Genomic DNA, 62810 nt, shown 5'->3' on the forward strand with positions numbered 1-62810 from the left:
TGTGAGAATTTTCCAGCTCTCTGTACACTTAGATGCTCATTTGGTAGCTAATTATAGAACATTTTTATTACTGTTTAACTGTTCTATAATATATAATTAACATTTTCTTATTACTAGTCTCAGCTCCTAGTCTTAGACGCCCTATAAGGCACAGACATAGATGTAGGAAATGGGCTTTCATATTCTCCCAGTCCCCAAAACTGCACAAGTTGGGACTGGGGGATCCCATTAACTGCTGCCTGATCTCTGATTGTAATAATGGACTGCATACAAACCGCTATGTGATGCATTCTCTTGTCACCACACAAGGGGGCCCAGGGGGTAACAGTGTGAAATATGTTGGCACTGATTCTTATAAGTAGGGAGCAATATGGGGTGGGGGCAACTTTGCACCTGATTAAACATGTTGCACTGAAGGTGGAGGCAGATATATCTTAATATTTTCCATGCACTATTGTCTGTAAGATACAATACCTCTGCTGCCACCACTGCAACCCCTGCAGTGCAGATTGGGTCTCCCTATGGGTAAAGTAACTTGTTCTACGTGCTTTTCCTCCCCACTCAGAATCAGCCCTGTGCTCCTCTACCTGTCCTAGGCAGTGCTAAGACTTCTCTACCTGTCCTAGGCAGTGCTAAGACTTCTCTACCTGCCCTAGGCAGTGCTGAGACTTCTCTACCAGCCCAATGCAGTGCTAAAACATTTCTACCCACCCTGGCAGTGCTAAGACTTCTCTACCCGCCCTGGGTAGTGCTAAGACTTCTCTACCCGCCCTGGGCAGTGCTAAGACTTCTCTACCTGCCCTAGGCAGTGCTAAGACTTCTCTACCAGCCCAATGCAGTGCTAAAACATTTCTACCCACCCTGGGCAGTTCTAAGACTTCTCTACCCGCCCTGGGCAGTGCTAAGACTTCTCTACCCGCCCTGGGCAGTGCTAAGACTTCACTACCCGCTCTGGGCAGTGCTAAGACTTCTCTACCAGCCGGGGGCAGTGCTAAGACTTCTCTACCAGCCCGAGGCAGTGCTAAGACTTCTCTACCAGACCGGGGCAGTGCTAAGACTTCTCTACCAGCCCGGGGCAGTGCTAAGACTTCTCTACCAGCCCGGAGCAGTGCTAAGACATCTCTACCAGCCCGGGGCAGTGCTAAGACTTCTCTACCAGCCCTGGGCAGTGCTAAGACTTCTCTACCAGCCGGGGGCAGTGCTAAGACTTCTCTACCCGCCCGGGGCAGTGCTAAGACTTCTCTACCAGCCCAGGGCAGTGCTAAGACTTCTCTACCCGCCCGGGGCAGTGCTAAGACTTCTCTACCCGCCCGGGGCAGTGCTAAGACTTCTCTACCTGCCCGGGGCAGTGCTAAGACTTCTCTACCTGCCCGGGGCAGTGCTAAGACTTCTCTACCAGCCCGGGGCAGTGCTAAGACTTCTCTACCCGCCCGGGGCAGTGCTAAGACTTCTCTACCCGCCCGGGGCAGTGCTAAGACTTCTCTACCTGCCCGGGGCAGTGCTAAGACTTCTCTACCTGCCCGGGGCAGTGCTAAGACTTCTCATCCCGCCCGGGGCAGTGCAAAGACTTCTCTACCCGCTCGGGGCAGTGCTAAGACTTCTCTACCCGCTCGGGGCAGTGCTAAGACTTCTCTACCTGCCCGGGGCAGTGCTAAGACTTCTCTACCTGCCCGGGGCAGTGCTAAGACTTCTCATCCCGCCCGGGGCAGTGCAAAGACTTCTCTACCCGCTCGGGGCAGTGCTAAGACTTCTCTACCCGCTCGGGGCAGTGCTAAGACTTCTCTACCAGCCGGGGGCAGTGCTAAGACATCTCTACCAGCCGGGGGCAGTGCTAAGACTTCTCTTGTCACCATTGCAGTGGAGATAGAGGGGAAGAATCTGCAGACATCCCTTCCTTCCCGGGTGGTCCCTGCGCTCTCCTTTTACCTTAATTAATATTAATTCCATATGCCGAAGTGTATTAACATCTCCCATGTCCATGCCTTCAGGTATAAAATTCTGATTTATCTGCATGCCGTTAGGACTGCCAGCGTTTAATTGCATGTAGGTTAATTGCTGGCATTCCTGGCTTTATGAAGGTATCCATCCCTTTCATTGCTCCAGTAATGAGATTCTAATGGTCCGCTGGCTAAACCTCCCTGTCCTCTGCGCAATGGTCTGCGCCCCCCAATGGTGCTAAATCACTTGTCACTGCGCAGCGCTGGGCTGAGGGCGGGTGGGGGCTGGGAGATGTACTAAGCCGCAGAGAGAGAAATAACGTGGACAGATATACCAGCCAATCAGCTCCTAACTCGCATGTTACAGGCTATGTTTGAAAAATGACAGGAGCTGATTGGTTGGTACTTTATCTCTCTCCAGGGATTAGTACATCTGGTACTTGTATACTATCACGGCTCCCACGATGGGCATCGTACAGGGAAAAATTGCATGCGATCTGATGCGATGCCATTTTTCACAAAAATCATGGACGTGTTCAAATCATGTAAACTGCACCCCAAATGTCATTTTTCAAACTGTATCACCCCCACTATCAACGCCAACCCGAAGCGTGGTGAGCGCAGTGAGCCCGCGAGGGGCGGCGGTACGCGTCCTATGACCTTTTCATACCCCCACTATCCACGTCGGTGTGGAGTTGAGAATAGAAAGTGTGGCGAGCGCAGCGAGCCACCGAGCCTGAAGCCCGCAAAGGGGACACGGATACCTGTGAAGGTATCCGCGTCCCCTCGCAGGGCTCGCTGCGCTCGCCACACTTTCTATTCTCGACGTGGATAGTGGGGGTATGAAAAGGTCGTAGGACGCGTACCGCCGCCCCTCGCGGGCTCACTGCGCTCACCACGCTTCGGGTTGGTGTTGATAGTGGGGGTGATACAGTGTGAAAAATGACATTTGGGGTGCATTTTACATGATTTGAACACATGTCCATGATTTTTGTGAAAAATGGCATCGCATGCAATTTTTTTCAGAAATGCATTAAAACCCGGTAAAACCGCATCGCATGCCATCGCATGCCATTACATATAACATGCGATGGGAGCCGTGATAGTATACAAGTACCGTACATCTTCCCTATAGTCTGATACACAGCACTTTCCCTTCCCCCAGGATCTCCAGTAACAGCCATCAGCTGCATTGGACATTGCTGGGTATTGAGAAGAGGTATTGATCACCCATCACATCCCGCACGTGCTGACACTCATCATCTCTCCTCTCGTCTTACTGAGAACATTGCTACTAAGTGCAGCATTGCTATTAATTTCCCAGCGATTGTTTGATCTCTGCTGGCGTCTAATCTTCTATGATTGTCTTGTCAAGTGTGTCCTTTATACTCACAAATATGCAAAAGCCACAGTCACTGTATCATCAATATATAACACTGTTCCTCAAGACCACAATGAGCCAATCAGAAACTACTTTTTATATGTTTAGCACCTTCTAGAAGATAATAGATTGAAATTGATTGATTGCTCCTAGCAACATCCCGGGGGGGATGTAATAGGATGAGAGAATCAGAAAGTGAGAGGTTTGGTAAGAAATCTCCAGGTTTTTTTTAATTCGGCAATCATTTACACTGCAAAATCAAACTGGTTTTGCCGTGTAAAAGATTGCTGCTTTAAAAAAAAATAACTGGAAATTTAGTACCAAATCTCTCACTTTCTGTTTCTCTTATCCTATTACATTTCACCCCCCATCTGCACTAGAACTCCCATATTTACAGCGTCCCTGCCAGTTGACCTGTCTGGGGTCCTGAAGATTGAGTTTGATAACTTCAACTGTTTGCCCCTCGCTGAAGCCCCGTGGGCCTAATTCATAGTTATTTTGACTAAGCGGCTGCTGCGTCTTTATGCCAATGCTGCAGCTAACGGTCATCCTACTGAGGCGCCCAACGGTTGCAAGCTGCCGCTGTGTGAACAAAGATACAGAAGGAAACGCACCATCGGAGATGTAGGCGCAGAATATCCACCTGGCCAGCATTGTCAACGCATTGTGATCTTCAGTGAATTTGATGAATGACTGTCTAAGGTGAAGAAGCAGACATCGTAGATGATGGTGCATAATTGGCGAATACAACAGCGAGGTAGAAAAAAGTATTAAGTAATAATTTTTTTTTACCATTGTTACCGAGAGCTGCATGTAGACCTTACAATCCCCCTGTCGGGCCTCATTCTCTTGGTCCGATGTCCGATACTGAAGAGAGATGTTTTTCTAGTGCGCTGCACATGTGTGCCGCAGTAATGATTCAGATGCACACACTTAGTAGTAAGTGTATTAGATATGTATGAAGTGTACACCAGGGAAGCACTTTTTAGACATTTTTAGAAATTTGGAGATGCGACTGCAACAAATACATACGGCCGCTGCTATGAATCAGCCCCATTATGTAAATATTTTATTCAAAAATAATAAAGATCCCAGTATAGATGTATCTAGGAGGTGAGTGCATGTAACTGAATCCATGGGTTACAAATGATTACTCTTTGATTTTGCCCAAATGATAATTTTTTTATAAAAAAAAATTTTTTTTTCATGTAATCCGGATAACATTAGTGTTAATGATCAGCATATATAGTGCACACATATATTATATATATATATATATATATATATACACATACATACATACATACATACATACATACATACATACACTGGCTCTCCCAGAACCTGTGATACTTGGCGTTTCCCACTTTGAGTCAATATGTGGCATAATAAGCATTAAATCCATCTCTCTCTCTCTCTCTCTCTCTCTCTCTCTCTCTCTCTCTCTCTCTCTCTCTCTCTCTCTCTCTCTCTCTCTCTCTCTCTCTCTCTCTCTCTCTATCTATCTATATATATATATATATATATATATATATATATATATATAAATAATCCTCACCTCTATGAGGTGAAGTACCGCCACTGATCACTAGAGGCCACTCAATGGACCAAATTACTCCTTTGTGTGGTAAAAAAATTGATCTGAAACTTGCTGGACATGGAGAGAGGGAGATGTGGAGACAGAGATTGGAGGTAGGAGCAGATAGGGACTGGGGGCGGGGTGGAGAGTTTGTGGGCTAAAAACTGTCACAGCTCAAAGTGAAAGTAAAAACGGTCGCAGCTCAAAGTGAAAGTACATTGCAGAAGCCGTCATTTTGATGGGCTTTTAACTAGTTGTACATAATCCCTCTAATCTCCATGAGTACAGATAGAATTAGGTGGGTTGTAATCTGAGAATATACCCTGCGATCTATTTATCTATCATTGTATCTCCTATATATATATTATACCTACCAGTGGCGGATCCAGAGGAAGGGCTGCAGTACAGTCCAAAAGTCAAATAGGGGAGGAGTCACCACCTGCCGTTGAGTCCCGGCTGCCAAACGGCGATGTTTGGCTGCTGTTGGGGTGGCATCTGGTGCAGCTTCACTATCTATATTGTGCGGCAGCCCCACTTTTGGAGCCACCAATGTAGCTATCTATAGCTATAATTGCAGCTTCTTATGGTGGGCTCTGTTCTGTTCTGCAGCCCCACTTCTGGAGCCACCAATGTATCTATCTATAGCTATAACTGCGGCTCCCTCTGGTGGGCTCTGTTCTGTGCTGCAGCCCCACTTCTGGAGCCACCAATGTATCTATCTATAGCTATAACTGCGGCTCCCTCTGGTGGGCTCTGTTCTGTGCTGCAGCCCCACTTCTGGAGCCACCAATGTATCTATCTATAGCTATAATTGCAGCTTATTATGGTGGTCTCTATTTTGTGCTGCAGCCCCACTTCTGGAGCCACCAATGTATCTATCTATAGCTATAACTGCGGCACCCTCTGGTGGGCTCTGTTCTGTGCTGCAGCCCCACTTCTGGAGCCACCAATGTATCTATCTATAGCTATAATTGCAGCTTCTTATGGTGGGCTCTGTTCTGTGCTGCAGCCCCACTTCTGGAGCCACCAATGTATCTATCAATAGCGATAATTGTGGCTTCCTCTAGTGGTCTCTGTTCTGTGCTGCAGCCCCACTTCTGGAGCCACCAATGTATCTATCTATAGCTATAATTGTGGCTTCCTCTGGTGGTCTCTGTTTTGTGCTGCAGCCCCACTTCTGGAGCCACCAATGTATTTACCTATAGTTATAACTGTGGCTCCCTCTGATGGTCTCTGTGCTGCGGTGAGTCCGGCCACATGGTGTTGTGTGAATTACCCCCATAGCAGCAGAATAACCTCCTGGTGGCGAATCACCCCGCCCCCTTACTGATCAGATAGCCATGCTTCCTATCCCCCTGTATCTGCCTTGACTCTCAGACCAGCCCTGGTAACAGCAGCAGGAAGCTGTTAGAAAGTGATGAGATTTCCTTTTATCTGAATAAAATGTGAAGCGCTGTAATCTCCTGACCGGCAATGTGCGATGACTGGAGCCTGGCGTGTGTGAGCTGGGTGGTGTCGCAAATGGTTAGGATCGATGGCAGCCTGGCTACGAGGACTCGGCCGGCGCGGGAATAGTGGATGAGATGGGGATCTACAGCATTTATCTCTCTCCTCTCATTCTGTTATTGCCGGTGACTGGGCTTCTTGTAACTATTTCATGTAGAAACGGCTTCATCTAATCTAATGTGCCAGTCTGAATGAATTATTCCCTGTAATACACAGCTCGTCTTCTGCTGGCTTTTACCCTCTGTATTACAGCAGTATTGTAGACAGGACATCTCATTGGACATTCTGACTTTTCTCCATACAATCCTATTTGGAAGCTGACGAAACGCGTCAGTGGAGCCATAACCCCCCACCTTTATGGCACTGTGCAGATAGGGCCACAATGACATATTCATTATACAAAAACTTATCTGGACCCAGTAATCTATATGTGCACACAAATTTTAAGGACTGGTAATCCAGAATCTGGGTCCCTGGCAGTGTGTGGAAGGGTTCTCCGAAATTGGTCCTTTTTTACTTTCACTTTGAGCTGTGACAGTTTTTAGCCCATAAACTTTACACCCCTCCCCCAGTCCCTATCTGATCCTACCTCCAACCTTTCTGTTAGGAAATCTTTTAGCAAACAAAGGAGAACTTTTGTTCATTGAGTAGACACTAGAGGTCACTGTTGGTACTTCACCTCATAGAGGTGAGGAGTAGTTAGCCTTTTAGATAGATAGATAGATAGATAGATAGATAGATAGATAGATAGATAGATAGATTAACTGGCCTGTCAATCACTTTGCAAACGGCCAATGATAAAAAAAGTGGCAGGATTTTATCACAGAATGGCCTCGCACATGCGATCTTGGTCAATATTGTTTGATTTTCCTTTAAAATAGATTTCAGAGAGATGAAAATTGATGTTGGGCTTCCAGGGCTAGAACACACATTAACTGAATGAATATAAAAAATCATCTGCTAGTGAATGTATGTTTTAACCCCAGAAACCAACATCGATTAAGATCGATCTGAAATTGATTAAAATCTAACAAAATCGACCGTAAGTAAATATACCCCTGTGACTCCAGATGATTGGTATCAAACAGACACCTATGTATGAATATATATATATTTACAAACAATATCTGCAGCCCCGCTGTTCGCAAAACGTGAATGATACCGCGCGGTGCACTGCTGAGAAATGTCTCCAGTCCGTGGCTGAACTAATGGCCACTTACCCAATATGTACAGCGATTGCAGATAGACTAATGTAAACAATCTGCTTGTCCTTACAGGCGATGTCGGCTTGCCGGCTCATTGGAGAGAGCTGGAAGCTGCAGATTGATCTGTCACCTAGGACGCAGCCGGCCGGTCACCTTGTGGCTGCAATATCAGCAAAAGGAAATGCATGTTGCCTTCTGAGTACAGCTGTCTTGCAGCATGCTTCCATATTGACTCCTGTGTTTGGTACGCCTCTTTTTAATTGGTCAATTAAAAAAAATATATTAATAGCCTAGAACAGTGGTTCCAAACCCTGGTCCTCCAGTACCCCCAAAAGTGCACGTTTTCCAGGTCACCCAGCAGGTGCACTCATTATTCAGGCACATTTTAAAAGATCCACAGGTGGAGCTAATTATGTCACCTGTTATTCTGTGTGGAGACCTGGAAAACGTGCACTGTTGGGGGTACTTGAGGACCGAGGTTGGGAACCACTGACCTAGAACTCCTGCTAACAAAATTGATGATATATCCTGCTAGTACAGTACACAGCCTGGCAGCCATTGATGATGATTACCATGTATGGCAGCTTGTGGTACATGGTACATCATCATCATCAATGATATAGTGACAGTCTGTGGAAATGTTTTCCCCTAGACTAGAGATGGGTATACTTTGACAGGAGCCTATAACCAGGCTAAGAAACCCGGTGCTGCAGCGGCAGTACAGACTGCACGCTGCTGAGATGGCGCAGCAACTAGTCGATTCTACTGAAGAAGCGGGCGGACTTGGAGGCGGGGCCCAGGCCATCACCAGGGAAGCTTGTTATACACAAGGACCTGACGCACTGCGTCAGGTCCTTGTACACTACAGTACTGTAACACAAACAGCCGGGCAGGCATATAGATTCATATCCATTACCCCCAGGAATTTCATTTTTACCCCATTTGTGGTAATTTACCCCTGTTCCCGGCCACTGTATTAGGCAGAGTGATACTGCAATGTGAATAGTCACCACCCAGGAACACCCATTAGGTTTCCCACACATGAGTGTCAGCCGCCTCTCTGTACGCACACACGGTGGGACACTTGTGCAACTTTCTAGCGCAGTAGAAAAACAGCAGCCATTGGAATTGTGTGCGACTGGGAATCAGGCCCATAACAGTGACAGTTTCAGCAAAGGATTCTGCAACAATGAAACAACCCAGAGTCTTCATAAGAGAGGATGTCACTTACCGGAGCAAGACAACAGAGACGCGCTGGGAGTCTTGTTATACATTTCTTCCTACATAGGATTAAAATCTGTCTGTCAGCTGATGCTGTGAATCAAACGGTACAAGTGCACTAATTAATTAGAGTCATTGCAGGGGCTCCGTCTGCCTGGCAAGATCCGCGGCACGCTACACGTCAGTCTGATGAGAAGGTGACAGATGCTGAGTGATTTACACAGCCCCGAGCCAGCAAACACAAAAGAGCATCCAGTACCAAGTATCAATCTCTGCCAACCTCCAGCACATCCAATCAGCAAGCTGGTGATCACATCTACATTCCAACGTGCCCTCCAATCAGCAAGCTGGTGATCACATCTACTGTACATTCCAGGGTGCCATCCAATCAGCAAGCTGGTGACCACATCTATATTCCAGGGTGCCATCCAATCAGCAAGCTGGTGATCACATCTGCATTCCAGGGTGCCATCCACTCAGCAAACTGGTGATCACTTCTACATTCCAGGGAGTCATCCAACCAGGAAGCTGCTGATCCAGTGTGAAAAATGACATTTGGGGTGCAGTTTACATGATTTGAACACATGTCCATGATTTCTGTGAAAAATTACATCGCATGCGATGCGATTTTTCCCTGTGCGATGCCCATCGTGGGAGCCGTGATAGTATACAAGCACCAAATGAAGCAGCCAGTATTTACCCTGCACAGAAACAAAATAACTCACCCAAATCTAAATCTCTCTGCACATGTTACATCTGCCCCCCTGCAGTGCACATGGCTTTGTCCATTTCAGAAGGTGCCTTTGCGAGTAAGCCAGAATAAGGGCCAAAATTCACAATATGCTCCATAAACAGGGATATTGCATGGCGAAGGCGCGACAAAAATATACACCGTAATGCTCATTACATGCTGAGCCACACACCATAATGTCCATTAGGTATTATGCCAGGCAATCTAGTGGCGACTAACCAGTTACGGTGGCTCCATCGTTATCTTCCATGACTGCCTGTGGATCCTTTATGGTATATAAATAAGCCCCATATACATGGCGAGAGATAATGAGCTATATCCTCCGTTGATGACCCCCTTCATCGTCTGTGCATGTACAGAGGAAGGAGTGGATCGGTACCGAGGGTCATGCTGCCCCTGCTCCTCCCACCGTTGCTCGCCCCGTCCCTGTGGCAAGTGTGTATTCACTTGCAGATGCCGACACCCCTATGGGGATCGCACAGTGTGTATGCACCTTAAGTATGACTAATCCTAACTGATAACCCTCCCTATAGTGCATAACCCTTACCCAGCCTAACCCTAACCTCTGCCAACCCTCCCCATAGTGACTAATCCTAATACCCACCCCTGTAGCCTTACCCTCCCCCTAGTGCATGACTGTAACCCTCCCCTTGTGCATGGTTGTAACCCTCCCCCTGGTGCATGGCTGTAACCCTCCCCCTAGTGCATGGCTGTAACCCTCCCCCTAGTGCATGGCTGTAACCCTCCCCCTGGTGCATGGCTGTAACCCTCCCCCTAGTGCATGACCGTAACCCTCCCCCTAGTGCATGGCCGTAACCCTCCCCCTAGTGCATGGCTGTAACCCTCCCCCTGGTGCATGGCTGTAACCCTCCCCCTGGTGCATGGCTGTAACCCTCCCCCTAGTGCATGGCTGTAACCCTCCCCCTAGTGCATGGCTGTAACCCTCCCCCTGGTGCATGGCTGTAACCCTCCCCCTAGTGCATGACCGTAACCCTCCCCCTAGTGCATGGCCATAACCCTCCCCCTAGTGCATGGCTGTAACCCTCCCCCTAGTGCATGGCTGTAACCCTCCCCCAGTGCATGGCTGTAACGCTCCCCCTAGTGCATGGCTGTAACGCTCCCCCTAGTGCATCACCGTAACCCTCCCCCTAGTGCATGACCGTAACCCTCCCTCTAGTGCATGGCCGTAACCCTCCCTCTAGTGCATGGCCGTAAACCTCCCCCTAGTGCATGGCCGTAACCCTCCCCCTAGTGCATGGCCGTAACCCTCCCCTTAGTGCATGACTGTGCATGAACCTCCCCTCCCACAGCCTAACCCTCCCCTTGTGCAAACACTAACCTTCCCTCAGCCGAACCGTAACTCTCCCCTCTCATAGTTTTTACCTTAATCCTCAACATAATGCGTTACTATAACCTTAACCCTAGTCCGACTCCTAACCCCCTCCTCCCCTGCCATAGCCTACTCCAAACCAACTTCCCTCCCCCTCCAAGCCTAGGCTTATCCCTCACATGTCAACATATAAACATTCTTGATATGTCAATCTGTTCAGTGTTGAAATTTCAACAATATCACCACTGTCAACATTACGAATGTGGAAATCTTGACAAAATCCTGGGCTACACATTATGTGAAAACTGGGTATACCAGGATCTGAACCTCAATTTGTGTGAGGGGTTGATGTATAATATAAAATGATGAGAGAGATGAAACCTGCCCCCTGTAATTATTGAGGGTAAATTCTGGATTAGACACTAATACTAGGGGCCAGTATATAAATGGTGAACACTGCTCCTGATTGGTCAGGGGGATCCAATCAGGATCCACGTTTCCTGTACAGCCCTTGAACAAGTATGGTCATCTGGCCGTGTCATTGTCCCCTGGCTAGCCACTGTACCTGCAGAACCTCTTCTGTAGCAACGAGGAGAGGCCCACCGCAGACATAAGAGTCGGCCTGCCCTATGACAACCATTTATATGGTAAATGTGTTTATGCCATCTCCATATGAATAGATAAGGACTGACAGCAGATCTTTTACTCACAGATTTTTGTGTTTGTGACACGGACGCCTCTGGCTCCTGAGAGGACATCGCTGCCTCTGAAGAACAAAGACGAGCATTACATTACTATCATTCAATTACCAGAGGGTGAATTTTCCAGGGATGCCTTTGAAACGTTATTGCAGAGGCCTGGGAGATTAAAGGAGACATATAACGTTGTTGTGGTGGAGTGCTGGGCCGTCTGCTATGATGACAAGAAGCTTAGTGCTGTCAGCTGAGGGAGGAGAGGCTGCTTACATGCAGAATTACATTGCAGCTTGGGCAAACGGACGTCACTGGCTGCAAGGAGATGGCCAGGAACACAGGGAGTCCTCATTCAGAAATCTCCAATGGACAAGGGCTGACACTTTCTATTGTACTAGTTAAAAGCCTGTCAAAATGATGGCTTCCTCAATGTATTTTTCCTTTGAGCTGTGACAGTTTTTACTTACACTTTGAGCTGTGACAGTTTTAACTTTACTTTGAGCTGTGACAATTCTAGCCCACAAACTCTCCACCACACTCCCAGTCTCAATCTGCTCCTACTTCAAATCTCTGTCTTCACAGCTGCCGCTCTCCATATCCAGAATGTTTAAAATAGATCAGTGTCCCTGTACAAATTTCTTTCACTTTCTGTTATGACATCTTTTTAACACACAAAGAATAAAGAATATCTACCCATGTGTATCAGTGCCCATTTCCCTATAGATTGTAAGCTTACAAGCAGGGCCCTCATTGCTTTGACTGTCTGTAAATCTGTAAGTTTGTAGTATCACAGTCTCCTATTGTAAGAAACAGTTACTTCATAAATAAATTATTTGGTCTATCGAGTGGCCTCTAGTGGTCAGTGTCAGTATTTAACCATAGATACTGTAGATCAGGGGTGGGGAACCTTTTTTGTGCCAAGGGCCGTTTGTATGGGGAAAAAATCCTTCGGGGGCCATATGTAAAAATTTCTCGTACAAATTGTCCTGCTGCAGCCGTCCCACACTCCGGAGGCTGCCGCTGAGTAGGACTGACAGTCTCCGGCTGCTGTTTAGTAAGAGGAATCTTGCATGAACTACCGACTTCTCACGAGAATTTCCCTGTTCTTGACTCCCAGCAAAGCAAAGCTGCCAGGTGGGTGGGTGGGCCACTCAGACCGGCTATGGGGGCCGCATAAGGCCCCCGGGCCTGAGGTTCCCCACCCCTGCTGTGTAGATAGATAGCTGGCTGGTACTTTATCACTCTCCATTTTTCCACTTTTTGAAGCCTGGTGCATCTGGCCCAATGTATTTTATACTCTGACAAAAAACTATTTGCATGTATCAGCTTTGTTTCATGTAGAACAGTATTTAACTTCAAAGTCCTGTGGTGAAGTTACTGCATTAACTACAGATGTATGAAACTCCTGCAGTTCGTGACTTCAGACCAGCAGTTCATGACATCAGACGGGATGCAGTCAAAATACCGATGGTCAAAATCCCGACAGGGTCAAAATCTCGAATGGATCAAAATACAGACAAGGACAAAATCCCGACAAGGTCAAAATCCCGACATTTAGTATCCCGACAAGGACAAAATCCCGACATTTAAAATCCCGTCAAGGTCAAAATACCGACATATAGAATGTACAGGTGAAACAGTCAACATGACTTTCTGTCGACAGGTCGCGAGGTCGACTGTTTTCACTGTTTGTTGACACGAATGTTGACATGGACACAGTTGGAAGTGAACCGCAGCCCCTCGCTTCGCTCGCGATGCTTCGGGCACGGTGCCTCGCTGCGCTCAGCACACTTTTATTCTCCCACCACGCCCTAGTGGATGGTAGGGCATGAAATACCGCCTGTCGGCACATGTAGGGTCAAAAAACAATGAAAATACCCATGTTGACCTTGCGACCTGTCCACAGAAAGTCATGTTGACTGTTTCACCTGTACATTCTATATGTCGGTATTTTGACCTTGTCGGGATTTTGTCCTTGTCGGGATTTTAAATGTCGGGATTTTGAACTTGTCGGGATGTTGTCCTTGTCGGTATTTTGACCCATTCGGTATTTTGACCGTCGGGATTTCATACCGAATCCCATAAGACCAGCAGTTCATGACTCCAGACCAGCAGTTCATGACTCCAGACCAGCAGTTCATGACTCCAGACCAGCAGTTCATGACTCCAGACCAGCAGTTCATGACTTCAGACCAGCAGTTTATGACTCCAGACCAGCAGTTCATGACTTCAGACCAGCAGTTCATGACTTCAGACCAGCAGTTCATGACTTCAGACCAGCAGTTCATGACTTCAGACCAGCAGTTCATGACTTCAGACCAGCAGTTCATGACTTCAGACCAGCAGTTTATGACTTCAGACCAGCAGTTCAAGTTCAAACAAGGTTCAATTTCATACTTGCCTTAAAAATAAAAAAATGCTTGAAAATTAGCGGGTGATTCAGTAAGGCTCGCTAAGCAGCGGTTCATCCCTGCTTAGTGAGGTTCATCCCTGCTTAGTGAGCCCATAGGCACCGCCCAGCCAAACATCCACCGTCCACCATCGAATCTCCTCTGTACCATCTGAGGGGATGTACCCGAACACATCCCGCCGCATGCGGCTGTAGGGGAGAGAAATCATTCGATGGTTGCCGACCATTGAATGATTTCTTTCCCCTTTGGAAATAAAAATCAGTCTGAACTGACTTTTATTTCCTTCAGTGTCTGCCGAAGAGGGGACGGGCGCTTACATCCTTTGACATCAGCCGACCGCCCTTGGCAGTTTTTTCATGAGCATTCCCCTGATGCCACCCCCTGCACGTCGCCCTCCCATACAAATGCCTCAGCCACTGTGATAGTCACCAAAGGGGTTCATACAGCACCCAGAGTAAATATGCGCAAAGCTACACAATCGGTGCCCATACTTGTCGACCTTTTGGCTGCCCCACATACGGCCGACCTGTTTGGGGCTTGGCTAGAATTATCACGTCATTTTAGCCACGCCCCCCACCATGCAGTGCCGGTATTTCAGGAATTGCACTGTGGGGGGGCTAAAATGACACATTTGCAATTGCGTCATTTAACCCACAGACCCCTTCCCACTGAGGGGCGGTTTGCGGGAGACGGAGGGCTATGCGGAAGGGTTGCCCCCCTTTCCGGGGACCCGGGAGGGGGACCCAATTTCTGGGACCCTCCCAGCCATTCCGAAAGGGTAGGCAACTGTGTCGGTGCCGGACGATTACGTGTCTACAGAATTTGTGTATGACATCACCAAAGTTTATAACCCAGACCTGTCAATGACTGTCAGTGACAATACGGACAATGCCCTGTATTTCCCACTCCACATGACACTGAATTACAATTCACATTATCCACATCACAGAGTTTTGTGCTTACGGATGATGGGAGCCGTAGTCCATAAGCAGGACAACACAGGAACTCATCCTCCCCAGTGTTACCCTTCACCAGCACACAGCCCCTGGCACCAGGATAAGAGAATTAAGCTATCATATCTGAGCCCAGGCCCCCTTCATTTAGCACCTTGGACAGTGACAGCTGTGTCCTGATGGTTATTATGTTCTAAACTGGCTCTTTCCAATTCAATCCCAGGCATTGCTGTTCCTACAGGTGTCTCCTGTTCTCATCGGCATCTCAGCTCATCACAGGCTGTCAGAGCAAATCAGGCTGTCTGTGCAACAAACACAAAGCAGGGATGATTGAAGTTTATCGACCGACAGAGAATATGGAGCTGCGGTGCCCCCTACTGCTACCGTAACATTACTACAATGTACTTTACACCAAGAGCAAACATTTAACCCCTTGTGTTCCTCTGCCTTATATCCTCGGCTGTTATATTTTCTGTGGGGAAAAAAACCTGTTTAGTAACATATTTGGGAACAGGGTTACGTATGTTAAAGTGAATGTTGCCAGTCTTGTCTCCTCTGCTAAGCTACAATGAACAACTCTAGTAATACGAATGGCGTCCTACAGAAATACGCAGAGGGCAGCCCTTACTGAATGCTGACCCCCCATCACCGCCACAATTGCAGCTGACGTGTACTGTAATTGCTTTCTGGCCCAGCTGGTATTGGCCTTGAACTGATTGCTGAGAAGCTGTCACATGGGCTCAAGGCCAGGTAATGAATAGCACAATAGCAACAGGATATTGTACATTGGCCTCCACAGTAATATGTATACTTCATACTGAACACTAAGGAGTTAGCATTGTATTGTACACAACTGTCCCAGTCACCGTGGGAATGGGGGGACAGTTCGGAGACACCCCCCCCCCGTCACCCGATGAATAAACGCATGCGCACAGTGTCTATTCCCGCAAGCAGAGAGGGGCTGCTGGCCATGCCCCCACAGTGGCAAAAAATGGGGTCGTGGCCTCACGGTATGACGAGATTTGTAGGTCATGGCCCTTGCGGCCAGGCCACGCCCCCTAATTTCAGGTGCGGCCCAACTTGAGTGGACTGTAAGTTGGGAGGTTTGCACTAGCCACCAGAGAATGGCTACTGTCTTGTACAGTAGCCAACAGAGAGAAGGCTCTGTATTGTATGCTGGCCACCAGAGACTTGGCATTGTTCTGTACTGTGGCCAGGGCCGCCGAGAGGGGGGGGGTGTGTACTAATTACCCAGGCTTGCTGGAGGGGCCCGTGGGGGCCCTGGTCCGACACCCCCCTCCCCCCATACCTTCCCCTCGTCCATCCTGGCAGCAGCAGCAGCACACACCTACAGCATGTGCTGTGCTGACAGCAGGTTCAGCATGAGCATCTCACTGACAGTGACAGTACTTGTGTATTATCACGGCGCCCACGATGTTCATCTTAGTACATCGCATCACATCACATCGCGCGTGATATAACCGCATGCGATGCGATCCGATTTTTTATTGTACAAGCACCCTAATGGGTGCTTTCAATGTTAAATGCACCCCCATTGTCAACGCCACCCCCACTATCAATGCCAACCCGAAGCATGGCGAGCGTAGCGAGCCCGCGAGGGGCGGCGGTACGCGTCCGCCGACCTTTTCATACCCCCACTATCCACGTCGGTGTGGAGTTGATTTTAGATAGTGCGGCGAGTGCAGCGAGCCTCTGAGCCGGATGACTTCACATGTATTCCGCTTCCCCGCGCGGAGCTTGCTGCACTCGCCACGCTTCGGCCTCTTATTCCTTGTCCCCGCGCGGGGCTCGCTGCGCTCGCTGCAGTTCGGGCTCGGTGGCTCTCTGCGCTCGCCACACTATCTACAATCAACTCCACGCCAACGTGGATAGTGGTGGTATGAAAAGGTCGGAGGACGCGTACCGCCGCCCCTCACGAGCTCGCTGCACTCGCCACGCTTCGGGTTGGCGTTCATAGTGGGGGTCGCGTTGACAATGGGGGGGCATTTAACATTCTGGGGGCATTTAACATTGTATGCACCCATCAGGGTGCTTGTACAATTAAAAATCGCATGCGATCGCATCGCATGGCATTTGCTGGCATGCAATGCGATATTTAATTGTACATTTTTCCGTTATGACGGGAAAATCGCATGCCATCGCATACCTTATTTAGTGGTTTTAAAACCTTTGAAAAAGCTGTCAGTTGGACGGCGAAACATGTCAGGGAGCACCTGCTGATTTTACTGGGCATTTTTGGTTTGATTTCAACCCCTATTCCTACCCAAATTTGGAGACAATTCCACCTTTGCACCACTTGGGCTAACAGCTGCAATATCAATTCGGGATACCACCACCTGCATACTGAGGATTACAATTCCACATCATCGTTGAGGATTCCCCATATTCCAACAGGGGCTCACTTCCATCCTCCAGCGTGAAAATAATCCGGCAAGGTTTATGGACCCACAGAACAAAAAAAGTTTAAAGGTGCCCATACACGTTACAATTATTGTATACAATATTGTATACAATATCGCATCTCATAGCATATCGGTTTTGCGATGATATCAGATGACATGAGATCTAGTACAAAAAGTATGTGCTGCACATACTTTTTGTACTAGATCTCATCTCATCTGATCTCATCGCAAAACCGATATGCTATGAGATGCGATATTGTATACAATATTGTATACAATAATTGTAACGTGTATGGGCACCTTTACAATAGACTAGCGCTGTGATAGACAACAACTGAAGGTTATCTTTAATGTAGGATCTTTAATCCCTGCAAAAGAAATCTTCCTGATGCCGTATAGAGTTGAACTTACAATTAAATTCAATCAGGTGTGCTCGTAATGTTTTCTTTATATCGACTTCAGATAGCAGGGAATACCGACATGAAATGGACTTACATGAAATTTCTGTCTCGCGTACACATCAAAGGTTTCTTTGCCAATAGATGACCATGGACGTCAGGAGGCAGGTAAGAAGAAATAAGATGTCACATTTTGAAAAAGGATATATTTAAATATCCAAAACGCGTTGATCAGGCCGCATCCAGCAGCACCAGTGGGACGGATCACAGCGGCGCTACACGGATCTCCTCTCCCGGCGTTATCTGCAGCACGCTGAATATTAAGGGGAAAGCCGCCGGACGTCTGCCCACTTGTTTCTGCTTCACTTTGGACACTTTTAAACTTTTTCATCGTTTGGATCCTTGGATCATTGTTAATAAATTTCTTCTTACCTGCCTCCTGACGTCCATGGTCATCTATTGGCAAAGAAACCTTTGATGTGTACGCGAGACAGAAATTTCATGTACGTCCATTTCATGTCGGTATTCCCTGCTATCTGAAGTCAATATAAAGAAAACATTACGGGCACACCTGATTGAATTTAATTGTAAGTTCAATTCTATTCTTGAAAAAGACGCCTGGAGCGTCGAAACATGTTGGAGGAGTGTTTTTAGAAGGCCACCCACGTTACAGAGGACCAGGTCGAGACTACAGCAGGAGCTACCCGGGTTTCCATTCATTTCCTTGCTGTTATATCCCTGACCTACGGTACGAGGCTTATCATATCTGCACCATGAGGAGATGTTTTCTTTATTGCATATGACATCTCACCTGCCCTGAGCAAAGATAAAGAGAAAGATACCTTTGTATGATTGTCTCTGCTTTCCATCACGTAAGACAGTGTGAGCATTGTTGTTTGGGAGGCAGCAAAGATACCTTTTTGTGTGTACCCTAAGCATTTTGCATGTAAGCACATGTAAGCTAACATCGATCTGAGCACTAACTGGTGGTCCCATAAAAAGATACCCAGATAGGATTGTCACACACGCTATTCTTGTAAGCACGTGTAAGCCATCCACATTGGGATTTTTGGGATCCCCCCTCTGGAATATTTATTCCTTTTACTGCTTGCATGAAGGATTGTGTCTGACAGTTTGTTTTTGCTGTTTCTCTTTTCTGTCCCATATGTGGAGATTCAGTTTGATACCCAAGAAGTAACATCTTTGGTGAACACACCAAATGCACTTGAGCCTATGCAGCCTTCGTTCTATATAAGGCGCCTCAGGAATTATGTTGGTTGGCCTATACCTTAACTTAACTTAAGTGCCTAGAAATAAATCACACAGGACACCTTAACTAAAAATAACGACTCAGACAACCATAAGTTTAAACTGGTCACAATATTTATTGAGGTGGTATGACCCTTATTTGTCTATCAAAAGGGATGGCCAAGAAAAGCACTTGAGACCAGCACCAGTCAGAGGTGTATGCCAATGGTAGCGACTACAACACTCCAATCTAACAAAACACCCCTTACGTGAGGTACAGCCTGCACCGTGATGGCTTACCGCCCCTTCTAAGGTATGGCGCGGACACTTCAAGGAGGTGTCCACCGTCCCCGCCCAATTCCGGACTCGCCCACCGTCCTGGCGAAGGGGGGCAATACCACACGGTGACCACCTGACACCTCACCCGACTGCTGGTCGAGAGCGCCTTCTCGCCACTGCTGAGGTTCCCAAAAGACACTTACAGGGTCACCACGCGGAACCAAAGGCCCGCCATCCTCAAACAAAACCACTATGCCTCAACTAGTCCTAAGCCAAACTTGCAAAAATATCCCCTAGGAAAACCTCCATGCCCCTATCCGACAAATGAACTCCGTCCAGCCTGTAATAACTGGCTGTCTCTCTGACTATTGTGGGGTGACGGACCGCCCTGCCGCCCATGGCCAGCACCCTCCCGGACACCGCATGGTTTACTTTGCGTCTGGCCCTCTCTATGGCCACCCCGTTCCTGCATCCCCGCCAGTGAAAGCGGGGAACAGTATCCGACCATACATTCTGCAACCCTGGCCAGCTGGACACCATGCGGTCTAGGTCTGCCTTCATATTCAATATAAGGGTGAGCCCAGTGGTCTTCACCAAATCATTGCCTCCTAGGTGTATGACAACAACATCCGGGCGGCCCCACTCGCGGGCCTTTGCTGACAGGAGACCCCACAAGCCACTCCACTGAAGGCCCCTAACCCCGAACCAATGAACTGAATCAGCCCGAGCCAGGGCTGGAGCCCGTTTGGCCATAGGGTGCCTAGCAGCCCAAAAAATGTAAGAATGGCCCACAAACCAAACTTTCCCCAGAGTCAATGTAGGAAGGGAGGGGGCTGAAAAAGAAAAAGGCCTAACCGTTAACATCATTATAATGCTATACTCTAAACACAACCAAAGAAACATGAATACAGCCCAAGTGAAGGTGAAAAACTTAAAAAACATCCGGTGAACTTTGGGTGACAGACGAATTGAATTAGTTCACTTAGCGAAGGAAAAGGTAAAAAATTCACTCCACACCGTCGATTCCCGAACGCTAGCCGTTCCAGAACCAATTCTAAACAAACGTTTTTGGGCTGGCGCAACAGGTGCATGCTACAACTTATCTAACTTATCTACAACTTATGTAACTTATCTATCCTTATATATTTTTTATAAGCCGATGGTGGAAGCCCCGCCGCCGCTGCACAGGTAGCTTCCCCTATACGCACCGAATGCGTCCCGTAGTCTTGAACCCGCAGACCCAAGACCGCCAAACAGCGCCGAAACACAGCCGCAAACTGGAATCGGGTCAGTGGCACGCCATCCGCGTGCACCAGAAACTGAATGGTGGAAACCGGCCTGCGGGACATATATTCCTTGCCTAAGGAAACAGGACATATTACCTTGTCAGCACTGGTGTGCAATGTGACCCAAGTGCCCCGGCCCAATTGATCGGTTTTGGATCTATGGATCCTGCACATAATATGATCGTCGTGGAAAACCACGTCTTCCAACCGAAGGCCTGACTGGGCAGTTTTACTGGCAGCTACCAATTCACTAATTCTAAACGCGCCAAAGAAGGCAAAAGAAAAAGCGTCCTTAAAGAGGGCAGCCTCAAAAGCGTTCTTAGCCACCCTCCCCAAACACTCAACTAATTCCCCCAGCATACGCTCGTCTATCGGCCTGCAGGAGTCAGGAGCTACAGGCCGCTGCTTAGCCCAACCTCTTAGGGCTTTGGATAATACAAATGACCCCATGGGATCACACTCACCCCCTAGGCGAGCGTGAAACGCAATGCCGGCCAAAGCTGCCACCATAGCCGACTTTGACCTGCCTTTTAAATAATGTCCTCACACGAATGCGAGTAACCGATCATCGACCGACTTACCGCACATTTCCGGCAAAGCCTGAAACTCCTCCCAGTCCTGCCAAGCTGCTGTGTATGCCCTAAGCGTGGAAGGTACCAGGGATAACAGGGCCAAACTCATCATGCCGGCTCTATGATCTGCCATACAAGAGGTGGACACCTAGGGGTACCGCCTCAGGAGCCAATTCGCGAAACTTCGCAAACTGGAACCTAGACAGGGCTTCTGCTATGCTGTTGTCTACCCCGTAGACATGCCTAGACCGGAACTGACTGTTGTTCCACAAGCAATGTAATACCAGGTAACACAGAAGCCGAAGGGCCTTGGGGGAGGACACCCTCTGGTTGTTAATGGCGTGAACCACCCCCAGATTGTCGCACCAGAGCACAATGTTCCGATCCGCCAATTGCCCTGACCATAGCTCCACTGACACAATTATGGGGAAAAGCTCCAACAGTAAAAGATTGACCGTGAAACCACGGTCAATCCATGACTGGGGCCACTGTGAGACACACCATTCCCCTTGGAAGTAGGCCCCAAAACCCATGGAGCCATCAGCATCTGCGAAGAGCTGCAGCTCCGTGCTAGATGCGGGTTCAGTGGGCCATATGAGCTCCCTGTTAAACTGTTCCAGGAATGCAGACCAAACTCGGAGGTCATCACGCATTTCCCGAGACAGTCGAACCGTGTGATGGGGGTCACGAACCCCGGCTGTGGGCCGCTCGAGTTTTCGTCAGAAAACCCGGCCCATAGGTATAATGCGGCAAGCAAAATTAAAGGACCCCAGCAGGGACTGCAGAAGTCCCAGCTGTATCCTCTTTTTCTGCAGGTATTCCCCAATTAGTCCCTGAAGCTTGGCCACCTTATCCTCGAGGAGGCGGCAGCACCCCCCGCCTGAGTCTATCTCAATACCCAAGTAAGACAGAACCCTTGTGGGCCCCTCTGTCTTATCCGCAGCTATAGGGACCCCCAGCTCTCCCATGATGGAAATGGCCCTGGACAATATGCCCGAGCATGTGTCGTCATCCCCTGGTCCCACAAAGAGAAAATCGTCCAAGTAATGGGCAACTCCCTTACACCCGGTGTTGCTCTGAATGCACCAATGCAGAAATGTGCTAAATTTCTCAAAGTAGGAGCCGGAGACCGAACAACCCATTGGAAGGTACTTGTCTATAAAGACGCCCCCATCTAATCTGAAACCCATGTATCTAAATGAGCTGGGATGAAGTGGGAGGCAGAGGCGGAACTACCATTGGTGTAGCAGGTGCATTGCACCGGGGCCCTGAGGACTAAGGGGCCCACTACTGTCTAGACCAGCAGCTTGTACCTCTGTCACCCACTGTTGTGGGTCCAAATTGTACTTTTGCACCTGAGCCCACCACTCACAAGTTCCGCCACTGGTGGGAGGAGCCTGAAGGCAGACTCGATGTCTAACTTAGCCATAAGGGCGCCCTCCCCGAAACCCCGGACGATGCTGAGTACCTCGTCAAACAGCTGATAATGTACACTGCAAAATTTGTCCGGGATGGCATCGTTTATGGACCTCCCGTGGAACTACACAGAGAGGGGAAAAACACATGCTGGGCAGTGGCTCCCCATCAAAAGGGCCCGCCATTCTGCCCAAGGGAACCTCAGACTGTACCTTCTGTCTCACCACCTCGGGGAAATCCCTGGCCGATTTAAGGTTCCTGCTGGAGGAAACTATAACCCCTTCGGGGATGGGTAGAATAAAACCAAAACTAAAACCATCTAACAAAAACTTGGCGTCTGCCCTGTTGGGGTAACCTACTAACCACTGAGCCAATGCTTCTACCACTACAGGTGAGGGGGCCTTATTTCCCGCTAGTGCTGGTGTCACCCTGGTCGCCGCCCTTGGCAGCTGCCCTGCAGGACTTGGACGGGTGTCCGCCCCCGCAGTTCCGGCACTCGTGACGGAAACTGCACTTTGCTCCCCTGTCACATTTTCCCTCGTTGTAAGCAAAGCACTTCCCTTTGCCGCCAGCCTTTGCACTGGGTTTGGACGCTATCAGCGCCATGTTGTCCCTTCCCAATGACCTCCAGCCATATCTCCACGTGCTTACAACCCATGGGCATGACCTTAGAGCCCGCATTATAGCCAATGAATGTCTCGTTTACTAAAAACAGATAACGCAGGACATTCATGTGCTCCTCCGGCTCCTCCGGCCGGCTGCTTAAGTAGCAGGAGGTAAAAACCAAAAAGCCTTTTAGCCAATTATGGAAACCCTTAAATGCGACCTCACTACTGCTCCCTGCCTTCTTAGCTGCCTCAAACTCCTTTTTCATGTGCTTTTTCATGTTCGTGGGAATGGTAACATGGCTCCCCACTGGTTGATGGTGGCCATATTTTTTTAAGCATTTTCTGTTATCTCCAGCTCTCTCTAGCTGCTGAGTGGGTATCTTCTGATTTGCTCTCGGCACAGCACTTCCCCAAGCCACTGCGGGGTCTTTCAGCTTCATTGTTACGTCACTGCGTAGTTTACTCTTCTGCCCCTGCCAGGTAACATGCTTAGGTAAGAGCCTGTTTGGGCAAAGTTCTGGAAGCAGTTTAATATTGTTACGCTACCACTTGGCTGGGGTCCTCGGTTCTCACTACACATTTGCAGGCACATTATTGCCTACTCTCCTGCATTCTGCAGGAGAGTCCCTGAAATAGCAGCAATCTCCCTCTCTCTCTCTCTCATTAGTCTACCAATCTCCCTCATTTCACCTAGCTCACATTACAATTTTTTTGGAAGGGAAAAGGAATGAGAGATAGATACATTTACATTAAATTATCTGCACCATTTCCAGCACTTTACCAAGTATAGTAGCCATACCTGCCTACCTGACCCTCTCCATGCGGGAGAAAATGCTCTGTTCCTGGACTTCCCTGGTAATGTATGATTGCCATCACCTGTGGGGAGCTAGGTAAAGGTGTTTCACCAGAGGTGCTGGCAATCATACATTACCAGGGAAATCCAGGAGCAGAGTATTAGAGAGGGTCAGGTAGGCAAGTATGATAGTAGCTCTTACTAACTGCTTTGGGGCTCATCTACATTTGGATATTAGTCATTTTAAAAGATCCTCTCAGATAGATAGCAGTGCACACCCACGCTTCTAGGTGCTACGTTTACAATCTCTTTTCACAATCTCTTGATTTATGGAACTAGACCAGGGCCGTAACTAGGGGGGGCTGGGGGGTCACGTGCAATGGGCGCTGGAGGGGGGGGAGGCGCTGTGAGGTCCGGGCACAGCCAGTGGAGGTCCGGTGACAGGCAGCAGGGTTACGGGGACGGGTGCCGGACGGCGCCCCGACAGTCAGGATTCCGACAGTCATTACTCTGACGTCAGAATCCCGACTGCTCCCTCATGGGGGTCCACGACCCCCATAGAGGGAGAATAAAATAGGTGGCGAGCGCAGAGAGCCCGCAAGGGGCTTTATTGCGCTCTCCCCGCTGTGCAGTCGGGATTCCGACGTCTGACTAATAACTGTCGGAATCCCGACTGTTGGGCAAATATACCACACCCCCGGGGACTGGTGTAGCCGCTGTAGCGGCAGCTTACTTTCACTCCGTCCATCTCCTACTAGCGCTATTTGCCTGGCGGCAGGAAGCGCTGATGACTTTGAAAAGACTTGCCAGACGCTTTCCGACGCCCGGGGTACCAAATGACTGCCTTGCTCCGGGCGCCGGGAACCCTAGTTTCAGCCCTGACTAGACACACCCTTTAAGTGGAGCATGACACGCCCCCTCAATGGGGCGCTATGCAAAATTCTGCTACTAGCTATAATCTCCCTGAAACTAGTTTTCAAAAGTAGGCAAGTATGAGGCACATGCATCACTTAGGGCTGTTGAAGAGGGATCTGGAGGATATATAAACAAACAAGTTTAAAGTTTGATAATTTTGCACAAAATGCAACAAGCACAATTGCCTAAAACAAACCACATACATGGGGCTTCGCTTATTACATACCTCCCAACATAATTTATTACTAGAGTTACCACCTCATTCCTTTAATTCTGGACACATATTAATTACACAGGTTCTTTGGCTGGCTGAGTTCAAGACTCCATTCACCTGGTTTTAATCAGCCACAGAACATGTATAAATAAATAATTAATGTGTCCAGAATTAAAGGGGTGAAGTGCTAACCCTAATTAATACACATGATGCTGTATTTCAACTACTACTGCTGTTGCCAGAACTACATTTCCCTTGAGCCGTGTGACATGCAGCAGCGGTAGGGCATGCCGGGAGTTGTAGTTTGTTTACTATCTCCCTCTGAACAACCAATGGCTGAGGGCCATGTCGCCGCGCGTTGCTGACGACCTGCTAAGCCGGAAATACCTCTGGGCGCGTGTGATTGGCTGAGCAGCAGATCTTTCTTGTAATTGGTCCAGGTGGAAGAGCAGAGCTCTCGTATTGGCTGCCGGCTCTGTGCTGGTTGCTCCAGGTTATGGTCTAGGCCGCGGCAGGAGCCAGGGGCTGTCAGTTGGGTTCGTTACGGAGTCAGGTCCGCTGGAAAATGTGGGACCGAGCAGTGCGGACTCTGCTGGTTCTCGGCCTCTACTGCGGGGTCATAGCGGCTCTGGTGGGATACGGGGCTGCCAAGACCGCGGCTGGTGAGTGATGGGGGTCTGCGAAAACCCGCGTGTCACTGATGGAGGGGACCCCTGTGTGACAGTGACTGACAGATTGGGTGGACCCCTGTGTGACAGGGACTGACAGATTGGGTGGACCCCTGTGTGACAGTGACTGACAGATTGGGTGGACCCCTGTGTGACAGTGACTGACAGATTGGGTGGACCCCTGTGTGACAATGACTGACAGAAGGGGGGATCCCTGTATGACAGTGACTGACAGATGGGGGGATCCCTGTGTGACAGTGACTGACAGATGGGGGGTCCACCTCTGTGACACTGGCTGAAGGAAAACGGGGGAACGGACAGTGCGTACTCTGCTGGTTCTCGCCTATATTGCAGGGTCATAGTGGCTCTGGTATTATATGGGGCTGCCAAGACTGTGGCTGGTGAGTGATGGTGGGTCTGAGAAAACCCACGTCTCACCAATGGAGGGGACCCCTGTGTGACACGGCCTGACAGATGGGGAACACCTGTGTGACACGGCCTGACAGATTGGGGGGGGGGGATCCCTGTGTGATAATGACTGACAGATGGCTTGGATCCCTGTGTGACACTGATAGACAGATTTGGGGGGGCTAACCCCTGTGTGACACTTACTGACAGAACGGGGGTCTCCTGTGTGACACTGACTGATGGATAGAGGGTCCCCCTGTGTGACACTAGCTGACGGGTGGCTCCCCCTCTGTGACATGACTGATGGGGGGGGTCCCCCTGTGTGACACTAGCTGACGGATGGGGGGGTCCCCTGTGTGACACTGGCTGATGGATGGGGGGGTCCCCTGGATGGGGGGGTCCCCTGTGTGGCACTAACTGACAGATGGGGCGGACCCCTGCGGGATACCGACTATTGATTAGGAGTGATTGGTGATCCCAGTCCTTGTAGGATGCTGCCTGACAGTGTGATTTGGGGCACAAGGTTTTGTGGGTTACTAACTGACAGGGGAAGGGCAGTGGATGATTGGAACTGATTTGTTTCTGTCTTCCAGATAATGATGATGAAAGCGACACAGATGATATCCTGGTGAGTTTTCCTCAGTGTACAGTGCAGAATAGAGCATCAGAAATACCAGCTGTACACTGGTCCTTTATTGTGACAGCTTTTATACCAACGCCCCTTTTATACTCTGTACAAATGTTGCCACCATTGAATAGTGAATACCTGTTACATCTCCATCCAGACAGCGGCATCGCACTTATTCTGTTTTTCATTGCTAGGAGATTCCAGTACCTGCCACAGAGTCTTCCTACCCCACAGGAGAACAGCCAGAGGCAGAGTCATTACATGTGCCGGATCCTGCGGAGCAGGAGAATGACAAGTCCGCCTGGTGGGTGGAGAGTGAGGTCCCACAGGACAGTACTGAGACTGATGCAGGGACAGCAGAGTATTCAGAGTCTGTAAATCCAGAACTGGATACCCCACAGGCTGAATCTGACACAACCTCTGAGAACACACAGACTGTCACCTTCCTGGACATCACCGATGGTCTGGAGGAGGAGGGGGGCTCTGGTACCTTGTCTCTGGATATGGATGCTTGGCAGGAGGGCATAACAGATCAGGAGAAGAGAGAGGCAGAGAAAGACGAGCTCAAGAAAACAGGTAATGGATGTATACATGTCAGTGCAGGGTTATGGGAACGCGCTGTGTACGTCACACTAATGAGAGATGTTATGGGGTACGAGACTGATGAGGGCTGTTACGGGATGTGCTGTGTGCGCGTGACAAAATATATATTTGTGCGTATCTCCGTCCTGTTCTGCGTTCTAGAGATTTTATAATTAAAAAGAATGTGTGTTGCAAGAACTCTGGGTAAGGGGCATTCCTATGACACTAATTGCAGTTAAGAAAATTACTTTTAAGGTATTTTAAACTAATACAACACATATAAACAGGATACAGTGTACTAAGTAAGTACGGAGAAGTGTGTTTGTGTGGGGGTGGAGGGCAGGCAACGTCCCTTATTCGTAGACATTGGGAAAATATTGAATTCATACAGCAAAAAACACAAAAAGGTACTCAAATTGCACAATTAAAATGCACCATATGAAAAAATGTAAAGGTTAATATACCCTATGGCTACTTAATCAGCTTTGTATATGTATAGACATTGATTATTGTAGTCAAAGGTAACTGAAGGTAAAACCAGTTGGATATCTTAAATAGTAAGGTGTTTGGCACTCAGATGAGACAGGTCCTGCGGTTCACTGATTCTGCTGCTCCGCACTTGCTAAATAGCATTGGATGAGCAGTGAGAAATCCATTTGTTTCAGTTACCATCAGAAACAACCACCACTGCCTGCACATATAAACAAATGTACCTTTCTGTCTTTGGTCTTGTACCTATCGGCATTGAACAACCAATGAGAGAACTACTTAGCTGAGGTTGTCACTTGCAGGAAGAGAAGACAGGACAGTGTGTTTTTCTGTATATTTTACCATCCATGTGAACTACCCCTTAACCCCCCCCATTAGGGCCTAACCCTACCCTTCCCTTCCCCACAGCCTAACACCCACTACCCCCTTTCTGGGCCACACACTACTGTTTGGGATGCCGGCTCTCTGTATTCTGACATCAGCATTCTGATGTTTTTCGAAGTTCCGGTGCCAGTGTTCTGATGCCATTGTCTGTGTACTAAACGCCAGAATCCCAACTGCATCCATTGTAGAGATTGTACCACTTGTAAGGCAGTGAGCAGGGCACCTCTCACCGATTGTACAGGTGCGAGCAGGGCCCCTCTCACCGATTGTACAGCTGCGAGCAGAGACCTCTCTCCGATTGTACCACTTGTAAGGCTGTGAGCAGGGCACCTCTCACCGATTGTACAGGTGCGAGCAGGGCCCCTCTCACCGATTGTACAGCTGCGAGCAGAGACCGCTCTCCGATTGTACAGCTTGTAAGGCTGTGAACAGGGCCCCTCTCATCTATTGTACAGCTGCGAGCAGGGGTGTGGATCGTATTGTCGACCCCATTTAGGTCGACAGTCATTGGGTCAACAGGTGTCTAGGTCGACATGGGTTTAGGTCGACATAGCGCTAGGTCGGAAGGTCGACATGGTTTTTTTTTTTAACTGTTTTTTTACCCGAATGTCGACGCTATGCTTCGGGCACATTTCCTTGCTGCGCTCGGCACACTATTTTATTCTCCCACCACGCCATAGTGGTAGGGCATGAAATACCGCCTGTCGGCTCAAAAAACAGTAATCAAAACTATGTCGACCTGTGAACATGGGTTAGCCATGTCGACCTAACGCTGTGTCAACCATGTCGGCCTTGTCCCATGTCTTCCTTGACACCTGCCGACCTTCACCCATGTCGACCTAGACACCTGTCGACCCAACGGTGTCGACCTAAGTGGGGTCGACAATACGACTGTATCCCGCGAGCAGGGACCTCTCGTCGATTTGTACAGCTGTGAGAGGGCCCTCTCACTGATTGTACAGCTGCGAGCCAGGGCCCTCTCACAGATTGTACAGCTGCGAGCCAGGGCCCTCTCACAGATTGTACAGCTGCGAGCAGGGCCCCTCTCACTGATTGTACAGCTGCGAGCAGGGCCCCTCTCACTGATTGTACAGCTGCGAGCAGGGCCCCTCTCACTGATTGTACAGCTGCGAGCAGGGCCCCTCTCACTGATTGTACAGCTGCGAGCAGGGCCCTCTCACTATTGTACAGCTGCGAGCAGGCCCCCTCTCACTGATTGTACAGCTGCGAGCAGGCCCCCTCTCACTGATTGTACAGCTGCGAGCAGGGCCCTCTCACTATTGTACAGCTGCGAGCAGGGCCCCTCTCACTGATTGTACAGCTGCGAGCAGGGCCCCTCACTGATTGTACAGCTGCGAGCAGGGCCCCTCTCACAGATTGTACAGCTTGTAGGACTGCGAGCAGGGCCCTCTCACTGATTGTACAGCTGCGAGCAGGGCCCCTCTCACTGATTGTACAGCTTGTAGGACTGCGAGCAGGGCCCCTCTCACTGATTGTACAGCTGCAAGCAGGGCCCCTCTCACTGATTGTACAGCTTGTAGGACTGCGAGCAGGGCCCTCTCACCGATCATGTCATGTGTTACCCAGTCTTGTTTTCTTACTGTTCTTTTAATGTTTTGTTCCCAATTGTGGAGCAGCGGAAGTAAAGTGTTACGGGTGCTAAGTAGGGACTTAGAATCTGTTACAGCTCTTCACACTATCCAACTATATACAGTAGGTGGTGGCAGGAAGCATTAATGTAGTGGTTAGACCAGCTCTGCAAGTGACACTATTTGCCTGCAGAAAGTAAATCGCTGTCTGCATTACTCAGGATTGGGTTCCCAGTGCGGTAACAGACCCCCAATATTCCAGACAGCTCTTCTCAGAGGAACCCACGGGCTACATCCTGGTATCCACTGCACAGTATGGAAGAAATCCTATAATGGTACAAGGTCCAGCTCATAGTTCTGTCTCTCCAACATTCAGCAATTGTTATCATCCACCATGCCACTAGTGTGGTGCCCACAGCATTGAACCCATTTGCAGAACACACCGTACCAATTAGTGGATCCGATCTGGGGAATGACGGGTCTCTGGGCGCCTATTTTCCGCTACCGCTATAGAAATATACAAAAAGTCTGATTTCTGTGTCCAATCAGCAGTTTGGGCACACTAACCAGAGCTTCATATAGTATTGGTCACTATTGCAGCTGTCCACTTGGGCACTTACATAGTATTGGGTGCCTGATTAGAGCAAGTAGAATTGCTGTGATGGGCACCTTAAAAAAATTTGAATTGACCCTTGTCTGGGATAAACCGGTAATCAGACAGCCCGAATACTGCGGCTCAGGCTGCACTGTAACGTTTCGGCTAGCCCTGACCGGCAGAGCAGCATCACAGTACTACCACCAGAAAGGCAGATCTGGCTGCACACCGAGCTTGCGCCTGTGTTTTTGCTTTCTTGGGATCGATGACCTAGAACAGGAGTTCCGGACAGAAGCCTCCAGGCAGCGCAGTCACAATGCAAGGAGTAACACATGCCCAGGGTTTCATCATCCGGGTGTCTGTGTGAGTGCGCCATCTGTCACTCCTGGCTGTGTGTGTGCGATGCCCCCAGCCTCAGGGGAGGTTTGCCTTTTCCTTCCTCATTATTGGACCACGACACAGCTTTACGTTAACCCTTGTGTGTCTGTGGTCAGAAAGTGAGCTGAGCACCCACAGGTGTGCGGATCTGCACTCGTGAGCGAGAGCTGTGCAGCCTCAGTTATGGGAAGGGAACGGAACCTTTGTACTTTATATCCTGCGTTACACAAGGCTGCATCAGACAATGCAGGTAGATTAGGAGAAGTGCAATGAGGGTTCCGTATAATGAGAGCTTATGTTTCTGCAGTTGCCAGTTTGGTTGTCATGTATATTCTTTTTAATTTATTTTCTGCCCCGATCCCCAGTCCTTACTAGGTAGTTGGACCATTGATGACCTGGATCTGGCTGAAGACATGGTCACCCAAGTCCACCAAACATGCTAACGTCTGCAGCCATTGATTGCCCGTATGTGTACATTGATAGTGTGGCCCGCTTGCAATCCTTCCTGCCCGGCGTTCCTGTTGACAAGTTGTCTGCAGCAAACAGCTGGCATCCCCACGGTTACCGTATAGATGATCGACCAGGTCTAGTTCGACCACTGATGGTCAACAGCTAACAATGGTTGACATACCCTAGGTCGACCATTGACAGAAGGCCGACATAAGCTTTAGGTGGACCTGGTTGACATGATTTTTTCACGTTTTTGTGTGTGTATGTCGACCTTTGTTCACATGGACACAGTATAATTCAACGACGTCCCTATGCATGGCTCTCTGCATTCGCCATGCTTCGAGTGTGGTACCTCATTGCACTCAACACACTATTATTTTCACACTCTATGCCCACTTGGATAATAACGTATGAAAAACCACCTTTAAAAGATAAAAACTCATGTCGTCCTTTTTCATATTGACCATGCCCATGTTGACATTAAGCTTGTGTTTACTTAGGGTATGTCGACTATTCTTAGGTGATGACCTTATTCCCTTTTGACTATTGGTGATCGACCTAGTGACTGTTGACCTAGACCAGGCATGTCCAAACTATGGTTCTCCAGCTCTTGTGAAACTACACATCCCAGCATGCCAATAGTTTCAGCATTAGCTAATAGCAAAACTGTGGTAAAGCATGATGTGACTTGTAGTTTCACAATAGCTGGAGGGCCACAGGTTGGACATACCTGACCTAGACATTGTGGACCCAAGGTCCACGTAATCATCCCCACATGCTGGGCCACCTCACCACGCAATGCACGTACTATCCCTGGTTTACCAGTCTGTGAGAGATACCTGTACATAGGGAGAAGCCAGTAACGATGGGGCTGCTCCACTGACTCCTCTGTCAGACCTGCTTGCCTCTGGGATATAGCCTCAGCTGGTGCCAGTTCCTGGCTGCTGGATTGCCCTGTGTTACCCCATCCAGGCGAATGTGCTGTGTCCCAGGCAGATGTGCCTACCAGAGGCTTAAGGCCAATTGTAAAACGTGGCCATTGTCACATTCGGACCTGGAAACGTTCCTGAGTGCTAATACCTACCCTGCACTCTCTCACCCTGACCAGATCCCTCGTAGTGGGTGCAGTGCCGCTTTGTGCCAATACTGCTGTGCCCCAGTGTAGTCCGGTGGCTCTCATTGTGTTACTACATCATGTACAGCTGTTTATTCTCCCGTCCTGGCAGTGATCGGCGGCACCTCGGATGGGGAACCCTGCCACTTCCCCTTCCTCTTCATGGAGAAGGAATATGCGGAGTGCACATCTGACGGGCGAGAGGATGGAAGGCTGTGGTGCGCGACCACCTATGACTACAAGAGCGACCTGAAGTGGGGTTTCTGTGAAAGTGAGTACTCCCAGGATATGGGACTTCAGGTACCAGCGGACAACGTTATGGGAATTGGAATCTGTGTGTTTATAGCTTCCCAAACTGCAGTTACAGCTGTTCTACATCTAATATATATATTTATTTTTTTATTATAGTAGTGTTGATGGTCTGGCACTCACAATGTAGTAAATTGATAGCTTTGCCCAGTGCCTTCTCTGGTGTAAATGAATATGTAGAATGTGGAGCAGCACTCCTGGGTCCAGTGTTCCAATTAGAATACAGTAATGCAAGCGCTTTGTTTCAACGTTTCAGTTTATTGATTAAAATAATGACGGTTTTAAATTAATAAACCGAAACGTTGAAACAAAGCACTTGCATTATGTATTCTTGCAACATTGGACCCAGGAGTGCTGCTCTACATCTATCTATTTATCTAGCTACGCCTCACCTCTATGAGGAGAAGTACCGCCAGTGGCCACTCAGCGAACCAAATACTCAGCTGAAAGTGAAAGTACATTGCAGAAGCTGTCATTTTAATGATTCTGCTGTGTATGATGGGCAGCCGGGACTGGCGTGCAGTTTTTCATGCTCCTTATGTGTTCCCCCCCCCTGCAGCGGAAGAACAGACCGCTAAGAGGCGGCAGATGCAGGACGCCGAGGACCTTTTTGAGCTGGGGATGAAAATACTGAATGAGAGCACAAAGCGGTCGCAGAAGAAAGAGTATGTTCTGTGTGTCCCCACCCTGAGATCGTCCCATATGTATCCCCCCATCCTGTGACAGGACAGCCGCTGCTGTGTGGCTGATTTGGTCCTCTGTGTCTGTGTATCGGCATATGTGTGGTTGCCAGGTCACTACCACTAATGCCTGTTCTCCTTCCCTTAGGGCATTCCAGTATTTCCTGAAAGCCTCTGAATTGAACCATGGAAAAGCAATGGAGAAGGTGGCTTATGCGTTACTGTTTGGGGACCCCCTAAAGCAAAACATACCCAGTGCCAAGGAACTCCTGGAGAAACTGACTGAGCAGGGATCACCGAGGGGGCAAACGGTATAAAGCAGCGCACCAGTTTCTGATATTAACTTGACAATATTTTATTGTTCAGTAATTAGACCCAAACTTTCTAGAGGGGGGGGGGGTGGAGATGGAACCCTGTATATTACATAGGATGCCATTTCTGATTATGCCTTAGTTGGGGTGGGGCTTCAGCACTGTACAAAATTCAAATAGGGGAGCAACACCAGCTTCCAGTGAGTCAGTTTGGAATGCCAGTTAGTGGCAGTGGGTGTGCCTCCCCTATTTGAATTTTGAACTGTGCTGCAGCCCCGCCTCTGGAGCCTTCCCTGGTAATACGCCTTCTGTCCTCCAACTGCAGGCCCTGGGATTCCTGTATGCATCTGGGCTAGGTGTGAATTCCAGCCAGGCAAAGGTAAATATTTTATTTATTTATTTATTAACAGTTAAATATGTCCCCATTTATCTGTGTACTTCCAGAGCCTGTATATAAGTAGGTCACTGTGCACTATTCCTTCCTCTAGGCCCTTGTGTATTACACGTTTGGAGCTCTGGGAGGGAATCTGATCGCGCACATGGTTCTGGTAAGTTTTCCTCTACTGATTCTTCTCCTTTCAGCTTGTAGCACTACCAATTACGCTGTGCTGTACAGATATTAGCCCTTATTCTGGTTCACTCGCAAAGGCAAATTCCTTCTCAAATGGACAAAACCATGTGCACTGCAGGGGGGCAGATGTAACTTCTGCAGAGATTTACATTTGGGTGAGTTATTTTGTTTATGTGCAGGGAAAATACTGGCTGCTTTATTTTTACACTGAAATATAGATCTCTCTTTGAAGTAAAACCCCACCCAAATCGAATTCTCTCTGCACCAGTTACATCTGCCCCCCCCTTTGCGAGTGAACCAGTATAAGGGGCATTGTGTCCGCTCCATTGCTGCTTACAGCCTGGCGTCCATAAGGCGCACACTCACCCACGCTCTAGGATACATTTTATAGAGGTAAACCAGTCAAGCTGCCAGTGTGGGCGAAAGCCAGAGCACTTGAAGAACATAGAAACTCCACACAGTAACACCATGGCTGTCAGATTACACCTGTCAATGCTAACCACTGTGCTGTCTCGCACAATGTAGTCTGATTCTCCATCATAGATCATTTGTGTTATAACTTCATATTAGGGGTTACATAGGGGTCAATTTACTAAAGCTTGTGATATTGCTCGTGGTAACCAATCCAATTTGTTGTGTTTTTTTTTTTTTTTTTTTCTAGGATGCAATCGGGAAATGATAGCATCAGATTGCTACATCGCCCCTTTTCATTTTTAGAAGTGCAAATAAATTTACCTTTATAAGGAAGGGGGGATTCTCTAAACTAAAAATGCGGTAAAAACCCAGTTATCAGGTTTTTACCACATTTTGGGATGCTCTAAGCATCCCCCGCCAGGTTACCGTGACGGGGGGCATCACCAGAAAAATCTGGTGATGCCTCATAGAAGCCTATGGGCTTCTACCGTGACGCACCGACCCCCCCCCCCCTCACCTGTGTTCAGGCAGCACAGAGCTGTTCTGCCCGGACCTGTGACCTCCTCCTCCCTGCACTCTAATCCTCTTCCGGGTGCAGGGAGGAGGAGAGCCTGTCCTTTGCCATAATTATCGCAAATGTTAGAGCATATGCGATAATTATGTATGCGAAGGGGGGGGGAGCTGGGGTGCGGATGTTAGAACATCCCACCCAATGTCTCTCTCTGTACCATGTAGATTAATAAGTCCATGCGCATAGACTACTGCTTACAATACAGTCCTGGAAGTGTCTTCTTTCTGTTCTTACAGGGTTACCGCTACTGGGCTGGGATCGGAGTCCTGCAAAGCTGTGAATCTGCCCTCACGCATTACCGCTTGGTGGCAAATCATGGTACGGTTTCCCGTACATTATTTCTATGTGTGTGCTGCATTATACACTGGCCCATTGCCTTGTGTTTCTGTTCCATTTGCTGTCATTTGCTCAGTAACCCGGCTGTGGTCAGTTGTCTGTGTCACCTCTGGTTCCTGATATGTTCTTGGAAGCCTTTGTATTGTCTCTCCTTCTGTAATGTGTTTCCATGTCTCTCTCCCGACTGCCTGCAGTTGCCAGTGACATCTCGCTCACAGGAGGGACAGTGGTGCAGAGGATTCGGCTGCCGGATGAAGTGGAAAACCCCGGCATGGCTAGTGGAATGCTGGAGGAAGACTTGATCCAGTATTACCAGTTTCTGGCTGAGAAGGGAGATGTCCAGGCTCAGGTTGGGTTATATGGAGACTTTCTATGACCTGCCTTAAGCGTAATAGAGTAATAACCACATCTAGGGAGAGCGGCTGCCCAGTGTATCGGCAGGAAATGTTGTATGTCTGCAGGAGTGGTTCATCTAGTGCCATTATCCCTGCAGCTATATAAGTGCAGGAAACCAGCTGTGTGATCACATGTGTGATGGGAGCAGGAGAGATCCATGTAGCGCCATTATCCCTGCAGCTATATAAGTGCAGGAAACCAGCTGTGTGATCGCGTGTGTGATGGGAGCGGGAGAGATCCATGTAGCGCTATTACCCCTGCAGCTATATAAGCGCAGGAAACCAGCTGTGTGATGGGAGTGGGAAAGATCCATGTAGCGCCATTTTCCCTGCAGCTATATAAGTGCAGGAAACCAGCTGTGTGACCGCGTGTGTGATGGGAGCAGGAGAGATCCATGTAGCGCCATTATCCCTGCAGCTATATAAGTGCAGGAAACCAGCTGTGTGATCACGTGTGTGATGGGAGCGGGAGAGATCCATGTAGTGCTATTATCCCTGCAGCTATATAATCATAGGAAACCAGCTGTGTGACCACGTGTGTGATGGGAGCGGGAGAGATCCATGTAGTGCCATTATCCCTGCAGCTATATAAGTGCAGGAAACCAGCTGTGTGACCGCGTGTGTGATGGGAGCGGGAGAGATCCATGTAGTGCCATTATCCCTGCAGCTATATAATCATAGGAAACCAGCTGTGTGACCGCGTGTGTGATGGGAGCGGGAGAGATCCATGTAGCGCCATTACCCCTGCAGCTATATAAGTGCAGGAAACCAGCTGTGTGATCACATGTGTGATGGGAGCGGGACAGATCCATGTAGCGCCATTACCCCTGCAGCTATATAAGTGCAGGAAACCAGCTGTGTGATCACATGTGTGATGGGAGCGGGAGAGATCCATGTAGTGCCATTATCCCTGCAGCTATATAATCATAGGAAACCAGCTGTATGATCATGTGTGTGATGGGAGCAGGAGAGATCCATGTAGTGCCATTATCCCTGCAGCTATATAAGTGCAGGAAACCAGCTGTGTGATCATGTGTGTGATGGGAGCAGGAGAGATCCATGTAGTGCCATTATCCCTGCAGCTATATAAGTGCAGGAAACCAGCTGTGTGACCGCGTGTGTGATGGGAGCGGGAGAGATCCATGTAGCGCCATTATCCCAGCAGCTATATAAGTGCAGGAAACCAGCTGTGTGATCACGTGTGTGATGGGAGCGGGAGAGATCCATGTAGCGCTATTATCCCTGCAGCTATATAAGTGCAGGAAACCAGCTGTGTGATCACGTGTGTGATGGGAGTGGGAGAGATCCATGTAGCGCTATTATCCCTGCAGCTATATAAGTGCAGGAAACCAGCTGTGTGATCGCGTGTGTGATGGGAGCGGGAGAGATCCATGTAGCGCCATTATCCCTGCAGCTATATAAGTGCAGGAAACCAGCTGTGTGACCGCGTGTGTGATGGGAGCGGGAGAGATCCATGTAGCGCCATTATCCCTGCAGCTATATAAGTGCAGGAAACCAGCTGTGTGATCATGTGTGTGATGGGAGCGGGAGAGATCCATGTAGTGCCATTATCCCTGCAGCTATATAAGTGCAGGAAACCAGCTGTGTGACCGCGTGTGTGATGGGAGCGGGAGAGATCCATGTAGCGCCATTATCCCTGCAGCTATATAAGTGCAGGAAACCAGCTGTGTGATCATGTGTGTGATGGGAGCAGGAGAGATCCATGTAGTGCCATTATCCCTGCAGCTATATAAGTGCAGAAAACCAGCTGTGTGACCGCGTGTGTGATGGGAGCGGGAGAGATCCATGTAGCGCCATTATCCCTGCAGCTATATAAGTGCAGGAAACCAGCTGTGTGACCGCGTGTGTGATGGGAGCGGGAGAGATCCATGTAGCGCCATTATCCCTGCAGCTATATAAGTGCAGGAAACCAGCTGTGTGACTGCGTGTGTGATGGGAGCGGGAGAGATCCATGTAGCGCCATTATCCCTGCAGCTATATAAGTGCAGAAAACCAGCTGTGTGACCGCGTGTGTGATGGGAGCGGGAGAGATCCATGTAGCGCCATTATCCCTGCAGCTATATAAGTGCAGGAAACCAGCTGTGTGACCGCGTGTGTGATGGGAGCGGGAGAGATCCATGTAGCGCCATTATCCCTGCAGCTATATAAGTGCAGGAAACCAGCTGTGTGACTGCGTGTGTGATGGGAGCGGGAGAGATCCATGTAGCGCCATTATCCCTGCAGCTATATAAGTGCAGGAAACCAGCTGTGTGATGGGAGTGGGAAAGATCCATGTAGCGCCATTATCCCTGCAGCTATATAAGTACAGGTAACCAGCTGTGTGATCACGTGTGTGATGGGAGCAGGAGAGATCCATGTAGCGCCATTATCCCTGCAGCTATATAAGTACAGGTAACCAGCTGTGTGATCACGTGTGTGATGGGAGCAGGAGAGATCCATGTAGTGCCGTTATCCCTGCAGCTATATAATCATAGGAAACCAGCTGTGTGATCACATGTGTGATGGGAGCAGGAGAGATCCATGTAGCGCCATTATCCCAGCAGCTATATAATCATAGGAAACCAGCTGTGTGACCGCGTGTGTGATGGGAGCAGGAGAGATCCATGTAGTGCCATTATCCCTGCAGCTATATACAGTAAGTGCAGGAAACCAGCTGTGTGACCGCGTGTGTGATGGGAGCGGGAGAGATCCATGTAGTGCCATTATTCTTGCAGCTATATAATCGTAGGAAACCAGCTGTGTGATCACGTGTGTGATGGGAACGGGAGAGATCCATGTAGTGCCATTATCCCTGCAGCTATATAATCGTAGGAAACCAGCTGTGTGATCAGGTGTGTGATGGGAACGGGAGAGATCCATGTAGCGCCATTATCCCTGCAGCTATATAATCGTAGGAAACCAGCTGTGTGACCACATGTGTGATGGGAACGGGAGAGATCCATGTAGCGCCATTATCCCTGCAGCTATATAATCGTAGGAAACCAGCTGTGTGACCGCGTGTGTGAAGGGAGCAGGAGAGATTCATGTAGTGCCATTATCCCTGCAGCTATATAAGTGCAGGAAACCAGCTGTGTGACCACGTGTGTGATGGGAGCAGGAGAGATCCATGTAGCGCCATTATCCCTGCAGCTATATAAGTGCAGGAAACCAGCTGTGTGTTTACGTGTGTGATGGGAGCGGGAGAGATCCATGTAGTGCTATTATCCCTGCAGCTATATAATCATAGGAAACCAGCTGTGTGACCACGTGTGTGATGGGAGCGGGAGAGATCCATGTAGTGCCATTATCCCTGCAGCTATATAAGTGCAGGAAACCAGCTGTGTGACCGCGTGTGTGATGGGAGCGGGAGAGATCCATGTAGCGCCATTACCCCTGCAGCTATATAAGTGCAGGAAACCAGCTGTGTGATCACATGTGTGATGGGAGCGGGACAGATCCATGTAGCGCCATTACCCCTGCAGCTATATAAGTGCAGGAAACCAGCTGTGTGATCACATGTGTGATGGGAGCGGGAGAGATCCATGTAGTGCCATTATCCCTGCAGCTATATAATCATAGGAAACCAGCTGTATGATCATGTGTGTGATGGGAGCAGGAGAGATCCATGTAGTGCCATTATCCCTGCAGCTATATAAGTGCAGGAAACCAGCTGTGTGATCATGTGTGTGATGGGAGCAGGAGAGATCCATGTAGTGCCATTATCCCTGCAGGGAGCAGGAGAGATCCATGTAGTGCCATTATCCCTGCAGCTATATAAGTGCAGGAAACCAGCTGTGTGACCGCGTGTGTGATGGGAGCGGGAGAGATCCATGTAGTGCCATTATCCCTGCAGCTATATAATCATAGGAAACCAGCTGTGTGACCGCGTGTGTGATGGGAGCGGGAGAGATCCATGTAGCGCCATTACCCCTGCAGCTATATAAGTGCAGGAAACCAGCTGTGTGATCACATGTGTGATGGGAGCGGGACAGATCCATGTAGCGCCATTACCCCTGCAGCTATATAAGTGCAGGAAACCAGCTGTGTGATCACATGTGTGATGGGAGCGGGAGAGATCCATGTAGTGCCATTATCCCTGCAGCTATATAATCATAGGAAACCAGCTGTATGATCATGTGTGTGATGGGAGCAGGAGAGATCCATGTAGTGCCATTATCCCTGCAGCTATATAAGTGCAGGAAACCAGCTGTGTGATCATGTGTGTGATGGGAGCAGGAGAGATCCATGTAGTGCCATTATCCCTGCAGGGAGCAGGAGAGATCCATGTAGTGCCATTATCCCTGCAGCTATATAAGTGCAGGAAACCAGCTGTGTGACCGCGTGTGTGATGGGAGCGGTAGAGATCCATGTAGCGCCATTATCCCAGCAGCTATATAAGTGCAGGAAACCAGCTGTGTGATCACGTGTGTGATGGGAGTGGGAGAGATCCATGTAGCGCTATTATCCCTGCAGCTATATAAGTGCAGGAAACCAGCTGTGTGATCGCGTGTGTGATGGGAGCGGGAGAGATCCATGTAGCGCCATTATCCCTGCAGCTATATAAGTGCAGGAAACCAGCTGTGTGACCGCGTGTGTGATGGGAGCGGGAGAGATCCATGTAGCGCCATTATCCCTGCAGCTATATAAGTGCAGGAAACCAGCTGTGTGATCGCATGTGTGAGGGGAGCAGGAGAGATCCATGTAGCGCCATTATCCCAGCAGCTATATAAGTGCAGGAAACCAGCTGTGTGATCACGTGTGTGATGGGAGCGGGAGAGATCCATGTAGCGCCATTATCCCTGCAGCTATATAAGTGCAGGAAACCAGCTGTGTGACCGCGTGTGTGATGGGAGCGGGAGAGATCCAGGTAGCGCCATTATCCCTGCAGCTATATAAGTGCAGGAAACCAGCTGTGTGATCATGTGTGTGATGGGAGCGGGAGAGATCCATGTAGTGCCATTATCCCTGCAGCTATATAAGTGCAGGAAACCAGCTGTGTGACCGCGTGTGTGATGGGAGCGGGAGAGATCCATGTAGCGCCATTATCCCTGCAGCTATATAAGTGCAGGAAACCAGCTGTGTGATCATGTGTGTGATGGGAGCAGGAGAGATCCATGTAGTGCCATTATCCCTGCAGCTATATAAGTGCAGAAAACCAGCTGTGTGACCGCGTGTGTGATGGGAGCGGGAGAGATCCATGTAGCGCCATTATCCCTGCAGCTATATAAGTGCAGGAAACCAGCTGTGTGACCGCGTGTGTGATGGGAGCGGGAGAGATCCATGTAGCGCCATTATCCCTGCAGCTATATAAGTGCAGGAAACCAGCTGTGTGACTGCGTGTGTGATGGGAGCGGGAGAGATCCATGTAGCGCCATTATCCCTGCAGCTATATAAGTGCAGGAAACCAGCTGTGTGATCATGTGTGTGATGGGAGCAGGAGAGATCCATGTAGTGCCATTATCCCTGCAGGGAGCAGGAGAGATCCATGTAGTGCCATTATCCCTGCAGCTATATAAGTGCAGGAAACCAGCTGTGTGACCGCGTGTGTGATGGGAGCGGTAGAGATCCATGTAGCGCCATTATCCCAGCAGCTATATAAGTGCAGGAAACCAGCTGTGTGATCACGTGTGTGATGGGAGTGGGAGAGATCCATGTAGCGCTATTATCCCTGCAGCTATATAAGTGCAGGAAACCAGCTGTGTGATCGCGTGTGTGATGGGAGCGGGAGAGATCCATGTAGCGCCATTATCCCTGCAGCTATATAAGTGCAGGAAACCAGCTGTGTGACCGCGTGTGTGATGGGAGCGGGAGAGATCCATGTAGCGCCATTATCCCTGCAGCTATATAAGTGCAGGAAACCAGCTGTGTGATCGCATGTGTGAGGGGAGCAGGAGAGATCCATGTAGCGCCATTATCCCAGCAGCTATATAAGTGCAGGAAACCAGCTGTGTGATCACGTGTGTGATGGGAGCGGGAGAGATCCATGTAGCGCCATTATCCCTGCAGCTATATAAGTGCAGGAAACCAGCTGTGTGACCGCGTGTGTGATGGGAGCGGGAGAGATCCAGGTAGCGCCATTATCCCTGCAGCTATATAAGTGCAGGAAACCAGCTGTGTGATCATGTGTGTGATGGGAGCGGGAGAGATCCATGTAGTGCCATTATCCCTGCAGCTATATAAGTGCAGGAAACCAGCTGTGTGACCGCGTGTGTGATGGGAGCGGGAGAGATCCATGTAGCGCCATTATCCCTGCAGCTATATAAGTGCAGGAAACCAGCTGTGTGATCATGTGTGTGATGGGAGCAGGAGAGATCCATGTAGTGCCATTATCCCTGCAGCTATATAAGTGCAGAAAACCAGCTGTGTGACCGCGTGTGTGATGGGAGCGGGAGAGATCCATGTAGCGCCATTATCCCTGCAGCTATATAAGTGCAGGAAACCAGCTGTGTGACCGCGTGTGTGATGGGAGCGGGAGAGATCCATGTAGCGCCATTATCCCTGCAGCTATATAAGTGCAGGAAACCAGCTGTGTGACTGCGTGTGTGATGGGAGCGGGAGAGATCCATGTAGCGCCATTATCCCTGCAGCTATATAAGTGCAGGAAACCAGCTGTGTGATGGGAGTGGGAAAGATCCATGTAGCGCCATTATCCCTGCAGCTATATAAGTACAGGTAACCAGCTGTGTGATCACGTGTGTGATGGGAGCAGGAGAGATCCATGTAGCGCCATTATCCCTGCAGCTATATAAGTACAGGTAACCAGCTGTGTGATCACGTGTGTGATGGGAGCAGGAGAGATCCATGTAGTGCCGTTATCCCTGCAGCTATATAATCATAGGAAACCAGCTGTGTGATCACATGTGTGATGGGAGCAGGAGAGATCCATGTAGCGCCATTATCCCAGCAGCTATATAATCATAGGAAACCAGCTGTGTGACCGCGTGTGTGATGGGAGCGGGAGAGATCCATGTAGTGCCATTATCCCTGCAGCTATATACAGTAAGTGCAGGAAACCAGCTGTGTGACCGCGTGTGTGATGGGAGCGGGAGAGATCCATGTAGTGCCATTATTCTTGCAGCTATATAATCGTAGGAAACCAGCTGTGTGATCACGTGTGTGATGGGAACGGGAGAGATCCATGTAGTGCCATTATCCCTGCAGCTATATAATCGTAGGAAACCAGCTGTGTGATCAGGTGTGTGATGGGAACGGGAGAGATCCATGTAGCGCCATTATCCCTGCAGCTATATAATCGTAGGAAACCAGCTGTGTGACCACATGTGTGATGGGAACGGGAGAGATCCATGTAGCGCCATTATCCCTGCAGCTATATAATCGTAGGAAACCAGCTGTGTGACCGCGTGTGTGATGGGAGCAGGAGAGATCCATGTAGTGCCATTATCCCTGCAGCTATATAAGTGCAGGAAACCAGCTGTGTGACCACATGTGTGATGGGAGCAGGAGAGATCCATGTAGTGCTATTATCCCTGCAGCTATATAAGTGCAGGAAACCAGCTGTGTGACCACATGTGTGATGGGAGCAGGAGAGATTCATGGAGCGCCATTATCCCTGCAGCTATATAAGTGCAGGAAACCAGCTGTGTGACCACATGTGTGATGGGAGCAGGAGAGATTCATGGAGCGCCATTATCCCTGCAGCTATATAAGTGCAGGAAACCATTGCAGACAAAATCCATACCGCGTATTGAACCCCAGTCATTCCCACTAAAAGCGCCAGCTCCCCCAAGTGCTGAAAACCAACAACACATGGCCCGTTATTAATGCAATGTTCTCCTCACAGGTAGGACTGGGACAGCTGCACCTACACGGGGGACGTGGAGTGGAGCAAAACCACCAGGTAGAGCAAGAGGCAAACTTTATTGCACTTTGTGGTGCTGACAGCAGTGTTCTTATCCGTGTTTGTTGTATAGTAATGGAAGTTTGTTGGAAATCAGCTGATGATGAAATTGTTCTACAACCCAGGATGTGGTTTCATTTCATTCTGTATTCTGCCTGGTACATTGATGGGTTATTATGATTGGCTGCACTCCTTGTCCTGTGTTTTAGAAATGATTTTTATTTGTGTAATGTGCATCTGTCTTTTCCCAACAGAGAGCTTTCGAGTACTTCAATCAAGCGGCCAACGCTGGGAACTCACACGCAATGGCGTTCCTGGGAAAGGTACGGTTATTTTCCAAGTGTCTGACCTGGCCATTCCCAGTGATGGGAGTATGTAAGGGTAACTGAGAAGTGCGCTAAATCTGTGTTCCAAGCAGCATGTATGATGGTCTTGCACTGTCCCCCTGTATATACATAACACAGACGTGAGGCTTTTAGGTGGCAGTACCTGTGTATAAGGGTCTCGCATTGTCCCCCTGTATATACATAACACAGACGTGAGGCTATTAGGCAGCAGTACCTGTGTATAAGGGTCTTGTGTTGTACCCCCTGTATATATATAACACAGACGTGAGGATGTTAGGCGGCAGTACCTGTGTATAAGGGTCTCGCATTGACCCCTGTATATACATAACACAGACATGAGGATGTTAGGTGGCAGTATAAGGGTCTCGCATTGTCCCCCCTGTATATACATAACACAGACGTGAGGATGTTAGGCGGCAGTACCTGTGTATAAGGGTCTTGTGTTGTCCCCCTGTATATACATAACACAGACGTGAGGCTTTTAGGTGGCAGTACCTGTGTATAAGGGTCTCGCATTGTCCCCCCTGTATATACATAACACAGACGTGAGGATGTTAGGCGGCAGTACCTGTGTATAAGGGTCTTGTGTTGTCCCCCTGTATATACATAACACAGACGTGAGGCTTTTAGGTGGCAGTACCTGTGTATAAGGGTCTCGCATTGTCCCCCCTGTATATACATAACACAGACGTGAGGATGTTAGGCGGCAGTACCTGTGTATAAGGGTCTTGTGTTGTCCCCCTGTATATACATAACACAGACGTGAGGCTTTTAGGTGGCAGTACCTGTGTATAAGGGTCTCGCATTGTCCCCCTGTATATACATAACACAGACGTGAGGCTATTAGGCGGCAGTACCTGTGTATAAGGGTCTTGTGTTGTACCCCCTGTATATACATAACACAGACGTGAGGCTATTAGGCGGCAGTACCTGTGTATAAGGGTCTTCTGTTGTCCCCCTGTATATACATAACACAGACGTGAGGCTTTTAGGTGGCAGTACCTGTGTATAAGGGTCTCGCATTGTCCCCCTGTATATACATAACACAGACGTGAGGCTATTAGGCGGCAGTACCTGTGTATAAGGGTCTTGTGTTGTACCCCCTGTATATACATAACACAGACGTGAGGCTTTTAGGTGGCAGTACCTGTGTATAAGGGTCTCGCATTGTCCTCCTGTATATAAATAACAATGACGTGAGGCTATTAGGTGGCAGTACCTGTGTATAAGGGTCTCGCATTGTCCCCCTGTATATATATAACACTGACGTGAGGCTATTAGGTGGCAGTACCTGTGTATAAGGGTCTCGCATTATATATTTCTTGTTTGTTAGATGTATTCCGAGGGCAGTGACACCGTGATGCAGAGCAATGAAACCGCTCTTCAGTATTTTAAGAAAGCAGCAGATATGGTAAGTGTGTGTGTGTGTGTGTGTGTGTGTGTGTGTGTGTGTGTGTGTGATCATATTAATATTCTAGTGGGGGGTAGGGATTTTGCATAATACGGGATGTTGGCAGGAGTCTGGGATTGATTACCTCTGGCTGGATACATTGCACAGTTGGATGGGTGTGGTATAATTACCAGACAGTCGGGATTCCGACAGTCATTTCTCCGTCGTCGGAATCCCGACTTCACAGCGTGGGGAGCACAATGAAGCCCCTTGCGGGCTCGCTGCGGGCGCCACGCTGCATTTTATTCTCCCTCTATGGGGGTCGTGGACCCCCACGAGGGAACAGTCGGGATTCCGACGTTGGAGTAATAACTGTCGGAATCCCGACTGTCAGGGAGCCGTCCGGCACCCGGTTGGATACCACATCACTGCACAGAGTAGTCAAAAGGAGCTTACACAGGTTATCAGAACCACTTGGCTGCATTTTATTCTCAGTTGACAGGATGACGACATCAGCAGCAAATTCATATATACAGCAGTTAGTGGAAAGGGTAGCACAGGGCAGATACACACAGGTGGGGGCATGGGGTAACCGGTACAGGCTGTCATGGAGGCTTTGGGCACATGTCGGAAACACTCAGTCTTATTGTTCTATATAACAATAGGACTGAGATTTTCCAGTTTATATATTCAGCAGAGTCTGTATATGAGCTGGTGTGGGGAGATGGAGAGATCTTATTGAAGCAGCTGCATATGAGGCACCCAACACTAGGTGGCAGTGTCTGACCATAACCTCTTCTTCAACTGCATTCATTGTGCTTCCTCACCGACAGGGAAACCCGGTTGGACAGAGTGGTCTGGGAATGGCATACCTGTATGGCAGAGGAGTCCCTGTGGTGAGTATTCCTCAATCATTACATGAAATGCTGCTTATTCATTATATAGATCTTAAAACAGTTATAATGCTGAGTGATAGATGTGATTCACCAGCATCCTGGACGTGAAGCAGTAACTGATGTCCTGATTCCACAAGCATCCAGCTATACATGAGAACCATTCCTTATCCTGTCTGCTTTTCTCCTCTGCAGAACTATGACCTGGCGCTGAAGTTTTTCCAGAAAGCAGCTGAGCAGGGCTGGGTGGACGGGCAGCTTCAGCTGGGCTCCATGTATTACAGTGAGTGCCGCTGGGAAGGATATACGTGGCCTCCTGGGCTTGTATTCCAGTTCGGGCTAGAGGTGGACATGGGGTCATTGGGTGATGAGATTGTTTTCAAGACATCATTGGTTGGTGGCAGAAATGCGGAAGTGATGCTGGTATATGGTGGATGGGAGAGGGTGTTGGTAATGGGTAACAGTTGGTGTTTAAGAGACTGATGTTATTGGTAGGGTTTGGGGAAGAAGGGTTATTCCTGGCTGGGTGGTGGGGTATGGTGAGGAAGGGTTATTTGGTGGGGTGAGGGGAGGAAGGGTTATTGGTGCGTTGTGGGGAGAAAGGGTTTATGGTGGGGTGTGGGGAGGAAGGGTTATTCCTGGCTGGGTGGTGGGGTGTGGGGAAGAAGGGTTATTGGTGGGGTGTGGGGAAGGTTTATTCCTGGCTGGGTGGTGGGGTATGGGGAGGAAGTGTTATTGGTGGGGTATGGGGAGGAAGGGTTATTGGTGGGGTGTGGGGAAGAAGGGTTATTCCTGGCTGGGTGTGGGGTATGGTGAGGAAGGGTTATTTGGTGAGGTGAGGGGAGGAAGGGTTATTGGTGGGGTATGGGGAGGAAGGGTTATTGGTGGGGTATGGGGAGGAAGGGTTATTGGTGGGATGTGAGGAAGAAGGGTTATTGGTGGGGTGTGGGGAAGAAGGGTTATTCCTGGCTGGGTGTGGGGTATGGTGAGGAAGGGTTATTTGGTGAGGTGAGGGGAGGAAGGGTTATTGGTGGGGTGTGGGGAGGAAGGGTTATTCCTGGCTGGGTAGTGGGGTATGGGGAGGAAGTGTTATTGGTGGGGTGTGGGGAAGAAGGGTTATTGGTGGGGTGTGGGGAAGAAGGGTTATTCCTGGCTGGGTGGTGGGGTATGGGGAGGAAGTGTTATTGGTGGGGTATGGGGAGGAAGGGTTATTGGTGGGGTGTGGGGAAGAAGGGTTATTGGTGGGGTGTGGGGAAGAAGGGTTATTCCTGGCTGGGTGTGGGGTATGGTGAGGAAGGGTTATTTGGTGAGGTGAGGGGAGGAAGGATTATTGGTGGGGTGTGGGGAGGAAGGGTTATTCCTGGCTGGGTGTGGGGTATGGTGAGGAAGGGTTATTTGGTGAGGTGAGGGGAGGAAGGGTTATTGGTGGGCTGTGGGGAGGAAGGGTTATTGGTGGGGTGTGGGGAGGAAGGGTTATTCCTGGCTGGGTGGTGGGGTATGGGGAGGAAGTGTTATTGTTGGGGTGTGGGGAAGAAGGGTTATTGGTGGGGTGTGGGGAAGAAGGGTTATTCCTGGCTGGGTGGTGGGGTATGGGGAGGAAGTGTTATTGGTGGGGTATGGGGAGGAAGGGTTATTGGTGGGGTGTGGGGAAGAAGGGTTATTGGTGGGGTGTGGGGAAGAAGGGTTATTCCTGGCTGGGTGTGGGGTATGGTCATATGGTCTACAGTCATTAGGTCGACCCCACTAGGTCGACTGGCAGGAAGGTCGACCTGACTTAAGGTCGACATGGGCCAAGGTCGACATGACTTAAGGTCGAATTTGCATAAAGGTCGACATGAGGAAGGTCGACTGGTCATAAGGTCGACATGGGTTTTTCACTGTTTTTTGAGCCGACATGTGCCGACAGGCGGTATTTCATGCCCTACCATCCACTAGGGCGTGGTGGGAGAATAAAATAGTGTGCCGAGCGCAGCGAGGCACCGTGCCCGAAGCATAGCGAGCGAAGCGAGCGATGCGAGGGTCCGATTCTCATTGCCAACTGTGTCCATGTCGACTGTGTCGACATTCGGATCAAAAAACAGTGAAAAACCCATGTCGACCTTATGACCAGTCTACCTTCCTCATGTCGACCTTTATGCAAATTCGACCTTAAGTCATGTCGACCTTGGCCCATGTCGACCTTAAGTCAGGTCGACCTTCCTGCCAGTCGACCTAATGACTGTAGACCTAGAATCATTCTGACGAATGATCCCAACCCGTTAATGGGTAGGGGATGTTAGTTGATTGTCGATGGGAATCGCTAGGGTTAATGGAAAACAGTTGGTTGCAGGGGTAATGTGAAATAGATGCCAGTTAGTGATGTGGTAGGGACAGGGTTGAGATGGTCTGGGAAATGGTTGTAGGCATGGGTATAATAGGGAGAGGGTGCTGGTTTGTAATGGGGCTGATTAAGAATGGGGTGGGGACCTTGGATGCAGGGGCTCCGGGAAATGGTTGTAGGCATGTGTAATTAAGGGCCTTATTCTGGTTTACTCTCAGAGGCAAATTCCTTCTCAAATGGACAAAACCATGTGCACTGCAGGTGGGGCAGATGTCATTTGTGCAGAGAGAGTTAGATTTGGGTGGGGTTTTACTTCAAAGTGAGATCTATATTGCAGTGTAAGAATAAAGCAGTCAGTATTTTCCCTGCACAGAAACAAAATAACTCACCCAAATCTAATTCTCTCTGCACATGTTACATGTTACAGAATTTGCCTCTGAGAGTGAACCAAAATAAAGGCCCTAAGAGAGGGGTGCTGGTTTGTGGGGCTGTTTGGGACTGGGAGGGGGATATCATTTGTAGGGGATCAGGGAAACTAATGGGTAATAGATGCTGGTTTGTGGTTGGGGTGATGGGGAATGGGGATGCTAGTTACAGGGGTAATGGGAAAGGGAAGCCAGTTAGCAAGGAGAGTGGGGGCGCTGGCTGGGTGGGGGTAAGCAAAACTGTTTGAGGCAGGAGTTATGTGAAGGTGATGTTCATTGATGGCGGGGATGATAGGAAATGTGGAGGGCTTGGTGGGGTGGTTGGGGCAGGGTAATGGTGAAATTAAGGTTGTGGAATGGGTGGGGTGGATGGAAAACTGAGGCAGGAGTAATGCAGAATTGATGCTTGTTGGTGGTGGGGCTGGTTGGGAATAGGGCGGGGTTATCGGTTGGTGGGGTTATCGGTTGGTGGTGGAAAATAGGGTGGGGTTATCTGTTGGTGGGGTGGATGGGAAAAGGTGGATATGTCTTCTATTATGTTTCTATTATGCTTCTATTATGTTTACTTTGTAGATGGTGTCGGAGTAAAGAGAGATTATAAACAAGCCCTGAAGTATTTTAACCTGGCGTCCCAAGGGGGTCACATCTTGGCATTCTACAATCTGGCGCAGATGCACGCCACTGGCACCGGAGTCCTGCGATCCTGCCAGACTGCAGTAGAAGTATGTGTATGTGTGTGTAATGTGTATATAGCAGACACTAGGATACTGTGATACATTTCATTATGTTCCCATACCTGGTATTGGCAGAAGCCTGTCACTCGGGCAGTGTAAGGGGAGCTGCCTCTGTCACAATATATACAGTTTTGGGTCCTTAGCAGAATTTAGCAGAAAATGTCCTGTACAGGCCCCTATGATATAGGTTTGGGGTCTGTCCTGTCACTTCTCAGAAATGGAACCAACAACCCAGTGTTGTTCCTGAGCCGTAAGTTACCTCTTAGGGAGCGGATGTATTCTATGGGAGATACAGATATTTATATGTTGTGTAGGGAGTTACACATAGTGAGTTATGTAGTGTGTTCTCGGGTAGGTAACATGTGGCACTCTAACTGCTGTGGAACCACATATCCCAGTATGCCCTGCCGCAGTTTTAGTATGCCCTAACAGAAGAACTGTGTCATGGTATGCTGGGATGTGTAGTGCTACCCCTGTAGTAGGTGACGTAGGAGCTGTAGTCCTCATAGTCTGAAGACAGTAGTTTTGTGTTGTGACCAAGTGGCTACATTCTCCTAACCAAGATGGCCGCCTTTTACATATGTGCATTGTCCATTACAGAATGTATAGACAGCTCTTCAGTTCTGTACCTCCTTGTGTCTAAAGTCACCTTATATTCTTATTGTCCTTGGGAAATCTAAGATCCAGATTTGTTCTGGAGCACCGTAGTATTGCACATAGCATAGCTGGGGGCTGTCCACTATATCAGAGGTTACACTGTCTCAAATGGCCAATGACACCTTGTTATCATGATCCCCAGGTTAATGGTAGAAATAACCACGTTGCAATTTAATAATACTCAGTAGGGAAACCTTTTTATAATATGTTTTTTCTTTTACACGACAAGTTGTTTAAGAACGTCTGTGAGCGGGGCCGCTGGTCCGAGAGGCTGATGTCCGCATATAACAGCTACAAGAACGGAAACGCTAACACCGCCGTCGTGCAGTACCTGTTACTGGCCGAACAGGGGTATGAGGTGGCGCAGAGCAACGCAGCCTTCATCCTTGACCAGAGTAAGAAACTGTCCAACAATAGCGGAAGAGACCTGCTCGTAACAAGGATTAACTAGCGCAGCTGACCTTATCGCATAGGAAACATACAAAATTACACAACCATAGGCCCTTATTCTGGTTCACTCGCAAAGGCAAATTCCTTCTCAAATGGACAAAACCATGTGCACTGCAGGTGGGGCAGAAGTAACATGTACAGAGAGAGTTAGATTTGGGTGTGTTAATTGTGCAGGGTAAATACTGATTGCTTTGTTTTTACACTGCAATATATATCTCACTTTGAAGTAAAACCCCTCCCAAATCTAATTCTCTTTGCACGTGTTACATCTGCCCCACCTGCAGTGCACATGGTTTTTTTTTCCATTTGAGAAGGAATTTGCTTTTGCGAGTGAACCAGAATAAGGGCCATAGGAACATTACTGCACTTTTTAAGCTCAGATTATCCCTCCTCATGGTAAGGCTCCTGTCTCTTATGTCTGGTAGCTGCTCTCTGGCCCAGTGCATTGATTGAGGACTCGGATTTGCACACACAGCAAACTTGGTAGAAGAAGCTGCTACCACTAAGCATGTGCAGTAGTTCTGCTCTGTCCCTTATACGGCATGATGTGGCTATTGTCCTAATTCAAGACACTTACCAAGAGGAGGGGTTATATCCTTTGCTGCACATCTAGAGGCCTCTACACGTGGGGTTTGGTTCCTTCCTACCTGTGTGTTCCTTATTCTCTATTTCTCCACAGAAGAAGCCAGTCTGTTTGGCGAGAACGAGACTTTCCCAAGAGCTCTCCTGCACTGGAACCGGGCAGCATCACAAGGTTGGTTACGGGGTGTCTTCTGTTGTCCACCTTCCTGCAGTGACTGCTTGTTATGTTGTAGGGTACATGCTGTCTTCTGCTGTCCGCCTTCCTGCAGTGACTGCTTGTTATGTTGTAGGGTACACGCTGTCTTCTGCTGTCCACCTTCCTGCAGTGACTGCTTGTTATGTTGTAGGGTACACGGGTGTCTTCTGCCGTCCACCTTCCTGTAGTGACTGCTTGTTATGTTGTAGGGTACAGGCTGTCTTCTGCTGTCCACCTTCCTGCAGTGACTGCTTGTTATGTTGTAGGGTCCATGCTGTCTTCTGCTGTCCACCTTCCTGCAGTGACTGCTTGTTATGTTGTAGGGTCCATGCTGTCTTCTGTCATCCACCTTCCTGTAGTGACTGCTTGTTATGTTGTAGGGTACAGGCTGTCTTCTGCTGTCCGCCTTCCTGTAGTGACTGCTTGTTATGTTGTAGGGTACATGCTGTCTTCTGCTATCCGCCTTCCTGCAGTGACTGCTTGTTATGTTGTAGGGTACAAGCTGTCTTCTGCTGTCTGCCTCCCTGTAGTGACTGCTTGTTATGTTGTAGGGTACATGCTGTCTTCTGCTGTCCACCTTCCTGTAGTGACTGCTTGTTATGTTGTAGGGTACATGCTGTCTTCTGCCGTCCACCTTCCTGTAGTGACTGCTTGTTATGTTGTAGGGTACACGAGGTGTCTTCTGCTGTCCGCCTTCCTGTAGTGACTGCTTGTTATGTTGTAGGGTACAGGCTGTCTTCTGCTGTCCACCTTCCTACAGTGACTGCTTGTTATGTTGTAGGATACATGCTGTCTTCTGCTGTCCACCTTCCTGTAGTGACTGCTTGTTATGTTGTAGGGTACAAGCTGTCTTCTGCTGTCCACCTTCCTGCAGTGACTGCTTGTTATGTTGTAGGGTACACGGGTGTCTTCTGCTGTCCACCTTCCTACAGTGACTGCTTGTTATGTTGTAGGATACATGCTGTCTTCTGCTGTCCACCTTCCTGTAGTGACTGCTTGTTATGTTGTAGGGTACATGCTGTCTTCTGCTGTCCACCTTCCTGCAGTGACTGCTTGTTATGCTGTAGGATACATGCTGTCTTCTGCTGTCCACCTTCCTGTAGTGACTGCTTGTTATGTTGTAGGGTACATGCTGTCTTCTGCTGTCCACCTTCCTGTAGTGACTGCTTGTTATGTTGTAGGGTACATGCTGTCTTCTGCTGTCCACCTTCCTGTAGTGACTGCTTGTTATGTTGTAGGGTACATGCTGTCTTCTGCTGTCCACCTTCCTGTAGTGACTGCTTGTTATGTTGTAGGGTACACGGGGTGTCTTCTGTCATCCACCTTACTGTAGTGACTGCTTGTTATGTTGTAGGGTACATGCTGTCTTCTGCTGTCCACCTTCCTGCAGTGACTGCTTGTTATGCTGTAGGGTACAGGCTGTCTTCTGCTGTCCACCTTCCTGCAGTGACTGCTTGTTATGCTGTAGGGTACAGGCTGTCTTCTGCTGTCCACCTTCCTATAGTGACTGCTTGTTATGCTGTAGGGTACAGGCTGTCTTCTGCTGTCCACCTTCCTGCAGTGACTGCTTGTTATGCTGTAGGATACATGCTGTCTTCTGCTGTCCACCTTCCTGCAGTGACTGCTTGTTATGTTGTAGGGTACACGGGGTGTCTTCTGCTGTCCACCTTCCTGTAGTGACTGCTTGTTATGTTGTAGGATACATGCTGTCTTCTGCTGTCCACCTTCCTACAGTGACTGCTTGTTATGTTGTAGGGTACACGGGGTGTCTTCTGATGTCCGCCTTCCTGCAGTGACTGCTTGTTATGTTGTAGGATACACAGGGTGTCTTCTGTTGTCCACCTTCCTGTGGTGACTGCTTGTTATGTTGTAGGGTACATGCTGTCTTCTGTTGTCCACCTTCCTACAGTGACTGCTTGTTATGCTGTAGGATACATGCTGTCTTCTGCTGTCCACCTTCCTGCAGTGACTGCTTGTTATGTTGTAGGGTACAGGCTGTCTTCTGCTGTCCACCTTCCTGCAGTGACAGCTTGTTATGCTGTAGGGTACAGGCTGTCTTCTGCTGTCCACCTTCCTGCAGTGACTGCTTGTTATGGTGTAGGGTACATGCTGTCTTCTGCTGTCCACCTTCCTGCAGTGACTGCTTGTTATGGTGTAGGGTACATGCTGTCCTCCACCCTGTAGTGACTGCTTGTTCTGTTGTAGGGTACACGGGGTGTCTTCTGTCATCCACCTTCCTGTAGTGACTGCTTGTTATGTTGTAGGGTACAGTGTGTCTCCTGCTGTCCGCCACCCTGTAGTGACTGCTTGTTATGTTGTAGGGTACACAGTGGCCCGGCTGAAGTTGGGGGATTATCATTTCTATGGCTACGGAACGGACATAGATTACGAGACGGCATTTATCCACTACCGCCTGGCATCTGAGCAGCAGCACAGCGCCCAGGCCATGTTTAACCTCGCATACATGCACGAAAAGGGCCTGGGCATCAAACAGGTGAGTTCTGGCCCCCTGGTGGCCAGTGTGATTATTACCTAGCTGTCAGACTGCCACGGGGCTCTGCATACAAGGAAACTATATTCTGGGCAGCAGGCCAGTATTTCCACCATATATGGCTTACGTGATCCTGTACTGGGACTGATTCATAGGTCAGTGCTGATGTTTGCAACTGGCCATGTGCTGTTCCAAACACAGTAGCTCCCACCTCTGAATCAGGCCCACAATGCAGTGTGCTTGATACCACTATGACGGAAGCGTGGGGTCATTACTTTATTGGTACCGGTTTCATGAGGCAGAAATTGTGTCCGACTTTGTACATTTTGCACATAAGACATCTCACTGTATCATTGTGACTTCACAGGACATCCATTTGGCCAAGCGGTTCTACGACATGGCATCGGAGGCCAGCCCGGACGCCCAGGTGCCTGTGTTCTTGGCACTGTGTAAGCTGGGCATCCTGTATTCACTGCAGTACGTGCGAGAGATGAATGTAAGTTACAAGTCTCTTCTATTGCTTGTTGGGGTCTCGTGCGCATTATATTTAGTTTGACTTTGAGACTATTGTAAATGTAGTGTATGAAGTTTTGTTTCATGTCTGTGTACAAGGCTTATAGCGGATACACACGGTGCGATTTATGCTTGCGATTCGTTCCCGATTCAACTGGGATCGAATCGAATGTTACGCAAAATGCATTAGATTTGACCATATACTGTAGTACAGATCTGTACTATATAGTCTTCACTGCCAAGACTATTTTTCTATTCGATTTACACTACACGGAGCAAACATTGGGATCTAATCTGCATCAAATTTAGAAAAACCATTCGATTTTTCTATTCGATTTTTCTTCCATAAGCCATATCGAATAGAAAAATAGTGCATATCTCACCGTGTGTTACAGTTTTACTATTTGGCTATGATAAAACTGATGCAGGGCATGCTGTGATGTTCAGTTCAACAACAGCTGGAGTGTCAATGTTAGTCATCACTGAGCTAGGTGGTCTGGGGAATGTGACCAATAGTAATAACTGCACCTGTGCACCAGCTAGGTGGTCTGGGGAATGGGACAGTAATGACTGCACCTGTGCACCAGCTAGGTGGTCTGGGGAATGGGACAGTAATGACTGCACCTGTGCACCAGCTAGGTGGTCTGGGGAATGGGACAGTAATGACTGCACCTGTGCACCAGCTAGGGGGGTCTGGTGAATGGGACAGTAATGACTGCACCTGTGCACCAGCTAGGGGGTCTGGGGAATGTGACAGTAATGACTGCACCTGTGCACCAGCTAGGGGGTCTGGGGAATGTGACAGTAATGACTGCACCTGTGCACCAGCTAGGGGGGGGCGCTGGGAAATGTGACAGTAATGACTGCACCTGTGCACCAGCTAGGGGGTCTGGGGAATGTGACTGCAATGACTGCACCTGTGCACCAGCTAGGGGGTCTAGGGAATGTGACAGTAATGACTGCACTTGTGCACCAGCTAGGGGGTCTGGGAAATGTGACAGTAATGCCTGCACCTGTGCACCAGCTAGGGGGGTCTGGGGAATGTGACCGTAATGACTGCACCTGTGCACCAGCTAGGGGGTCTGGGGAATGTGACAGTAATGACTGCACCTGTGCACCAGCTAGGGGGGTCTGGGAAATGGGACAGTAATGACTGCACCTGTGCACCAGCTAGGGGGGTCTGGGAAATGGGACAGTAATGACTGCACCTGTGCACCAGCTAGGGGGGTCTGGGGAATGTGACCGTAATGACTGCACCTGTGCACCAGCTAGGGGGTCTGGGGAATGGGACAGTAATGACTGCACCTGTGCACCAGCTAGGGGGGTCTGGGGAATGGGACAGTAATGACTGCACCTGTGCACCAGCTAGGGGGGTCTGGGGAATGGGACAGTAATGACTGCACCTGTGCACCAGCTAGGGGGGTCTGGGGAATGGGACAGTAATGACTGCACCTGTGCACCAGCTAGGGGGGTCTGGGGAATGGGACAGTAATGACTGCACCTGTGCACCAGCTAGGGGGTCTGGGAAATGGGACAGTAATGACTGCACCTGTGCACCAGCTAGGGGGGGGGGGGTCTGGGAAATGGGACAGTAATGGCTGCACCTGTGCACCAGCTAGGGGGTCTGAGGAATGTGACAGTAATGACTGCACCTGTGCACCAGCTGGGGGGGGGGGGTCTGGGAAATGTGACAGTAATGACTGCACCTGTGCACCAGCTGGGGGTCTGGGGAATGTGACTGCACCTGTGCACCAGCTAGGGGGTCTGGAAAATGTGACCGTAATGACTGCACCTGTGCACCAGCTAGGGGGTCTGGGGAATGGGACAGTAATGACTGCACCTGTGCACCAGCTAGGGGGGTCTGGGGAATGGGACAGTAATGACTGCACCTGTGCACCAGCTATGGGGGTCTGGGGAATGGGACAGTAATGACTGCACCTGTGCACCAGCTGGGGGGGGGGTCTGGGAAATGGGACAGTAATGACTGCACCTGTGCACCAGCTAGGGGGGGGTCTGGGAAATGGGACAGTAATGACTGCACCTGTGCACCAGCTAGGGGGGGGGGGTCTGGGAAATGGGACAGTAATGACTGCACCTGTGCACCAGCTATGGGGGTCTGGGGAATGGGACAGTAATGACTGCACCTGTGCACCAGCTAGGGGGTCTGGGGAATGTGACAGTAATGACTGCCCTTGTGCACCAGCTAGGGGGTCTGGGAAATGGGACAGTAATGCCTGCACCTGTGCACCAGCTAGGGGGGTCTGGGGAATGGGACAGTAATGACTGCACCTGTGCACCAGCTAGGGGGGTCTGGGGAATGGGACAGTAATGACTGCACCTGTGCACCAGCTAGGGAGGTCTGGGGAATGGGACAGTAATGACTGCACCTGTGCACCAGCTAGGGGGGTCTAGGAAATGGGACAGTAATGACTGCACCTGTGCACCAGCTAGGGGGGTCTGGGAAATGGGACAGTAATGACTGCACCTGTGCACCAGCTAGGGGGTCTGGGGAATGTGACCGTAATGACTGCACCTGTGCACCAGCTAGGGGGTCTGGGGAATGTGACAGTAATGACTGCACCTGTGCACCAGCTAGGGGGGGTCTGGGAAATGGGACAGTAATGACTGCACCTGTGCACCAGCTAGGGGGGGGTCTGGGAAATGGGACAGTAATGACTGCACCTGTGCACCAGCTAGGGGGGGGTCTGGGAAATGGGACAGTAATGACTGCACCTGTGCACCAGCTATGGGGGTCTGGGGAATGGGACAGTAATGACTGCACCTGTGCACCAGCTAGGGGGTCTGGGGAATGTGACAGTAATGACTGCCCTTGTGCACCAGCTAGGGGGTCTGGGAAATGGGACAGTAATGCCTGCACCTGTGCACCAGCTAGGGGGGGGTCTGGGAAATGGGACAGTAATGACTGCACCTGTGCACCAGCTAGGGGGGGGGTCTGGGAAATGGGACAGTAATGACTGCACCTGTGCACCAGCTATGGGGGTCTGGGGAATGGGACAGTAATGACTGCACCTGTGCACCAGCTAGGGGGTCTGGGGAATGTGACAGTAATGACTGCCCTTGTGCACCAGCTAGGGGGTCTGGGAAATGGGACAGTAATGCCTGCACCTGTGCACCAGCTAGGGGGGTCTGGGGAATGGGACAGTAATGACTGCACCTGTGCACCAGCTAGGGGGGTCTGGGGAATGGGACAGTAATGACTGCACCTGTGCACCAGCTAGGGAGGTCTGGGGAATGGGACAGTAATGACTGCACCTGTGCACCAGCTAGGGGGGTCTAGGAAATGGGACAGTAATGACTGCACCTGTGCACCAGTTAGGGGGGTCTGGGAAATGGGACAGTAATGACTGCACCTGTGCACCAGCTAGGGGGTCTGGGGAATGTGACCGTAATGACTGCACCTGTGCACCAGCTAGGGGGTCTGGGGAATGTGACAGTAATGACTGCACCTGTGCACCAGCTAGGGGGGTCTGGGAAATGGGACAGTAATGACTGCACCTGTGCACCAGCTAGGGGGGTCTGGGAAATGGGACAGTAATGACTGCACCTGTGCACCAGCTAGGGGGTCTGGGGAATGTGACTGCAATGACTGCACCTGTGCACCAGCTAGGGGGTCTGGGGAATGTGACAGTAATGACTGCACTTGTGCACCAGCTAGGGGGTCTGGGAAATGGGACAGTAATGCCTGCACCTGTGCACCAGCTAGGGTGGTCTGGGGAATGGGACAGTAATGACTGCACCTGTGCACCAGCTAGGGGGTCTGGGGAATGGGACAGTAATGACTGCACCTGTGCACCAGCTAGGGGGGTCTGGGGAATGGGACAGTTATGACTGCACCTGTGCACCAGCTAGGGGGGTCTGGGAAATGGGACAGTAATGACTGCACCTGTGCACCAGCTAGGGGGTCTGGGAAATGGGACAGTAATGACTGCACCTGTGCACCAGCTAGGGGGTCTGGGGAATGTGACAGTAATGACTGCACCTGTGCACCAGCTGGGGGGGGGGCTGGGAAATGTGACAGTAATGACTGCACCTGTGCACCAGCTAGGGGGTCTGGGAATGTGACTGCACCTGTGCACCAGCTAGGGGGTCTGGGGAATGTGACAGTAATGACTGCACTTGTGCACCAGCTAGGGGGTCTGGGAAATGGGACAGTAATGCCTGCACCTGTGCACCAGCTAGGGGGTCTGGGAAATGGGACAGTAATGACTGCACTTGTGCACCATCTAGGGGGTCTGGGGAATGTGACAGTAATGCCTGCACCTGTGCACCAGCTAGGGGGGTCTCGGAAATGTGACCGTAATGACTGCGCTTGTGCACCAGCTAGGGGGTCTGGGGAATGTGACAGTAATGCCTGCACCTGTGCACCAGCTAGGGGGGTCTCGGAAATGTGACCGTAATGACTGCGCTTGTGCACCAGCTAGGGGGTCTGGGAAATGGGACAGTAATGCCTGCACCTGTGCACCAGCTAGGGGGGTCTCGGAAATGTGACAGTAATGACTGCGCTTGTGCACCAGCTAGGGGGTCTGGGAAATGGGACAGTAATGACTGCACTTGTGCACCAGCTAGGGGGTCCTGGAAATGGGACAGTTCGTAATGGCTGTGAAAACGTTACCCGCTGGTAGATCTCGGGGACCGATTTGGCCAGCCCTGGTCTAGTCCATATTGTGCTCTCCCATGATTCCTTGCTGTTTCCCCTGTTAGGTGAAGGAGGTGCTGCTGCATGTGGACATGGACCAGCTGCTGGGGCCGGAGTGGGACCTGTACCTCATGACTATCATCGCCTTGCTGCTTGGAACAGTCATCGCTTATCGGCAGCGGCAGCCCCAGGTAGTGCCAAGACCCCCAACGCCCGTACCAAGACCACCGCAAGACCCAGCCCCCGCACAGCAGGACCAGCCCCAGCCGCCTCAGGAAGACCATCAGCCACAGTGAGGACATTTCATCACGTCACCACGGACTGTCACGACGGCGGCGCTCGTTTCCACGTAGGGTCTGGACATACGCAACCACTCGGCAACACCGGCCGAGTTCTGAGACGAAACCAGATTTCCCGAGGGTTTTGCCGCCTCTCGTTTTTAGTTGTTGTTGTTCTACGCTGTATAAAGAAATCTATTGGCGGCAGCAGCAGTGCCCAGCGTGCAGGATTTCCACTATTTATTACAGACTTCCAGATTATCTCCCGGTTACCTGGCAAAAACAGTACTGAAGAAATAGTCAGAGAGCGCCGATATTACTTTTATCTGTAACCTCCGGCTTCTATAAAAGCACCAACAGTTTGTCTTCGTCCTACTGACCACTCAGCCGTCCTGCCGCCGACCTGCCTCTGGTTACTGCACCTGGCTGGTGACGTGTTAGACCTGACCTAAAGGTATTTCACTGCTTCTACAATTTGTTCGGAATCCGCCGTTATCTCAGCAACTCCTCGTTTGCCAACAGCGGAGCTGATTCCTCTTCAGGCACCAGTTTTGGGCAGCAATGGGGGTTACTGGAAGCGGGAAATGCTGCTTGGATCCATCTGATCAACCAAAAACATTTCACAACTCCCCCCAGGTGATCGTTCTATTGCTTCCTAACACACAAACGTTTCGATGCACTAAGGACTCTGTACGAATAGTCCCAGTAACTGCTGGGTGGTGGACTATATCAGATGTTCTCTGTGTGCCCATCGCTACATACAATACACAGGGCAGCGGGCCCACAGCCTCGTGTGGGGAGGGGCTGCTGTGTTTCCCAATGATGATAAGTGCAGGGTTTAGCCAGGGGTGTAAATTATGACCAGGCTTGTGAGTTTTATTTAAGTAATAAAATCCATAAAGGAATCTGGATCCTGTCATATCTCCCAGCTGGTGGGCAGAGGGCACCGTACTATCTGCTGTACCACGGGGCAGGTATTGATTACAGCCGCGCCCTCTGTAGCAACGTGCAAAACAAAACTATCCACAGTCACAGCACAGACCTTATGCAGGATTCGGAGAACGGGTCTGTAACTTCCCCGTGGGGGGGACATCAGTGTGGGACCCTCAGCATGTCATAGAAACACTGTGTAACATACATTTACCGAACCGTAGCTTATGAATGAGGTTGTTCTCAGGCACACGTGTTCCTTTATATGTGAGATATACATTTAATATACAACACTCTGGACTCCATCCTGTAGATATTTGAACATCATTTATATAATAATCGCATAGACGTTTTCTGTTTTCATTTTTCCAATAAGAAGAGCTGCAGCCACAAAGCGTACAGTCCCTTAGTTGCAATATGTTGCTGCTGCTTCTACAGTCATTTACCTGCGGTACCTTGCTGCTGCTTGTACACTCATTTACCTGCGGTACGTCGCTGCTTGTACAGTCCTTTACCTGCGGTACGTCGCTGCTGCTTGTACAGTCCTTTACCTGCGGTACGTCGCTGCTTGTACAGTCCTTTACCTGCGGTACGTCGCTGCTTGTACAGTCCTTTACCTGCGGTACGTCGCTGCTTGTACAGTCCTTTACCTGCGGTACGTCGCTGGTGCTTGTACAGTCCTTTACCTGCGGTACGTCGCTCCTGCTTGTACAGTCATTTACCTGCGGTACGTCGCTGCTGCTTGTACAGTCCTTTACCTGCGGTATGTCGCTGCTACTTGGAGAGTCCTCTACCTGCGGTACTTTGCTGCTGCGTGTACAGTTATTTACCTCTGTTACGTTGCTGCTGCTTGGAGTCATTTACCTCTGGTAGGTTGGTACTGCTTGTACAGTCATTTATTTATTTGCGGTACATCGCTGTTACGTGTACAGTCATTTTCCTGCATTTCGTTGCTGCTACTTGCACAGTCATTTACCTCTGGTATGTTGTTGCTGCTTGTACAGTCATTTACCTGCAGTAAAATGCTGCTAATTGTACAGTTATTTACCTGCAGTAAGTTGCTGCTAATTGTACTGTAATTTACCTGCGGTACGTCGCTGCTACCTGTACAGCGGAACCAGCTTGCACACAGTCTACACATATCCGCCATGCATGGATTTGCTGACCATAAACCGTGCATTCCTCGCAAGGCACAATACCGTCCCTGTTGCACAGCGATGCTGATATGCAGGTTCCTGATTCGGTGTGGCAAGCATGGCCAAGTCGGCATTCGTTTTTCACAGGGTTTTTTTTTTCTTTCTTTGGACTTTTTCATACTTCACGATCCACGTAGACTCCTATTGGGAATGGTAAAGTGCGCAGAGCTCTGCAGTAGCGTATTGAGGCATCACGCCGGAAGCATTGTGAGCGAATCGTACATGCGGAGATATGTGTTACACTTATTGGGGATACCTGTTGACAAATGTGGACTATGACACCAAAAACCCATGAAAAACTCATGTTAACCATGTGTTTGGTTTTTCTATGTCGCCCTACTGCTTCTGCCGACCTTTTGGCAATAAAAAACATGTGGTGCAGATGCACACTCCATATTATTAATCAATCAATCAATCAATAACAGAGGTTCTTGGTATATCAATTGGCCAAGAAATATTTGCCCACCAACCAGCTTCACGGTAACCTCATTTCTGGTAGGTCCCTAATACTAAGTTTGGATCTGGGGCGCGGAACCCCAAAAAGACCAGCATAAGCAAGTCCCCCCAGGGCAGCACACAAGTGAAAAAACTAAACTAGAAGTGTGTTAATAAGAAAGTAGCAGAAGCTAGAGGTTAAAATGTGTAGTGCTAGAGAAAGTATAATATTAGTGAAAATTAAATAGAGCTAAATAAATGTTAGGGTGTGCCACCCCGAAAGCAACTCGGTTACACCAACCTGAGGGGAGCCGCGCCCCAAATCCATCCCCAAGACTAGCAATTAGTGTAAATTTTTAGGTCTTACCTTCATTGTGCCTTATGCTGGCCTTTTTGGGGTTCCGCGCCCCAGATCCAAACTTAGTATTAGGGACCCACCAGAAATGAGGTTACCGTGAAGCTGGTTGG

The 62810-nt window shown here is 49.4% G+C and overlaps 1 protein-coding gene across 2 annotated transcripts; it reads left to right on the forward strand.

Moving 5' to 3' along the window:
• The first annotated feature begins 25564 nt into the window (after positions 1-25564).
• Positions 25565-60686, forward strand: SEL1L (SEL1L adaptor subunit of SYVN1 ubiquitin ligase). 2 transcript variants are annotated; one of them, XM_083167318.1, is made up of 21 exons: positions 25565-25780; positions 26788-26822; positions 27017-27398; positions 32516-32674; positions 33272-33377; positions 33541-33703; positions 34029-34082; positions 34192-34251; positions 35496-35577; positions 35790-35944; positions 43792-43848; positions 44103-44171; positions 45529-45606; positions 46419-46481; positions 46674-46761; positions 49797-49945; positions 50844-51009; positions 51747-51818; positions 54164-54336; positions 54701-54829; positions 59569-60686. In XM_083167318.1, exons 1-21 carry the CDS (start codon positions 25684-25686, stop codon positions 59797-59799), a joined length of 2568 nt encoding a protein of 855 aa, XP_083023444.1. In that variant the 5' UTR covers positions 25565-25683; the 3' UTR covers positions 59800-60686. The 2 variants fall into 2 exon arrangements, with proteins under 2 accessions (XP_083023444.1, XP_083023443.1); XM_083167317.1 differs by having other exon boundaries at positions 25566-25780; positions 51744-51818.
• The last annotated feature ends 2124 nt before the right edge of the window (positions 60687-62810 follow it).

Source organism: Crinia signifera, chromosome 12 (genome assembly GCF_055691185.1).
Source record: "Crinia signifera chromosome 12, ASM5569118v1, whole genome shotgun sequence".
Classification (NCBI taxonomy): Eukaryota; Metazoa; Chordata; class Amphibia; order Anura; family Myobatrachidae; genus Crinia; species Crinia signifera.

Bases quoted from the DNA above. Each gene is read 5' to 3' on its own strand.
- SEL1L (XM_083167317.1), top strand. From the start codon at position 25,684: ATGTGGGACCGAGCAGTGCGGACTCTGCTGGTTCTCGGCCTCTACTGC. The intron at 43,849-44,102 runs GTAGAGCAAGAG...TTTTCCCAACAG, and splicing joins GAGTGGAGCAAAACCACCAG to AGAGCTTTCGAGTACTTCAA. The intron at 54,337-54,700 runs GTGAGTTCTGGC...GTGACTTCACAG, and splicing joins AGGGCCTGGGCATCAAACAG to GACATCCATTTGGCCAAGCG.